A 72,089-nucleotide genomic window follows, 5' to 3' on the forward strand; every position below is an offset into this window, starting at 1 on the left:
TGCTCCTCTCACTCTAGCAGTTGAGCTGCCTCACTCTAGCCCCAACATTCCGTCCCATACACACCCATTATAAACTCTGAAACGGGTGAAAAAACATCATGAAACTTAAACTGGAACTGAAGAAAAAGTATAATAGATATTGAAAAGATAAATACAAGTTGAATAGTTGAATGTCTTGTCTTCGTTTTAAAGTTTGAATGGTGGCTCTATGTCAATGTATGTGGAAGTAGTAAGAGTTTAAAAATGAGTAAGTTGAATGAGAATTTGAAGGGTCTCCCCATTGAAATACATGGGAAATTTTTGTTGAATAAAGTTGAATAAAATTAAAAATATAAATGTTAAAAATATGAAAAATAGAAGCAGTCATGTCCAAAAGAATAGGAATCTAATGGTGTTTGAATGGTTTTTCTAAGTTGAACGGTTTTGAAGGAGTGAGATGCCAAAAAACGTACGGAATATATAATAATAACTAGAAAGTGCATTTTCTGAAGAAACTGCAGTGTGAATGCTTGAATCTGAATGTATGCACTGAAATGAATTAATTACTGAAGTTTGAGTTAAAAATATTGAATGAGATAAAAAAAAAAAAAAAACCGAATTTAACCTGAAAACAAAAGTGCTGAACTGCTAAAAGCTGAAGGTTACACAGAAGAAGAAGTTGGAAAAAAGCTGAAAATGTTTTAATTGTAAATTAGAAAACCCTAAGAAATGAGAAAAGAACATTTAGAGTCAGAAAACATCTGAATGAATATTAAAAGGTCATATTCTTTGAATCACTGAATGACTCAAATGTGATCCCTCCACTTTGATCCACACAGTTTAAAAAGTTTCAATGCCTGAGCTTTGAAAGACACGGTGTTGGAAAGAGAACAATAATGGCGACAATTTGAGGGTAAAATGATGGCTGTAACACTGTGGACACAGCAGCAGTTGAAAGAGAAGTGCTTAAGATGAATCTTGGTACAGTGGCAGGCAGAGCTCGTTAAGCAGGCAGGTGTGAGCCTGGTTGCTATAGTGACTGCACCCAATGGCTCCATACACACGTACACAGACATGCGCCTCACTTTTGCTGCTTAAAATGAACAGAAAAGTCAGGCCGAAACAAATCGCTCCCAAATGAAAAGTATAGGTCGTATTGACGAAATTCTTTCACCGTGAGCGGCAGCAATGTCTAGTCTACCTAATTCTCAGTTTTCATGCCTGTGGAGTTTATTATATGGACGTGGTGACAGTGTAAAAACACCATGCTCTTCTGATTTTCAAACCAACCTTCTGAGCCGTTTTAACATTAGAGTCTATGGAAGATTTGGAGGGAGGAGGCTGTGCATTGGTGACATTTATGAAAGAACCATAACACCTAGTACAATAGTAAACACATTGGATGAAAGAGGACAGCCATGGCTACGTTTTGAGGGTAAAATCATACCTGTAGAGCAAACGCTGCGGACACAGCAGCAGTTTTAAAAAAGATTTTAAGATTAATTTTTTTGCTCCTCTCACTCTAGCAGTTGAGCTGCCTCACTCTAGCCCCAACATTCCGTCCCATACACACCCATTATAAACTCTGAAACGGGTGAAAAAACATCATGAAACTTAAACTGGAACTGAAGAAAAAGTATAATAGATATTGAAAAGATAAATACAAGTTGAATAGTTGAATGTCTTGTCTTCGTTTTAAAGTTTGAATGGTGGCTCTATGTCAATGTATGTGGAAGTAGTAAGAGTTTAAAAATGAGTAAGTTGAATGAGGATTTGAAGGGTCTCCCCATTGAAATACATTATAAATTTTTGTTGAATAAAGTTGAATAAAATTAAAAATATAAATGTTAAAAATATGAAAAATAGAAGCAGTGTTGTCCAAAAGAATAGGAATCTAACGGTGTTTGAATGGTTTTTCTAAGTTGAACGGTTTTGAAGGAGTGAGATGCCAAAAAACGTACGGAATATATAATAATAATAACTAGAAAGTGCATTTTCTGAAGAAACTGCAGTGTGAATGCTTGAATCTGAATGTATGCACTGAAATGAATTAATTGCTGAATTTTGAGTTAAAAATATTGAATGAAATAAAAAAAAAACAAAAAAAACAACCAAATTTAACCTGAAAACAAAGGTGCTGAACTGCTAAAAGCTGAAGGTTACACAGAAGAAGAAGTTGGAAAAAAGCTGAAAATGTTTTAATTGTAAATTAGAAAACCCTAAGAAATGAGAAAAGAACATTTAGAGTCAGAAAACATCTGAATGAATATTAAAAGGTCATATTCTTTGAATCACTGAATGACTCAAATGTGATCCCTCCACTTTGATCCACACAGTTTAAAAAGTTTAAATGCCTGAGCTTTGAAAGATACGGTGTTGGAAAGAGAACAATAATGGCGACAATTTGAGGGTAAAATGATGGCTGTAACACTGTGGACAGAGCAGCAGTTGAAAGAGAAGTGCTTAAGATGAATCTTGGTACAGTGGCAGGCAGAGCTCGTTAAGCAGGCAGGTGTGAGCCTGGTTGCTATAGTGACCGCACCCAATGGCTCCATACACACGTACACAGACATGCGCCTCACTTTTGCTGCTTAAAATGAACAGAAAAGTCAGGCCCAAACAAATCGTTCCCAAATGAAAAGTAAAAGTCGTATTGACGAAATTCTTTCACCGTGAGCGACAGCAATGTCTAGTCTACCTAATTCTCAGTTTTCATGCCTGTGGAGCTTATTATATGGACGTGGTGACAGTGGAAAGACACCATGCTCTTCTGATTTTCAAACGAACCTTCTGAGCCATTTTAACATTAGAGTCTATGGAAGAGTTGGAGGGAGGAGGCTGTGCATTGGTGACATTTATGAAAGAACCATAAACACCTAGTACAATAGTAAACACATTGGATGAAAGAGGACAGCGATGGCTACGTTTTGAGGGTAAAATCATACCTGTAGAGCAAACGCTGCAGACACAGCAGCAGTTTTAAAAAAGATTTTAAGATTAATTTTTTTTGCTCCTCTCACTCTAGCAGTTGAGCTGTCTCACTCTAGCCCCAACATTCCGTCCCATACACACCCATTATAAACTCTGAAACGGGTGAAAAAACATCATGAAACTTAAACTGGAACTGAAGAAAAAGTATAATAGATATTGAAAAGATAAATACAAGTTGAATAGTTGAATGTCTTGTCTTCGTTTTAAAGTTTGAATGGTGGCTCTATGTCAATGTATGTGGAAGTAGATACAGTTTAAAGAGGAGGAATTTGAATGAGAATTTGAAGGGTCTCTCCATTGAAATACATTATAAATTTTTGTTAAATAAAGTTGAATAAAATTAAAAATATAAATGTTAAAAATGAGAAAAGTAGAAGCATTCATGTCCAAAAGAATAGGAATCTAACGGTGTTTGAATGGTTTTTCTAAGTTGAGCGGTTTTGAAGGAGTGAGATGCCAAAAAACGTACGGAATATATAATAATAATAATAATAATAATAAAGATTCGAATAACAATACTGTGAATGCTTTTCAAGCATTCACACTAATAAAGATTCGAATAACAATACTGTGAATGCTTTTCAAGCATTCACACTAATAACTAGAAAGTGCATTTTCTGAAGAAACTGCAGTGTGAATGCTTGAATCTGAATGTATGCATTGAAATGAAATAATTACTGAATTTAAGTTAAAAATTTTGAATGAGATTTAAAAAAAAAACCCGAATTTAACCTGAAAACAAAAGTGCTGAACTGCTAAAAGCTGAAGGTTACACAGAAGAAGAAGTTGGAAAAAAGCTGAAAATGTTTTAATTGCAAATTAGAAAAACCTAAGAAATGAGAAAAGAACATTTAGAGTCAGAAAACATCTGAAAGAATATTAAAAGGTCATATTCTTTGAATCACTGAATGACTAAAATGTGATCCCTCCACTTGGATCCACACAGTTTAAAAAGTTTAAATGTCTGAGCTTTGAAAGACAAGATGTTGGAAAGAGAACAACGATGGCGACGTTTTGAGGGTAAAATGATGGCTGTAACACTGTGGACACAGCAGCAGTTGAAAGAGAAGTGCTTAAGATGAATCTTGGTACAGTGGCAGGCAGAGCTCGTTAAGCAGGCAGGTGTGAGCCTGGTTGCTATAGTGACCGCACCCAATGGCTCCATACACACGTACACAGACATGCGCCTCACTTTTGCTGCTTAAAATGAACAGAAAAGTCAGGCCGAAACAAATCGTTCCCAAATGAAAAGTACATGTCGTACTGACAAAATTCTTTCACCGTGAGCGACAGCCATGTCTAGTCTACCAAATTCTCAGTTTTCATGCCTGTGGAGCTTATTATATGGACGTGGTGACAGTGGAAAGACACCATGCTCTTCTGATTTTCAAACGAACCTTCTGAGCAAGTTTAACATTAGAGTCTATGGAAGAGTTGGAGGGAGGAGGCTGTGCATTGGTGGCATTTATGAAAAAACCATAACACCTAGTACAATAGTAAACACATTGGATGAAAGAGGACAGCGATGGCTACGTTTTGAGGGTAAAATCATACCTGTAGAGCAAACGCTGCGGACACAGCAGCAGTTTTAAAAAAGATTTTAAGATTAATTTTTTTGCTCCTCTCACTCTAGCAGTTGAGCTGTCTCACTCTAGCCCCAACATTCCGTCCCATACACACCCATTATAAATTTTGAAACGGGTGAAAAAACATCATGAAACTTAAACTGGAACTGAAGAAAAAGTATAATAGATATTGAAAAGATAAATACAAGTTGAATAGTTGAATGTCTTGTCTTCGTTTTAAAGTTTGAATGGTGGCTCTATGTCAATGTATGTGGAAGTAGTAAGAGTTTAAAAATGAGTAAGTTGAATGAGAATTTGAAGGGTCTCCCCATTGAAATACATGGGAAATTTTTGTTGAATAAAGTTGAATAAAATTAAAAATATAAATGTTAAAAATGAGAAAAATAGAAGCAGTCATGTCCAAAATAATAGGAATCTAACGATGTTTGAATGGTTTTTCTAAGTTGAACGGTTTTGAAGGAGTTAGATGCCAAAAAACGTACGGAATATGGAATAATAATAAAGATTTGAAGAACAATACTGTGAATGCTTTTCAAGCATTCACACTAATAAAGATTCGAATAACAATACTGTGAATGCTTTTCAAGCATTCACACTAATAAAATAACAAATAAAAATAAAATAATAAAATAAAATAAATAAATGCATATTAAAGATAAACTAGTATCAAATCATATATTTGAAGTTGTGTCATAGGAATCAGCCCATATTTGGTTCCCAAATTCCATGTTTTCTACAGTGAGGACTGAATGGGGGCTGCTGGCTGGGCTAACCTTTCAGGTGACTATGAAGAGACGTAGTCATTACAAAGTCATTACAATCAGAATTTACTGTTAATGATGGAGACATGGTAAATGGTACATGGACTGGTTCTTATATAGCACTTTTCTACTCTGTCTGATCACTCAAAGCGCTTTATACAACTAATTCATTCACCCATTCACACAAGCACTTTTTCTAAGCTCTTAAGTGCTCTATCTAACATTCATACACATTCACACTCCGATGGACGCATCGGAGAGCAACATGGGGTTAGTATCTTGCCCAAGGATATTTGGCATGCAGCCTGGAGCAGCCTGGGGTCGAACCACCGACCTTCTGGTTAGTGGCTGACCTGCTCTGCCACCTGACAGCCACATGACACATGACATTTCTAAATATTTTTGTTTGCACTAAAGTTAGGGGTTCATCCAAACTGCAGTTCACAATTTGATGAATAACAAAAATGCAAATGTCATGATACATTGCTATGACATTATATAGTTAGGCCTAAGCCTGGATCACTGCATTTGCTACGTCGAGGTCTGGGGCAATGTCTCTGGATTGGCAGACGGGGCTGGTGGTTCCCCTGTTTAAGAAGGGAGGACCGGAGGGTGTACTCCTATAGGGAGATCAGACTCCTCAGCTTCCTGTTAGTGCAACCTTGGATTCAGGAGGGACAATTCCGTTTTAGTCCTGGTCATGGAACACTGGACCAGCTCGTCATCCACTCAAGGATATTCAAGGCTGCATGAAGTTTGCTCAACCAGCCTATATTTGTTTTCTTGACTTGGAGAAGGCATATGACCACTTCCCTCGAGGTATCCTGTTGCAGGTGCTTCACTAGAATGGGGTGTATGGACTGTCACTATGGACCATTTGATCCTTATACAATCGTAGCTTGGTTTGTATTGTCACCAGTAAGTTGGACAACCAAGTTAGTTGGTGTTAGACTCTGCCAGAGCCTACACCAGACCCCCCATTCTAATCAAGCCTACCTGAGACATGAGCGACAGACATGAATATGAAGCCAGCTTGGACGTTGCCCAGGTTGAGGAACCAGGCACCCCTGATGAGAAGTGGGCTACTGGAACAAGACATACGTTATAACTTGGCAAGAGATAAAAATAGGGTGTGATTTGAATGCTACTATGCAAGTAACCTAACCTGCTGTTCCTATGAATTTCACTCTTCTGGACAGAGATCTCGAATGTTGTTCCTGGGACATGCTGGACCCACTCGCCTAGCTTGGGAGTCACTGCCTCCCTCCACATATTCTCCAGCTCTTCTCTGAGCCCTTGGTACTTCTCCAGCTTCTTGTGTTCCTTCTTCCTGATCTTGATCTCATTCAGTATCGCTACATCGATCACTACGACCGTCTTCTTCTGTTTGTCTACCACCACTATGTCCGGTTGGTTAGCCACCATCATTTTGTCCGTCTGAATCTGGAAGTCCCACAGGGCCCGAGGGACCTCCAGGCCATATTCAGCACAGATGTTCCTGTACACTATGCCGGCCACTTGGTTATGGCGTTCCATGTATGCCTTGCCTGCTAGCATCTTGCACCCTGCTGTTATGTGCTGGATTGTCTCTGGGGCATCTTTACACAGCCTGCACCTGGGGTCTTGCCTGGTGTGATAGACCCCAGCCTCTATGGATCTTCTGCTCAGAGCTTGTTCCTGTGCTGCCATGATTAGTGCCTCTGTGCTGTCTTTCAGTCCAGCTTTGTTCAGCCACTGGTAGGATTTCTGGATATCAGCCACCTCCTCTATCTGCCGGTGTGTACATTACAAGTGACACTTGCAATATTCTTTTTTCAAGTCCTTTTTCCAAGTGCACAAAACACATGTAGACTTGTTGGTAAAACTCCCATGCACCATCAAGTATCCTATAGAAGGTAAAAGAGCTGGTCCAGTGTTCTGCAACCAGGATGGAAACCGCATTGTTCTTCCTAGGAGAGGCTGAGGAGTGATCGCCTATAGTTGGAGCACACCTTCCTCCCTTCTTAAAGATATAAACCACCTCCCCAGTCTGCCAGTACAAAGGTACTGCCCCTGATCTCCACGCAACACTGTAGAGCCTTGTCAACCAAGACAGCCCTAAAATATCCAGAACTCCACTTTCTCTACGGAAGATGTATCAATGTGATTAAAGAGGTCCTCAAAGTATTCCTTCAACTGCCCAACAATATTCTCAGTTGAAGTCAGCAGCGCTTTCCCCCTCCTGAGTCACCTTACAGTTTGACGGAAACTCTTCGAGGCAGTCCAAAAGTCTTTTTACATAGCTTCTTCAAACTTCTACCACACAAGAGCTTTTGTTTCGGCCACTGCCTGAGCCATGTTCAGCTTGGCCTCTTGGTACCTATCGGCTGCCTCCAAAATCTCACAGGTTAACCAAGCCCGATAGGACTCCTTATTCAGCCTGGTGGCAACTTGCCTGGGTCTGGGGCTTGCTGAGCCTTGGTCGCTGTGGGACATGGTAATGGAGGGAAGGGCTCCCTCTACCTGGGATGCAGATACCTATTGGTTCCAGGGCGCGTGGCTGGATGTTTTGGTGTGGTTGTTAAACCAACCCATCCACGGGTCTTAGCTCGTACCAGGGTGGCTGGCCTCTAGCGGGGTTGGCTGCCAATTGCCCCTGGGACTCCCTCCTTCTCCTGGTGGGAGGATGGAGTCTCAGATATCACAGCGATGGCCTCAGACACACACACACACACACACACACACACACACACACACACACACACACACACACACACCAAAAGAAGATTGTTGATATATGTATGTGCATCGTTTCATATTTTTGTGGCAATTTGGTGGCAACAGGAAGTTTTGGTACAGCGGGAACATACTAAAGTGTTAACAGGACCAGGTTGCGGTCTGATCTACCTCGTCTGAAGTGGGTTAGGCATAGTGAATCAAGATGTGCAGAGCAATAGTAAATAAGGGCAACCATGAAAAAGAGCACTACAGATTTGGTGTTTGCTTTAAGAGTGTTGATGGAGAAATATAGAGACGGTCAGAAGTAGCTGCACTGTGTCTTTGTACACTGAAACAAAGTATATAAGAGGCTGCCAGAAGAGGAACTGTGGTACTACATGAATAAGTTAAGTGTGGCAGAGAAGTACTGTATGTGATCTTTGTGATGTGCAGTGACAGTGAAGAGAGAAGAGCCTGATGAGGTGGAGGAATACACTGGGAAGAAGAGGAAAGGGATACAGGTGGAACAGCGACGCTTCAAGGAATAGAGACAGTCAAAGAGGATGAGTTCGAATGCCAGGGATCAACCATCCAAATGGTAAACGGACTGGTTCTTATATAGCACGTTGTTATCTGAGTACTCAAAGAGCTTTATACAACTTCCTCATTCACAACACTGCTTTCTATCTAACATTCATACAGATTCACACTCCAATGGATGCATCGCAGAGCATCTTGGAGTTAGTATCTTGCCCAAGGGTATTTGGCATCCAGGCAGGGGCAGATGGGGATCAAACCACCAACCTTTCGATTAGTAGGTGACCTGCTCTACCTCCTGAGCTACAGCCACCCCACCCAAAGTAACAGACAGCGCAGGCAAGGTGGAGTGGATGGCAATGCGTGTCAGGGGTGAGTCACGATACAAAGATATCGAGGGAGAAAGAGGGAGGCTTCCAGAATGGTACTGAGGCCTGCTAGTGATGTATGGTTTGGAGACGATGTGCTCACAAAAAGACAGGCTCAGCTGGAGGTGGCAGACATGACGTTTTCCATTGGGAGTGACCAGAATGGACAAATATAGAAATAAGTACATCAGAGCGACAGCTCAGGTGCTCAAGTAGAAACCCACTGTACAGGAACCGGTCCATTTACATTTACCAGAGGTTGAGATGGTTTGGGCACTTGCAGTGGAGTGATGTGGGAAAAAGCTAAATATCAAGCTTCCAGGCAGGAGGAAAAGAGAACAACCTCAAAGAAGAGTTATGGAGTAGTGACATGCAGAGGGTTGGTGTGACAGAGAAGGATAATTGGAGTAGGGTGATGATCCATGTCTAGTCTCAGTTCATGTTGGAAAATAATATACAAAATAGCAAGCAATTAAACATCTGATTAAATTTAGAACAGAAACACTTTAGGCATATACTGGCAGCTAATGGTAGTGCAGTTTACAGCATGATTTTACGTTTTCTGCAGTCTTTACTCACTGACACGAAGCACCTGTTGATGGTTTTTCTCCACCTTTTGTAAAACAGATTCAGATCTAGCCTTTAGTCACAACTAACTGACGAATCGCCCCAACAGCATGGCATCCCTGGCACCCGCCTACCCCAACATGGCCTAACCAAGTGGCCTGTTTTGGGTAACGCTGTTATTAGCTCGCAAATACCCAGCATTCACACAGAGGGTAATATGCAGCATAATAAAGAGGAGAGAAACTCAAGCTCTAGGGTATGTGAAACTATTGTCAAGCACAGACAATGGAAAACCAACATTGGCTGGAAGGGGAAATTTGAGTCTCCAATCGGTTCAGCTTTATATCCTGATAAGAGACGGGGCTCTGCTCACGCTTTAGCAGCCACAGAATACAGTAAACACAAACTGTGAGCCAGAGTAGGTCACTGAGAGTCTTCCCTGCCTTGGGCTTAACATGACACTTAAGTACTACTACAAGGATAGAAAGAAAAGGCAAGGCTGCACACATTACAAACTGCCTCTATTCTCTGCTCCCAGGCTGAAATGTCAGAGCCATTCTTTCAGTGTAAAGAGAAGGGGTGGGGCGAAGGTGGCCCACACAAAAGGCTGCGGATTCTATGGTGATTTGTTGCATTTTCATTATAACTACTTTGATTGTGCAGAGAGGGTAATCATGGATCTAAACAGGACCTGAAAGTAACTGTTTTCCAAGTGTGTAACTTGAAACGCGAACCCCCTCTCCTCACCCCCACACACACACACACACACACACACACGCACACACACACACACACACACACACACACACACACACACACCTGCTCCCAGACAAACGGAGCAGTGTTTCCTGCATGATAAAAAGACGGTTTCAAACATGCACTTATAGCCCTAAAGGAATCAATCTAAACAAACAAAGAAACAAGGACCACAGATGGAGTCAGAAGGACATGTTGAGCCTCCTTTGTGCTCTTCCATTAACCCGCATCAAAAACATAATCACATTAACTAATATTATAGCACTGCTTGCTAATGTGAGAGGGGAAAAAGAGTAAAAATCTTGTATGATTTTTTCTGTTTTACTGCACCTACAGAAAGAAAGTTTCTCGCTCCCGTACTGCATATAAAGTATATGATTTGATTATAATTGTTCTTTGTAATATTTAGTTCTATGGTAACCTGTGAAGCATTCACAGTGTGAGGTGGCAATAAAGGCTGAAGTAGTTCCCACATCTTCATCATCTTTAATGCAAGCTCTCCAAATTCATCCATTAGCTTTGAAAATCTCACAATACCATTGATTAACTGAAGGAGGTTGTAACCAGGTTGTCTTAACTGTATTTTCAGGCTGCAGTCCACAGTGGAAGAATCCACAGGCTCCCAGCTTAGCCCAGGACACACTCGACAGCCCGGACAACGTGACACATAAATGTGAGTGGAAGCTAACGGTTATGCTGGTTACGCTCTGGAAAAAGTAAAAGCATGTTACATGTCTATTTTTAATACTAATCACAATTATTTGCAGTATATATGTGGCATTTCTTCTCCTTAACTTTAGCAATGGTAGAAAAACCACTTCTACTGGTGTGTAACACACTGTAAATGATCACGACAAACAAATCGCACACAAAGAGAAAGAGCAACAGGAGGGGATATTTGAACTGCGACAGAGCTTGTCATGCGATTGGAACGAGTCCATTGCAGCCAGATAACAATGCCAGGTCGGGAGACGTTTTGCCTGTCAGGCCACTTCGACTGAGCAGACAAAGAGGTGAAACAAATCCTGCAGAGGCTACAAAGCTGCAATCCCTCCTAGGCCAGACAGTCTCAACCTCCTCCCTCTGCTCTCCGTTGGCAGCCGCCACTCGTTTAAATAGATGCTGTTAATTATACCTGGATTGCGAGGCGTTCAGAAGCTGTGGTTAGCAGCTATCCATCAACCCCCTACTACACCCGCCCCCTTTCATTATTCCAAGGTCTATGGTTGAGCTTCCACAGTGGCCAGTCGGCTGTGCGCTGGACAAAATAACTAAAGCGTTGCACTGAATCGCCTTTTCCTTTCATTTATTTAATTACAAGTGTGATCTACACAAGGCTATATCACTTTTATCATCTTTTGGCTGTGTTCACTATTCTTCTTTTTTGCTATATTTGTTTTTCATACTGCTTACATTATAACAAATATCTCTTAAGTGGGAGAGAGAATTTATTTATATCTAAGCAGAGTATACAGGTAAAAAAAAGTATTTTTAAGCATTTTACAAACGGCACAAAGATGGGCTCAAAATGCTGCTTTCATGCAGTTGTAGTTGGACACACAAGCTGTAAAAACATATTAATATGAGCAGCTTCTCACCTCAAATAGTGCACTCATTAAACCAAAGAGAAAAAAACAATACCCTTTCCCCCTAATATTCATTGCTGTGTTGCACTCTCGTGATTGATGCTGGGCTTTGTTTAATTAATTTCAGGCTTGATAGGATGACTGGGGCTTATGCCTCTGGCACAGGGCTAACACACCGGCCCTTTAAGCCTCAAACTCATTGCCATAATGTGCTCAAAGGAAAACCCTGCTGAGAGAAGAGAAACCAGCAGGTCTTCGATCTTATCACAGCCACAGCCACTCCTTCCTGATTTAGACCCTGGTAAGGCGACACCGGCACTGTGGAGATGAGGCCGTCCGAGCCTACAGTATGTTTTATCACTGATTAATATGCAAAGAGTCAACCGATCTGCGCATGTGTACAAACACAAATATACAGAAACATACAACTTTGTCTCGAGTCTTCCTTCATCATTTCACGTCTTTCATTATTACAGATGATTTACAACCTTACTGAAAAAATAATGCTGCAAATGATTGTTCGGTGTTTTTCGTCCCTGGTTTTATGTCACTTCACCGACAGATTCTCAGCCTGACAGTCCGTCGGGCCAAATCTTGTTTTGCATTTTTATCAAAGAGAAATTTAAATTTAAAGTCAAAGATGTTTATAGCTGACAGTTTTTATTGGAAATGTGTTAAACTGAATTTTTGTCACACATAAATCCTTGATTACTACAGTATAACCCCTCCAAAAATATAAAGATGAAAATTGGGCTTATCATCGATCAAAATTCTTCCACAGATATTTGTGGTTAAAACCAGCACACATACGGCCCAAATTCACAAATAATTTGACGTTCGAATTCCTAAATGCTTCAGTTTATTCTGAAAATAACAACATACAGAAATAACTCGTGTAATTCAACAATTTGAAGGAAATTGCAGCAAAGCTGAAAAGCCGGCTGCTTCAGGATGAGAACGTTATTTTTACATGTGGATGCTGAAACACGGCTGGAGAAATGTCAAATTTGTGCTCAACATATGGAGTTACTGTGAATTTCTATATAAATTCAGCTTTGCAAGAATCCGTGTACAGTGGATAAGCCTGCTGCGTTTCTTTTTTAACGTGTGTGTACTCGGACTGAGAATATTCCCATCATATTTGGCTTGTGCAAATACAAGACAGCCACTGTGCATCGCTTGACTTAAGCCTCACGGAACAAAATATTAATATGAAGCAGAAGCTTCTTCTTTTAAAGTGATAAAACAAGGACATTTGTGAATGGCAAAAATGGGGAGAAAATACTATAAAAATGAATTCCATTACATTTGGGAGAATTTAATTCAGGGCAAATAATTTGAGAGATGAGCTACTGCTAAAACGATGGTCTTAATGGACAGGTGTCCACTTAAAATCTCTGGCAGAGCTAAGACTAATGGATTGCTTTATATGCAGCATTCAGAGAATGGAAAAGGGATTGGGAGAGCTTAAATGCCTGAAGCACCCTGTGTGCACAGATTCCTGCATAAATACGTTGCTTTAATTTCCACGATTGAGACATTTGTCAGATACAGCCCTTTTTCGGTTCTCTATTTCAGCACGATAAAAATGAACCTGACTGCCACACAGTTCAGAAAGCTACAGAGGGCTGTAGCCGGCTGCAGGGTTCAGCAGGTCGTCTTATGCACGGCTACATTTGTGTCTGTTTATTTAATGCAATCCCACTTTTGTGTTTGTCTTCTAAAGAAATGCTGCCGTGCTGCAGGCTGCATTCATGAGCTGCAGGAGATGAATGTGGACGCTGATTTAAGTCACGGTGGTCTTTGTCACATTAAATCTGAAAAAGAAGGATGACGGCTTTTTATTATTTTCTTCCTCTTGCCTGGTTTGCTACGTGTCTGGAACATGTGCCAGTCGGGTGGATACAAAGTCACTTTTTCCTGGACTTATTTGTGCAGCATGTAAAGACAAACGGGGCGTATTTTCATAGAGGAGACACTTGATGCGCAGCCACCGACATACAAGAGCAGCCCGACTTGTCTTTCACACAGTGTGTCGCACATACAGCAAACACGTATCAGCAGCAGGTATAAAGTCCTATAATGCTAGCTTTGGTTTTATGCCCATGTATCACACAAAACTATGGTAAATTACATTAATACGGTGCTTTTCTGGTATTATTCATCACTCAAAGTCACATTCACAAAGTGCTTTACTCTTAACTTCTTTATCTATTACACAATGGTGGCAATTTGGAGTTCAGTGTCTTGCCAAAGCACACGTGAACATGCAGACTGGAGGACGCTGGAAATCGAACCAACACAGCCGCAGACATCCCACCTTCAGGATTATCACAAATCCAAGTGTTGCTGTTACACAAGCTGTGAAATTTTAGAAAATAAATTTAAAAATTAAAAAAAAAGTGGTTATCTCATGGTGTCATCTAGTGGCCGTGCTATCTTACTGCAACTGCTAAAAAACAAGGAACACTTCAAATAGTGGCAATAAAAGTGTGCTACAGTGGCATGTGCTGCCATATACCTCTGACCCACGCTGTTACTGCTGTAGGTAAGGATGCCACCGCTGTTCAGTCTGCTGTGAGGACACCACAGAAGAAGAGACGCATCGACTGAGATGTCGTTTTTCTCGTAACATAATATGAATGCGTGTGAAGCCCATGTGCTCTGAGCAGAGCTCAGTGAAGAAGACCTGAGGCATCTATCAGTAAATCAGAACTATTTCCTATTTAATTATTTCAACATGTGTTAATAATTGTATGATTATGGTGTGCAATCATTATACCATGCTCAATACACACACAACCTCCTGTGAACTACACATTAAGAGATTCATCAGTAAAGTAGGAGCCGCACACACAGACATCAATAGATGATCACTGAACACCAATAGAAATATCAGCAAAGCAGCAGGGAAGCTGTGTTTTTCCAGACTGCAAACAAGTGAATATAACTGACCCCCTGCAGTCGCTGAAGATAATGTTATTATGTGAGAATCAATACTGCAGTGTAGTGCACCCACAACAAAGATTCACATGGAGGCATCATCATAAGGAAAGCCCCTAAACAAATCTGATTAGCAAACATTTGAGAGGTCTGTTCCCAGAAGGACCTGCTGTCACGCTGACCCTGCTTAACCTCTTGATTTTCTGGGTTCAAGTCCAATTAACCTTTGGGAGGATGGAAGAGTGTCACCAGCAGTCCAGTCAGTAGATGCCCAATAGCAATCATTTCATTTTCTGGTTCATCAAACAGCTCTGGGCCCCACCTCAACAATTTCAAACAGAGCCATTTATCACTGCCGACAAGGACAACAGTTTGGTCATCCGTCAGTCCTGCACCGACTCGTCTGTTTTCTTCTTCAGAGCCAGGCTGTAAAAGGCCTGCAACACTGAGGCTGAACTGACAGTTAGAGAGAGGACGGCAGGTCAGTAGGAACTGAATACACCAAGAAAGTGTAACAGACACGGCTTTTAAAAAGTTTTTTCCTTGTGTCATAAAGCTCACAGACGTCTCATCGCAGATGCCAACAGACTTAATAAACTGATCCGTAAGGCCAGCAATGTTGTGGGGATGGAGCTGGACTCCCTCAAGGTGGTGTCGGAGAGGCGGATGCTGTCCAAGATAAAGACAATGTTGGATAACACCTCCCACCCACTCCATGACATGTTGGTCAGTCACAGGAGCTCGTTCAGTGAGAGACTGAGATTACCGAAAAGCACCACTGAACGACACAGGAAATCATTCCTGCCTGTGGCCATCTCCCTGTACAACGCATCCACTTAACACACTGTTTGCTGCTACAGCTACACATGTTTCTTTTCCAAATATTTATTTATAAGTGACTTATGTATGTATGTATGTATATATATGTATATATTGTACTATTCTTAGTTAGTGTATTGTCTGTCTTGTCTTAATGTTGGTTTAAAATGGAGCACTGTAACAAAAAATAATTTCCCCCAGGGATCAATAAAGTATTCTGATTCTGATTCTGATTCTGATCTAATACTCTCTTTGGTTACTTTGTAAGAACACTTTAAGAATTTGTAACAGAGAGACTGAAATAGCAGCAGAATTACATCCATGTGGTGAATTGACTGTATTTAATCTGCCACGGCCGTAGACACAAGGACTCACGGGCAAGTGTCCTCATGTCTAACCTTAATGCGGCAGGTGTCCCTCGGTTCGTTTGTCAAACCTGATATATTACATTAAAGTCACCGCTGAAGTAAAACTTCATAGACCAATATTTGAAAGAAACCTTTGGTTGACTGAATTGTTCCATATCTGATGGCAAACCTCATGAATAACCATCTGCTGTAGCTGCACAATAACATACTGCAGAATAAAATTGCTGTTCCTCAATTACCACAAGCATTACTATCAAGTCATCACTTGACCAGTGGATGAGTGTCCACTTACTGAGAAGGAGTGAGCTGTGCTTCTCCCTGTCAGATCACCTGCTCGCTGTGTTACACAAGCATGCATCCCTCACCAAAGGGACAGCCCTCTCAGCCTCTGTCTGCATTTACTGACGTTATATTATAAGACGTTTATTAGCTTATCAAGTCTGAAATATGAATATAAGCCTTGACTGAGAAACCGGTCCTCACCCCTAAATAACAATGATCAAAAACATGCAACCATAGTGATGCGGTGTGAAGGAGAGGTGGCTCTGTGGGAGGACAGCAGCAGATCCTTTAGTTAGTCCTTTATGTCATCAGAGTCCTGCTTTGTCTTTAGTAAAGAAGTCCAAACTATTCAAAAACAACACAAACTGTTTAGCAGGTAATAATGAAATGTGTTTGTCAAAGCCTCTCACAAGCTCATTCAGCAACACTGTAACATTTAAATGTAAGAAACACAGAAGCTGCATGTGAAACTGATGTGTGGGCTGGCTAAGCGGACAGCTATCTGCTGTGGGATCAGGTGTAACTCCCCTGATTTTACTCTTACTACCACAGTCAGCGTTGTTTGTTGTTTAGCAGATTGAGTTGAAACTGACAAGAAGCTTCTAATCTGGCTGAAGTTGGACAGCCCCCCTGTTTCTCCCTTTAGAGATGCTAATCTGTGAAGAAAAAGAAACAGCTCCACCACCAGCAGACAGTGGGGTCACAAAGTCAATACAGAGACCCGCTGAGTGTTAACAATGTGCTGCTGGGAGAGCGAGGGGAGGTCGGCAGCAGGACGAACAGCCTTTGTTGTGCCACATGGCTTCCAGGTTGAATATGGGCCATGAGGGAGCTGTTCACCCAATTGTTCTACACTGTGTGGTATGCATGCACTTACATAGCAGCTCTGTTTAAATAGCTGCACCCCCATTCCCCACTGACAGATGTATCTTTATCCAAGGATTTATGTTGCCTTTTTTCTTTCTTTGAACAGGATTAGGATTATTTAGAGGGGATTAGTGTTATTTTTATGGATAATGTCAGAGCTTGTGTCAGACTGAGGGTCATTGTCTGCTTTTCTGATGTTTGTTTGACCTGGAATGAACTGGAAATGAAATGCTCGTTGTCATGTAGTGCGTCTGTTATCAGGATGTTAACTGGTATCTAATTACACGTTTAACCTCAGATAAACCAAACACTAAGCTAACACTTCGTAAAACTATTATTTATTCCTGTGTAAATACAACAATAGACTCAGTGCTGCTGATCAATGACAGGTACACTAAACTAACAAAGCCATGCAGGACCTGACGTGTGTTTTATGTAACGTGCTAGAACATAACTTATTTAAATATTTCGGTGTCTGTGCCTGAAAGCACTGCAGCCGCACCAGGGAGCTTTTTCACAAACACGGCGCACTGAAGTCTTTGAATCAGTGTTTGATAATCACACTCAGAGTCCAAACAGCAAATGTAAAGATTTCTCTTTTGATTCACACAATGTTGGAATATACATTAAAGTATCAGCTGTCTTCTTTGAAAATATATATAATAAAGTCATGTTTTTCTCGCAGTTTTGTAAATGTTTATAAGATTTACTGGAACTATTTCTGATCTGTACTCTGTGCAGAAACACATGATTTGTGTGTTTGGGACGGCAACAATGCTAAACGTATTTAGCATTTTGTAACTGTCTAACATTAGAAGACTGTTACACCAAAATAAAACGTTGAATAAAAATGTAACCATAACCATGGAAATAGCCTTATGCACAGTAGACGACATCATTTTGAAACTATGCAGGTTTTTAAGACGCTTGTACTGAATGAGCTGGAAATAGAAACGCACTCCTGTGTTTGGGTACAACAACAGCTCTGAATCACACAACATCCTGCTGCCATCTTCACAATACAGTATGAGACATTAAAAGGTTTTAGTCGTATGCTTGTAATAAACTAAATGTGACTCACATGATCACATTCCTGCTTTATACGCGATATAACCTGATGCACCGTGTACATTTTGACTTTGTTGATCTATAATCACGGTAGTTGGGAAGTTCTTGAATCTGCATATACGAACTTTTCTCATCATCTCATTTAGTATATTACTTTTGAAAATGAATGTAGCTCTGTTTCCTCCATCCTCTGGAAAGGAGGAAAATGACTGTCCTCTATATTTACATCAGATCTGGAGGGAAAGTAAAAAGTAAAAAGTTAAATTCAATTCAATTTGATTTGTGTAGCACTAAATCACAACAATAGTTGCCTCAAAGTGCAGCTATTGTTAGTACTGTTGAGGCAACTATTGCCTGAATAGCACTGCTCTCCTCAAAATATCAGTCAGGAGTGCAGACTGTTATATATGTGAATTTTTTTAATGAGGTTTGTTTTGTATGTAAGCTAGTTTAATTATCCAGTTAGCTTACAGCAACTGCTATCAGTAATGAGTAATGTGAGTTAAGATTTGTGGAAATGTTTCCTCCCCATGCTAACTGAAGTAACAGCTAGCATCATTGTGCTGTAGTACTGGGTTGTACCCGCAGTCCTAACAGGTAAACAAGCTAATGTGAGGCGGAGGATGTGACTGCTGAAACAGGCAGAGATGTCTAGTGTCACAAAATAAGGGAAAGTCACTCTCATGTAAGGTCATATTTTGTTATGTTTGCTTTAGTAATAGATTTATTTCAGATTTACTTGCTAACAGGAGGAAGTTGATCATTGTTAGGTCCAGCATTGTAAGAAATGAAGCATAAGGAAGTAGACCTTAACACACTGATTTGGGTTCAAGTTTGATTTTAATTACTAACTTGAGGCTGTAGGGTGACAGCTCTGGCTGGCAGCTGCAGCCAGTCTGTCACTCTGTTAGGATTTGCATCAGAATAAACATGAAGCTGGCCATCAACTCATGCAGTTAACCCCAATTTTCCCCACAGCTTTCACATGGAGGATGTGGTGATAGCAGGAGCTAACCAATCTAAAAGCGGCAATCTGTGGATCATATGACTTTTCCTCCAAAAAAATGATCCCTGTGAGTACCACCTACTAATTATTAATCTCTCAGACTTGGTGAAGGCAGTCTCACAGTTTAACCAGGTTGTACTGATGAAGATAGAAGTAGTAGAGTGTGTTCTGAAGTGCACGAAGTCTCAAATCCAGACTATTGCTGCAAAACTAAGTATATAATGCTTTTGTTGCACAAAGGGATAATTATCCACATACTGCAAAAGCCAACTAAGACGTTCTCGAATAAAACTGGATATTCTTCAGTGACCAAGTCAGTAATCTCTCAGCCCAGTAAAGAATACTTTTCAGTTACTGAAGGCAAAATGAAAGACAGAGACGCACAAATGAGGAGGTATAAACAGTAACCTTGTCTCATCCAGCTGTTGTCTTTATCAGGTGCTCAGCCTGCAATTCACAGTCTGCTGATAGATTTTGTCTTTCAAGACATGAAGTTAGCGCTGTGTTATCAGCTGCCGCCCAGCCACATTCTTTGGTTATCCACTGTGTTGTAAGACAAGCCAAGGTGGGAGGTGTTTCCAGAAGGTGACTAAATGAAAATGTGATGCCAACAGACTCCATGCCGCCAACTGGCAAGTCACTAGCATCACCAAACAACTCATGAAAGCGACTCCTTTACAGACATGCAATTTATGAAACCCTACAAAGAAGGAAATGCCTCCTGCAAAACCAACACTGGTCCAACGAAAAGGTCCAGAGGCTTTCCATCGGTGTAGCAGCAGGTATGCTGACCAAGTCCTCCATTGTTGTGTTTTGTGTGTCACATACAAATGATGTCACAGAACTTTCGCCCATGTTACTATACGGCCCCAAGCACACTGAGGTGTGTTGAGTTTTGAAATATGTATTTTGAATCTTATTTGCTGATTATATTGGTTTAGGTATAAGAGAGGGCCAGCTTTGAGTTTGAGCTAAAAGTACGGACAGGAAACTGCGTGCAAACTAAGCAGAGTGTTTGATCGAAACTTAAAGTGTGGTGTGACGTCGAGAAGTACATAAATAACCTGGCTTCCTTTTTCTGCTTGAGACCTGAGCTTGTGTGTTCGTGTGTTCAGGAAAATGTAAAATTAAAGATCATTTTTTAAGTAAAAGACCACTTTGAGCCGTGTCTGTTTTGGCCGTAAAGAATACAAAAGAACTGGGATCTAATAGGTGGTACTTATTTCCTGTCCTGTCAGGTAGTGTAGCAACAGTAGCTTTATTGTCTGAAGGCCAAGAAAAATGCCCAACACTTACTTTCCCAATTGGACCATTATGGCTTTTGCTATACTGGTCCACTTTAAGGTCATAGCTTATTAGATTTTTATTAGAATTTTTTTGTTTTCAGTTATTACAATAAGAACAGACAGGACCGAGGACAGGAAAGAAAAGAAAGTAAGAAAGAAACTTAACAGAAGGAGAGAAAACTAGAGGAGCAGAGAGAAAAGACACTGAAAATCTGCTTCAAAACACAAGCAAAAGACAACAGAGTAGGGAAAGCACAGCACCACCCAACATATTCAAAAGTAACAGTAAATAATGTTAAATGTTACTGAGCAGCACACAGTACTAATAACACCTGATATGTTCAGAGGCAGCAGTCGACTAAGATAGTGTCTGTGAGTATGCCGTTATTTTTGTGCCACTGTTCTGAGCACACGTAAAAAAAGTTTGCAGGTACAAGTGTTGTATTTTGAGGAGAAATTTATTTTGAGCGCAGAAAAGCTGAATTTGAGTGAACAAAGTTCATTCCTGCGTGCAAAAACTGTATTTCCGTGTTTGTTATTATCCACACACACACCAGCAGCCCCTCTCGCTCAGTTTTTGCATTTGCGCTCGCTCGCAATGTGTCGCTCGCGCTCTCAACATTTCGCATTCAACTCTTTCTCTACACCGTTATATTTGTGCCACAAAACCAGCCAATCACAGACTTGGATGCGAAAAAATCTGATTGGCTGTTCTGGTCTCCAATCAGCTCGAAATGACGAAATGCAATATCCCAGAATGCATTTCGTCCAAAACTCAAACGAGGCAGTGGCGGAGGAACACAGAGTGGCAGAGTTTGAAATATTACTCTGTCTGCGTCACAAAATAAACTTTTAAGATATTTTCATGCGAGAATGTTTCTGTGTAAACTTCAAATACCATCACCAGGGCCGTGCAGAGAGGTTTAAAGGGGCGGGTGCTCAAAGTTAAAAAGGGGCACATTGAACCAGGCTGAATAACAACAACACACATTCATCAAGAATCTAATATGGGAAGGGCAGGGCTGTGTTGATCTGAGACTGTAGACATTAAAAAGTCCACAGGAGAGATGGTAGCTGATTAAACAAGTGTCATGAGATAATAACAAAATGCAAAGATTGGTGACAGCGCTTGGAACCATAAGGACACAAAAAACTGTGACATAAACTCGGCTCTGCCTGTGAATCACTCTTTGCTTCTCTTCTTCCTTCCTTCCCATCATTTCATATATCACTCTCCACTTGCTGTCTATCTGAGAACAAGGCACAACTTGCTATTGCAATAAACTATAATCTAATTATCCACACCTAACAACTCCAGCACTTAATCTATAATAAAATGATGACAGAAAAATGTTATAGCACTGCCTTTAGTAGCCTCACACAGCTCCTGCTGTTTCCTCCTCATGTCCTTACCAGCCATGTCTGCACAATGTTATATCATGAGTAATAATTTAAAAAAATCTATATACATAAAACACACACATGCACGCACAGTGACATTTTAGACCTTCTTCAGAATACTGTATATACTATGGGCATCCTTACATTATTATTTATTACTAGAGCTACAATAATAAAGCAATGAGGAGGGGGAAGTAATAAATATGAAATAATGTATTTATGATGATTCCATTTGTTTCACTATCCACTCTGTGCAGGGCAAAGCTTATTACATTTTTAAACTGTAGAGATACAATCTTTTGTCTTATTTAAAATATAAATCTAATATAATCTGCTTCTTAATGTATGTTCTTTAAAATACAGCGTGTGTTTTTTAATATATTATAATTATAATAATGCACAATTATGTGGACATGCATATTAGATCGTTTTTTAGTGAAATATAATCCCTCCAGAAAGGCAGGAAAAGCCCAGAAACTTACTTTAAAACTAAATATGTTCCCTAAAACGGTGACAGAGCTACAGACCCATGACAGCCTTACACAGGTAGCCAGCAGCTGTGACCAGCACTACCTGTGCAGTTAATAAAAGGACAGGTAATGTTTGTGGCGCTGTTGCACACACAGCACGCTCGTTTGTTTCAGTTCGTCAGTTGCAACAAGACAGCTTACCAACGTGTACGTAATAAGCTAATACTCCTGGGTGCTACACACTACAGTGTACGCTGTACACCTACTTACTGGTTTTGTCGCATCAGTCTGTGTCTCTGAGTTAACTTGTGTTTCTCCTACAGCTCCGGACCGCAAAAAATGCGCGTGCTCTTTGTGAGCTCGTTCCCGGCTCGTAACCAGCGCGTTCTGCCATCAAGGGCGATCATTGGTTAAATGTGATCATGTGACTGATGCAAGCCAGATCCTTTTATTTAGCAAAACTATGATTAATAGTTAAATATTATTGTTGAGGGGCACAGACAGGACTCCGCACGCACACACACATAAAAAAATAAATAAATAAATAAAAAAAATTTTAAAGTTGCCTCAACAAAAGGGCACTTTGGGCACTCATCAGGAAAGGGGCGGGTGCTCAAGCCCCTCTAGCCCCCCCCTCTGCACGTCCCTGATCATCACATATAATGGACATCACATATTTGCACAAGTGCTCTAACGTTTCCGCTGGAGAGAACTACACCCATCCCAACATTCAGTCAACTCCCAGATTATAAAAGATAAGATAATATAAGATAAGATAAGATAAGATAAGATAAGATAAGATAAGATGAGATGAGATGAGATGAGATAAGATAAGACTTTATTGATCCCACGACGGGGAAACTTTTGCGTCACCTCAGCTCAGGTACAGATATATGAAGGAAATACAAAAATACAAATAAGTACAATCAATGAAAAAAAAGTATGATACACTATATACAATGGTAGCATAGACAGTATGTGATTATGGACATGGTTGGAAATATGCAAGACATAAACTATATAACTTGACATAACTATTGTACCACTACTATTCCTATTTATAGACACACACACATGTACACACTAAATATACATATGTATACATATGCATACATATATACCTGCACATGTCCGTACACATGGAAGGTCCATTATGCATGAAGTGGTGACCGTGGATGTTCACAGTGTCCAGTGACTTATGACATCGTGATTGAGGAGTTATAGTCTAACTGCTGTTGGGATGAATGATCTGTGAAAGCGCTCCTTCCTGCAGCGAGGGTGTTTCAGTCTCTGACTAAAGGAGCTGCTCAGCCCACTCACAGACTCATGCAGTGGGTGATGTGGGTTGTTCATGATGGATGTCAGCTTTACTAACATCCTCCTCTCGCCAACCACCTCCACAGACTCCAGGGGACATCCCAGCACGGAGCCAGACCTCCGCACCAGTTTGTCAATCCTGCTCCTGTCCCTGTCCGTGCATCCACTCCCCCAGCAGGCCACTGCATAGAAAAGGGCAGATGCTACCACAGTGTCATAGAAGGTCCTTAACAGAGTCCTGCAGACTCCGAAGGACCTCAGTCTCCTCAGCAGGTGGAGTCGACTCTTGCCCTTCTTATACAGGACGTCTGTATTTGTAGTCCAGTCCAGTTTATTGTTGAGGTGAACACCCAGGTACTTATAAGAGTCCACTATCTCAATGTCTTTCCCTTGGATGTTCACTGGTGTTGTAGGGGGGACTTCCTCCTGAAGTCTATGATCATCTCCTTTGTCTTGCCGGCGTTGATTTGGAGTACGTTGGTCTCACACCAGCCAACAAAGTCACTGATGATCCCCCTGTATTCCTGATCATTCCCGTATGATACGCATCCAATGATGGCTGTATCATCTGAGAACTTCTGTAGATGGCAATCGTCCGAATTATAACAGAAGTCTGAAGTGCCCTGCAGTGCCCTGCAGACTGTTCACAAAGCTGAGGGATCTGGGACTTAACAGCCGTCTGTGTGCATGGGTGTTGGACTTCCTCACTGGCAGAACTCAGGTGGTGAGGGTGGGCAGGTGCTTCTCCAACAGCATCACCATCAACACAGGAGCACCTCAGGGATGTGTCCTCTCGCCACTGCTCTACTCCCTCTACACTTCAGACTGTGTGGCCACCCATGGCTCCAACACCATTGTGAAGTTTGCTGACGACACAGTGGTGTTGGGTGCCATCTCCAACAACGATGAGGCGGCCTACATGGATGAAGTGAAGAATCTGGCATCGTGGTGCCAGGACAACCACCTCCAGCTGAACGTCAGCAAGACCAAGGAGCTGGTGGTGGACTTCAGAAGGGGTCAGCACAGAGACTACAAGCCCATCATCATCAATGGAGCTCCAGTGGAGAGGGTGCAGTCCTTCAAGTATCTTGGTGTCCACATCTCCTCAGACCTGACATGGGCTGCCCACATTCAGGTCCAGACCAAAAAGGCTAGGCAGCGCCTGTATCACCTACGACAACTGAGGAAGTTCAGGGTCTCTCCAAAGATCCTCAGGATTTTCTATACAGGCGCTGTGGAGAGCATCCTCACACAGAACATGACATCGTGGTTTGGGAACAGCTGTGTGAAGGACCAAAAAGCTCTCCAGAGAGTGATCCGTACAGCAGAACGCTGCTGCAGGATTGCTCTCCCCCCGCTTCAGGACACCTACACCAGGAGATGCCGGACTAGAGCAGCGCAGATACTGAAGGACCCGTCCCATCCTGGCAACAAACTGTTCCAACTTCTGCAATCTGGTAGAAGGTTCCGCATCTTCTGGGCAAGGACAGAGAGACTCAAGAGGGGCTTCTATCCCCAAGCCATCCGTGCCCTAAACACACACACCCGCCCTCTCACATCATCTATAATTGACTGAGTCAGGACTCTTCCAGACACTAAACCAAGGCACAATGTACATTTCAATTCCTTTAATTTTAAATATGTTTATATTGTCTATCCTGTAAAATACTCAGATGTCTATTCATATTAATGTACAGAATTCACCTGCTTGCTGCTACTACTGCACATTCACCCAGTGTATATATATATATATAAGACACCAGGCAAGACCCCAGGTGCAGGCTGTGTAAAGATGCCCCAGAGACAATCCAGCACATAACAGCAGGGTGCAAGATGCTAGCAGGCAAGGCATACATGGAACGCCATAACCAAGTGGCCGGCATAGTGTACAGGAACATCTGTGCCGAGTATAACCTGGAAGTCCCGAGGTCAAAATGGGAGACGCCCCCAAGGGTGGTGGAGAATGACCGAGCTAAGATCCTGTGGGACTTCCAGATACAGACGGACAAAATGGTGGTGGCTAACCAACCGGACATAGTGGTGGTAGACAAACAGAAGAAGACGGCCGTAGTGATCGATGTAGCGGTTCCGAATGACAGCAATATCAGGAAGAAGGAACACGAGAAGCTGGAGAAATACCAAGGGCTCAGAGAAGAGCTCGAGAGGATGTGGAGGGTGAAGGTAACGGTGGTCCCCGTGGTAATCGGAGCACTAGGTGCGGTGACTCCCAAGCTAGGCGAGTGGCTCCAGCAGATCCCGGGAATAACATCGGAGATCTCTGTCCAGAAGAGCGCAGTCCTGGGAACAGCTAAGATACTGCAGGACCCTCAAGCTCCCAGGCCTCTGGTAGAGGACCCGAGCTTGAAGGATAAACCGCCTGCAGGGGCGTGCTGGGTGTTTTTATATATATATATATATAATGTTCTTCCTCTACACACCCCCCCCCCCCCCCCCAATTTTTGCACATGTCGAGGAGCGTGTCAGGCTACATTTCACTGTGTGTTATACTTGTATAACTATGCATGTGACAAATAAAGAACCTTGAGCCTTGAAGTGTAAAGGCTGAACAGGAAAGGTGAGAGAACCGTGCCCTGTGGTGCCCCCGTGCTGCAGATTACCACCTCGGACACACAGTCATGGAGCCTCACATACTGTGGTCTGTTGGTAAGGTAGTCCATGCAGGCAGCTGTTTGCCTACTCCGGCTCCCTCCAGCTTCCCTCTCAGTAGTGCAGGTTGGATGGTGTTGAAAGCACTGGAGAAGTCAAAAAACATGATCCTCACAGTGCTCCCCGCCTGCTCTAAGTGAGAGAGGGATACCAGGGGTACCAGGTAGATGACAGCGTCATCCACCCGAATTCCAGAACGGTAGGCGAACTGCAGGGGGTCCAACACTGAGCCCACCAGTGGCTGAAGGTAGTGCAGGATGAGCCTTTCCATGGTCTTCATCAGATGAGAAGTCAAGGCAACAGGCCTGAAGTGGTTGGGCTCCCTGGGGTGTGCAATTTGTGGCACCAGAACCGCACAGGAAGTCTTCCACAGTTCAGGAACCCTCTCCAGGCTCAGGCTCAAGGTTGAAGATGTACAGGGCCACCTGACAGAGCTGGTCTGCACAGTCCCTGAGCAGTCTGGAGCAGATTCCATCCGGACCTGCTGCCTTCCTTGCCTTCGTCCTCTTGAGCTGATTTCTCACCTGATCAGCTGTGAAGTAGATGTGAGGCTGGGCTGGAGTGGGGGGTGGGGCTCGCTTTGTTGTGGATAGATGTGTGGATAGGGGTGAAGCAGGGTTGTGGTGAGAGGAGAGCTCAGGTGACAATGGCATTTCACCCGGGGGGCAGAAACTGGAGGGGAGTTGATGGAACCTGGGGGGTGGGAGAGGTGATCAGTGGGCCATTGTCAAATCTGTTAAAAAACAGATTCAAGTCGTTAGCCCACCCCCGGCCAGCAGACACTGTGGCTCCTCCATTGTCCTGGAAGTGTCCAGAGATTTGTTTCATGTTTCTCCAGACGTCTCTGACGTTTTTCTGTTGGAGTTGGTTTTCCATCTTCCTACTGAAGCGCTCCTTGCCTTCTCGGATCTTGTATTTAAGATCCTTTTGGACTTTCTTCAGTTCCTCCTTGTTTCCCGACCAGAAAGCACTCTTCTTCTTGTTCAGCAGGGCCTTCAGTTCTGGGGTGACCCACGGTTTATTGTTTGAGAAACACTGTATCTTCTTGGTAGGCACAGTGTTCTCAACACAGAAATGAATGTAGTCCGCGATGCAGTGGGTGAGGTCGATGTCCTCACCGTGAGGCTTGCAGAGTTCCTGCCAGTCTGTGCATTCAAAACAGTCTCTTAAGGCCTCAGTGCATTCCTCAGACCACACCTTTATTACCTTCTTCTTACACTCCTCTTCACCATAGGAGTGTAAGTGGGGTGGAGAAGGACCAGGTTGTGGTCTGAATTGCCAAGCAGGGGGAGGGGTGATGCACTGTAAGCCTGCTTTGTGTTGGCAAACAATAGATCCAGGGTTTTGCTTTTTCTGTCCCTTGTATGGCAGTCAACGTACTGGGAGAAGTTTGGGAGAGTGACAGATAGTGAGGCATGATTGAAGTCCCGAGAAATAATAATGAGGGACTGCGGATGTGCCATCTGTAGCTGAGACAGTGGAGTGAATGTACTCACAGGCTGCTGTAGCGTCGGCCGAGGGTGGGATGTAAACAGTCAGCACAATAACGTGTGAAAATTCCCTGGCCAGGTGGTATGGCCGGACGCTAACTGCCAACAGTTCAATGTCTTTGGTACAGCTCTGTTCCTTCACAGTGATGTGCCCCGGGTTACACCATCTCTCACTGACAGACATTGCTAGTCCCCCACCTCTCCTCTTACCACTCTCCATTGCATCCTCAAACACAATAATAACATGGACTGAACCATCACTCACAACCACTAGCACTTTATATAGCCTCTGTAGAAACTATCTACACCCTCACTTATCTTAACTGCACTACTGTATAGCTCTGTGTAAATAATCATTCTGTACATTCGATAATCTTTAATCCTACAACTGTTTACAACTTGCATAGTTCCCATTTCTGTATAGCTGTATATCCCAGATTCTGTAAAGTTATTTATTTCATATTCTGTATAGTTTTTCATATTTATATCCTGTTCATAGCCTGTACATAGCTTGTACTCACTACAGCCTGTACATACTTATAGTTATAGAATATTCACAACATACTTCATACCGTGTACATTATAACATACCATAATAGACCCATTTCTGTAATATACTCACATATCTATATTATTGCTAATATATATTGTAATATATCTATATCACTAAAGCACTTCTGGATGGATGCAAACTGCATTTCGTTGCCCTGTACCTGTGCATGTGCAATGACAATAAAGTTGAATTCTATTCTATTCTATCCCTGTCCGCTCTAACCAGTTGAAAGCCATCCAGAGTTATGACAGAGTCCAGTGTGTGGTCCGTGAGCCATGTCTCAGTGAACAGGAGGAGGCTGCTCTGCTTGTACTCCCACTGCAGTCTGGTTAGCGCAATTAGCTCTTCCATCTTGTTGGGTAAAGATCTTACATTACCCATGAGAATGGATGGAATGCTTGGTTTGTACCATCTCCTTCTTTCCTGGTATTTCACTCCAGCCCTGCATCCCCTCCTCCGACATCGTAATTCCTTCGGAATCTTGGGTCGCTCCTCCGGGAGTACTTTCCTGTTGCCCAGTGCTAGTAGCTGCTCCCTACCGTAAACAATGGCTTGGCTTACAGATTCTCCAGAAGTGGTGGTAAAAAGTCCCAAAAAGAGTAGAAGACATGTTACTACTCTCACGAAAATTTGTGGGTCCATGTCCCGTTGCACGACAAATAAAACACGACCAAGAGTGTCGGGTAAAAAAAACTTAAAGCACAAGAAAAAACAGAAAGGAAAGGAAAAAGCTGGGAGCTGAGGAAACACGCTGCCTACTGTGGCGCCATCTTGGAAAGAAAAAGAAGAAAAAAGGAAAAAAAACACAACAGGGGAGTGGAAGAGGCCCGGTGAAGAGGCCTGCCGTTCCAACGATCTACCAAAGGCCCCGGTGCAAGGGCCGGGCCCCCATGCATGCACCCATTCAAAACCCTGGCAACACACCTGGTGACCCAGGCCCTCAGGCCCAGCCACAACTCCAGCCTGGAGGCGGAGCACCTCCAGAACCCCAAGTCCACAATCCCACCCTGGACCCACCCAGGAGTAACGCAGCTACCAAGCCGGTAGCTTCCAAGCAGAAGCGGCGTCCGCATCATTGCTGCACAAGAACACGGCCGGAAGCTGGGACTTCTGCAGAGCACCCAGCAGTGGTAAGTAAAAAAGACTATTTTGCTCATACTCTTTCCGAGCTTGGAGATAAAGAGACTCCTTTGTCGGAGACTTTGTTAGCTGTTCACAGGCACGTTTTCCAGAGTGTTTGGACTCCAAGTCTGTCTTTTCTAGGCTGTTATTTCCAGCTCTATGGACTTTAAAGACTGTTTTCATCCTGCTCCTTCTGAGCCTGGAATTATAATGACAGAGACAGTTAATTCCTGCTCATTAGATTTACAGACTGTTTCAGCTGAGCTGGCTACAACTAAGGCTGTGTGTGAGTCTGATACACGATGCACCTCTGGACCCCTGGAGGTTTTTAAACCGGTGCAGCCCATTCAGCCATTTCAGCCATCTGTCTCTGATGAGAGCTCAGGCGAGCCGACCCAGTCTTCTTCAGTCAGCTGAGAGCTCTGATGTGCTCATTCAGCCAGATATGGACTACTTATTGCTCTCTCTGCCTGACAAGTGCCCTGAGCAGACTGAATACTGGTAGCTGCGGTCTGAGTGCCCAGCTTAGCTCCAGCCAACTCCACCCCAGCTAGAGGTTTCTGCAGGTAGCGGTCCCCTATGTCTGCAATGTTGCCATCCGGTAGCGCGATCCCCTCAGTTCTGACTTCTTTCCGTCACTTTGTTACCATCCAAATACACTTTTCCGGTCTGAACGACATTCCGATGTCATTGCTGTATATCCTGGTGGTGTGGATCCGTGAATCGATGTCTCGTTCATGCCTGGAACTGGAGGTGGCTGAAAATTGCTCCATTCTGTAGTCAGTATCCGTAGCCAGTCTTGTCACTGAGGGGGTTCAGGCCTATGCAGAACAGCAGTGGGGACAGAGCATCTCCTTGGTAGATCCCTCACTTGATGGTGACTTGTGCTATTGGCTTGAAGTTGGCCTCTAGTGTAGTTTGTGACATACCAATTGAGTTCCTGATGAAGGAACTTAGGGTCCTGTTGATTTGTACACTTTTAGGCATTCCAAGATCCAGGTGTGTGGCATCGAGTCATAGGCCTTCTTGTAGTCAATCCAGGCAGTGCACAAGTTGGTCAGTCTGGTCTTACCTGCTTTGTCTAGGAGGAGCTGGTGTTTTGCTCCTCTGGTATTCTTGCTACTTCCGTTCTGTCCCCCCACTCATGTATAGACCAATGTCCCTGTTCATCTTAGCCTCTATTATTCCTGATAGGAGCTTGCATATGGTACTGAGGCAGGTTATTGGCAGGTAGCTGGATGGGAGCGGTCCCTTCTTGTCATCCTTGGGGTTCAGGACTGTCCCGCCTTCAGTTAGCAATTCCGAGTGTCAGATCAGGGGGAACCAGGACATCAAGTCAGTAGGGAGATATCATCGCGCCTACACAAGATTAGGTACTAAAGCCCCAAGTACGACTGAAGGTGTGAGAGTGTGAGAGCACTTGACCTGACCTACGGGATCATGGTGAAGCCAGAAACCTAAACCCTCCATGGCCGATTATCAAGACTATATGAAGTACCATCTGAAGGTCTACTAGAAGATGTGAATGCAGCATTACAGACAATCCCTACTGTGACCATCACTGAGACTAATCAGCTGATTTGCACCATGGCAGTGATCACAGAGATGGATGGCTATAAGATGAAGAGCCACAAGGAGAAGTACCCTGCATGGAGAAGGAGATTAAAGGCCACAATCAAGGTAGCACGGAGGGAAGTTAGGCAACATCTGAAGCTGCAGAAAGGTGTGATGTATCATTCACACAGAGAAACTTAGGGTTCAGTATCTTGCTCAAGGATGCTTTGACATGAAGATTAGAGGACCCCAGGCTCTCCAGCCACAGCAGACATAAATATAAATGAAATCAAAACAGTCACATGCCATTTCAGCCCTGATGTTGCACAAAGAAACTGTAAAGACAGTTTCTTTGTATTTTAAAAAGTACCAATGTAGTTGAACTTTTAAACTTTATGGCTACTTGTTCAATCACATTGATCGCACATCCCAACATTGCCTTGAGGCATCTGTTGTCACTGAATTAAATTAAATTAAACATCTGTTACTTTTATCCAGCAATGACACAGACACAGTTGGAAACAAATGAAATTCTGTAAATATGCTTTATAAAATCATGTAATTTCTTCTTTTAAAGTACCAGTCTGGAACACTTGTTTTCTTTGGTGGCACTTGTTGTGACAAATTCATTTTAATACTACACAACACAGGAAATCAGGCAATAATTGGTTTCTACCATCATTCTGTGAGCAGCTGTTCTCTAATTCTATGATAACTATGATGTTTAAAAATGAACAATTCTTTGTATATGCTTTTGTACTGTTTTCGTTAACTACTCGTGTCAGGTTCGACCCAGCATTTTGAGTTCTTATGTTTTGGTTTATTTTTGAATGATTGTTTTGTTTCTCTGATGCTATGATGATTATTATTATTAGAGTCCATGTTTCTGTTTATCCGTGTTTAAGGATTTGTTGTTTCATGTATTGTTTGAGTTGCATGTGTTATATTCTGTCTGCCTCTCTGTCTGCGTTTAGTGGTTTCTGGTTTCCTGTTTTATTGTGAAGGTCTGTGTCTCATGTGAGTGTGTTCAGTTCTGCTGCTCCCCTGTCTCGTCAGTCCAATTTCTCCCAGCTGTGTCTCCCTCCTGTTGCCCATTCCCTGATTACCACCCTGTGTATATTAGCCCTGTGTTTTCCTGTGCTCGGTGTCGCGTCGTACCATCAGATTATGCCTGCGTGTTTCTGTTGTCAGTGTTCACTTCATGTTTTGTCTTCATGCCAGCAATAAAGCTGAGGTTTTGAGTTGTATTCAGTGTCCGAGTCTCGCACTTGGTTCCTCCTCTCCATCCGCCTCCACACAGAGCCCTGTGTTTTGTTTAATCCAAATATTCAAGTGTAAAAAATCTAATATTGCATTTCCTGAAAGGTGAATTATGATTATGCAGTTATGTGCTTTTAATGTAAAGTTGCAACAAATTTGCAAATAGTGCAACAAGCACAGAGTTGATAATTGTGTAAATACTGAACTATTGCAACATGTGGCAAGCTGCAAACAGACTGAATGTGTCATCCTGTGTGAACCTGTAACGAGGGTGAGCCGCGCCTGATAGCGAGCAGGACAGATCTGCATCTTATCAAAGAAACTGATCTCTTCTTTGTTTTAGGGTGCATATCTCATTCTCTCTCTCTGCAGAAACACTGTTCATGTCACTGTGACTCTGCCAAAGGCAGAAATGCAGCTCTGTCCATTTTTATACTAATATCCCCTCGAAGTGTGTTTACTCTCAAACTCAAGGTCAAAGGAATCAATTCATCAAAGGGAAATCGCTCAGGTGTGTGTGTGTGTGTGTGTGTGTGTGTGTGTGTGTGTGTGTGTGTGCGTGTGTGCAGGTGTATGGAGCAGTTAGCAATATTGTAAGTAGCCAGCAGTGACTTATTTAAGTTCAAAGACTTTATTGATTGGCGAGGTGGTCTTAATCAAAATGCACTACATGTGATTAAACACGATGTCATATGTCTTCAGTCTTTTCAGTGTTTAGCACCTTCTAGCTTGTTTCTGTTTTACCACGTAAATAATATTTGGATGATAATATTAGGAAGCATTGCAGAGTTTGACACAGATCAAGTAACAGAAATTGTTGGATATAAGATGAAACAACTTTGGTTCAGCCCCTTTTTAGACGGGAAAGAATGAATGAATCAGTATTACATGGCATCATAACATAAAAAAATACACTGACACACATTCCTGTTAAAAAGTCATGAACTAAAAATGAGTGAAAATGCAGCCAAAACTCTAAAAGATCTTCAGACAGCCTGGAGAACGATTGCCCAGGAACACTTTGAAATGGCAGTGATTCAGTGCTGTCAATTCAATGGAAACAGCTATGATGCAATGCCACACGACGTGGTTCACAGTCTCCCTAGCTCTCCTTCCCTTTGTTCTGCCGGTGAATCCAATCTCATCTCAATCAGCACGAGTGCTGGTGTTTCCTTCTCTCCGCTGCACTCTGCACACAGATGTTAAGCAAGAAGGCCATGCATGCATTCAAGTGTTACTGATCTGTTTCTCCTTTTCATCCAGTTATGGAGGTTGATTGAGGAAAGGGTTATCAGATGATTCAAGAGCAGATAAAGTGGTCCCGAGGTGTGGGCCACAGCATAAGGGGATCTGATTAAAAAGCCAACAGGTGAAACACCGGGAGGGTATTTCCACAACACCTGCATCAGGTCTGCTTTGAAAGGTGAGTACTGATCTCTGAAGACCGGGAACAAAATGCCAAAGCTGCAGATGTGGATGTGTGACAATGTTCTCCTGCCAGATAGTCATCGTAGACTTTCAACATTTGCAAAGACACACTGATGATTTGCACCGATAGAAAGATTGAGCAGACTGAGATAAACATTGTTGTGCATGAAATGCACTGTCAGATCATTATTTTCATGAGGGTAGCGCGCTATCATGACTGTTTATATTAACAGTTATACTGTAAGAATTCAAGGTGTCTCAACCTTTTCAGGCCCATCAGTTGATCCGATGGTCCCAACAATGAGAGCCACGGGCCTCGGGACCCCCATTGTTGGGACATGTGGTGGGTGAAGTCCTTCTGCTGTGCATAGCCGATGTTCTTCGAGTCTAAAACGCCTCTCAACAAGAAATAGTCAATATAGGTTTCATATAATGAAGCGAGTGCTGCTGTGCATTAATACTCTCCCCACCACTTAAAAATGTGCCATCAGTTTTTTCGTGTTACACATTAGTATTAAAAAAATGTTTATATGTATGCCCACCTCTCTCACTGTGGGAACAATGTGGAAACTGTATGTTAATATTTGCATGACATGTTTCTAACTTCACAAAAGAAATACTAACTCTGAATTATAGCTGATGGAGCTGCTACAGGCCTCCAGAACTTCCTAAATCAGCTTCCTCAGCTGCATGTTAGCTGTTTTATACTGGACAATGGCACTCTCTGTAACTTTGCTTTTGTATCATTACCCAGGGAAATTACTTTGATAAAGCAGAGGCTTCCAAATAACTGGAAAGCAAACTTGAGAATTGGCGGGACTGTGCGTGAGTCTATGACTAAAGGTTGCATGTCTCAAAGAGAGAAATGATATAATGATATTTTCTGTAACAACCGTTTATCACCAGCCTGTCATAACCTGCTTTAATCAGTCCAAACACAGATATTCATAACAGTGTTGCACTGCTGTGTATGTAAGGGCCAAGAGAAAGACGCTGAGCTTCGATGTGGGAAAATAAACAGTCTTACAAAAGAGCAAACAAGAGAAGGCTGATATTTTTGATGATATTAGACGTCAGAGGTGATAAAAACATTGCAGTGAACAAGCATAATCTTTTATGCTTCTGAAGTGAGTGTTTGTCGTGTTGATAGGTGTGTAAATGTTATCATTCTGATACACTCGATGTGTGGCTTTGAAAACATTGTAATTTCCATCATCTAAAGAAATCCTGCTGATAACGATTTCAGTTGTTTCTGGTCATTGTTATTCAGGTTATTGCAAAACTATCTAGCGCGATGCTTAGACTGCGAGGCGTTCCTCTCGCTGCTTTGATTGGGTCTTACGTGCAATAGCGCGTTCAGCTGAGATACGTGATCTGCAAGTATTTTCCTCCAAACTGTTGCAAGGTCAGCCATAGGATGACAAAGAGCTGGGATCTAATGAGGGTAATACAAAGAGAGAAGATGCACCACAAAATAAGGCAAAGTGCATTTGAGAAATGGTGCAGAGCATTTCAGAACACTTAGCCACGATATATGAACTACTCAGGGTCTACCACCTAAACAACTTATTACAGGATTTGGTTGCATCGTCTGCTCTATTACTGGATTGCTGTTCCAGTGCAAGAATCCACTTTATAGCTCACATCCAAAAGTGATATTTATCTAACAAAGGAAAAGGTGGACAGTAAAACAGATTACATAGTTTCATTATTGATTCGCCACAATATTCTTAAGTTACTTTTAGAGGTCCTGAGCAGTATCCGCAAGGCTAAATGATCACACAATGTCATTATACTCTGATTTCACCAGCCTTTTTAGGCCATCTGCTCGACTACAAGAAGAAAAATGTTTTTTCCTGCAAGAAAATGCAAAAAATAAGAAAATGACTTCAAAGACAAGAAGAGCTACGCTCATCTTCCCAGTCTGCACCCAGTTTAGGGCTCAAGTAGGGAAGGATGTTATCAAAGTTTTCATTTTGTCTATTGATCTGTGCAACTGTTTTATTATTAGTATCAAACAGGCAAGCTGTTGTAACTGGGAGAGCTCAGATATGCTTTACACAATTTTAAATAAAGCAATATGCATCGACACAGCCCATAGTTCACCTCTCCATGAAGCTTCATTTCATTTAGTTTGACAGCATTTACATAACTTTGTTGACAAACAAACAGAAAAAAATATACACCTCAACACACATTTCAGGGGCGTCCCAGATACTTCGGTTTGTGGACCTAATTTGGGAGGTCCAAAGGTTTTAGAAATAATGACAACATAATCGTGATCCTGGTCACCTCCAGTGGATTTGAAACCAAACAAGACTGAAGTGCAGACTTTCAGCTTTATTTCAAGACCTTAAACAAAAGTATTACATTAAGGGATTACAGCCATTTTTAAACATTTTCTCCTCTGCAGTGATCTAGAACCCAAAGATGTCGACTTATTTCCACTCTTGAAACTCTTTACTGCAGCGGTCTTCAGCTGCTTCCTGTTTGGTAAAAACGCTCTGCTGCGGTGAAATCAGGTGACAGATTTGGTCATCCCATTTGTCTGACTTTAAAAACTATTGGATTTATTTAACCGGTATCTAAGTCTCATTTCTTTATATTTGCTTTGAAGAAGCCACACTTTCTTTATTTTGTTACAGTCTTGAGCAGTAGATATCCATGCTCAGTTTCAGTCCAGTCCATGTACTTAATCATTAGGTTTCTTGTTGTTTGTGTTGTTTGTTGTTGGTTCAAGGGATGAACCAGAGTTGTATTTATGCACAACAGTCAGCTTAGCAAAGAACCAATTTCAAATTGTATCTTTAGGCGCTTTATTAAAGGCAGAAACACAGGACGTTCTTTGCATTTCTTTAGTTGAATTTGTGAGAAATACCAAAGATAACACATTTATGAAAGACAAGGTTATTTCTAAACAGTGATTACCTGAACTATATGTTGGCATGGTGTGTCATTAAACATCAGATGAAACTAAACAAATGGAGGACAAAGAAGACGAACTAAAAGAAGTTTGAAAGTTCAGGCTGTGTCAGAGGGGGTCAAAACAGATGTTGACTTTTAAGCTCGTCAGAATTTTACAAGTTTTTTGTTTTTTTTACATTGCATCTCTATTTATATTTCCACATATAAATAAATAAATCACTCAATCTACCTTTCCCATTTTCCAATCACAAAGAGAAATAAGTGGTAGCCAGGATTGTGTGCACACTTGTGTTCATCCTTTCTCAATAGTTTTTTTCCATAACTAGTTTTAGATGTTTTCTGGAAAAGTCTGATTTGATCTTCTTGTTGTTTTAGAGTGGGACCTGTCGACTTAAATCCTCTGTGTTGGTTTGTCCGTCAAAGACTGGTTTAATTCACTTCACTTCAATTCAGTTTTACTTATATAGCGCCAAATTACAACAGTCGCCTCAAGGTGCTTTACATTGTAAGGTAGACCCTACAATAACACATACAGAGAAAAACTCAACAATCATATGACCCCCTATGAGCAAGCACTTTGGCGACAGTGGGAAGGAAAAACTCCCTTTTAACAGGAAGAAACCTCCAGCAGAACCAGGCTCAGGGAGGGGCGGGGCCATCTGCTGTTATGGTGACAGAAGAGGGGCCTGAAAACTGAAGGCTCTGCCTCCCATTCTACTTTTAAATACTCTAGGAACAACAAGTAGGCCTGCAGTGTGAGAGCGAAGTGCTCTAACGGGGTGATATGGTACTACAAAGAACTGGAGCTTCTCGGTTGGCTCTTGACGAAGGCGGTCGCACTTTCTCCCTTCCCTTATCTTTCCTGCTTGGCTTTCTCATGTCTCTGTCTAGTCTTGTCTGCTTCTCTCCCTCTAAGAGTCTCACAGTCTGTTCTCTAAAACCTAAAGGACGAATTATGGATTTGATCAACTGGTCCCTGAATGCAATTGACACCCATGACAAGACATTGAAGACATCTTTTCAGAACCATGATAACGGGGTTCTTGCTGATCGGCGTTGGCTTGGCCCTGGCTTATGGAAGAATAAAGAAAGTGGAAACAACTGTTCAAATCCCCACAAGGCTGCCCGCTGTGTTGATTGGAACGATGGAGCGAGCCGTGGCTTCTCAGAATGAGCTCATCACTCATCAGACGCAGCACGGAGGACATCTTGGAGAAGCTTGCGGCCACTGTGAGTGCTGAGACTCTGACAATCTGACAACATCTTGGAGAGGCTCACGGCTGTCGTGAACACTCGTGCTCTATGAGCAAACTGGATAACATCTCGGTATGGATGATAACATCGTGGAGAGGCACACGGCTCTCCAACGGGAATGGTGAGGAACCAGTGATGGACATTAGATCGACTGTAAAATTGACATGCAGTGGTTCGCACTAAAGAAAGAACACCACCATTATTTCATGCAGCTACCATATCAGCGCAGCTGCGGTCTCAAGGCTGGAGCTGAACATAACAAACTGTGTTTAGACTCTTCGTTCCAAACGCCCTGGTACGCTTATCTCCAAGGCCGAGTCGGACGGCGGGTCTGGGCCCAGCGCTGGATGAATAGCTGCAGGGCTGGGTGTCTGGATCGGCTTACTTCTCACCCCTCACTCACCCCTTACTCACCCCTGTTGCTTGTCACGTGCTTCATGATGTTGTGATGTGGACACTTTTTTGTTTTCTGTTCTCATGCTGTCCTCCCATAGGAGCCCAGCATGAGTAGAGGTCTCCCCCCCCGTCTTGCCCATTGTATTGTACATTTCAGTGTTTTTTCCAAAATACCACCGGTCTCTGACCTGTCTCCCCATCTCATGTCTGTGTTGTGTATGATTATTTAAGACCTTGTATGTGAGGAGCAGGATTTTGAATTCTGGATTTAACAGGAAGCCAAAACAGGAGAAATATGCTCTCTCTTTCTAGTCCCTGTCAGGACTCTTGCTGCAGCATTTTGGATCAGCTGAAGGCTTTTCAGGGAGTTTTTAGGACTTCCTGATAATAATGAATTACAGTCGTCCAGCCTGGAAGTAATAAATGCATGAACTAGTTTTTCAGCGTCACTCTGAGACAGGATATTTCTAACTTTAGAGATGTTGCACAAATCGCACACACACACACACACACACACACACACACAGGAGCAGCTCAGCTAGTGACTGGAAGGTTGGTGGTTTGATCCCTGACTGTTCCTCGTGCCATCCTCGGGCAAGATACTGAACCCAGAGTTCACTGGAGTATAAACGGTAAATGGGCTGGTTCTTATACTCAGAGCACTTTACACAACTGGCTTCATTCACCCATTCACAACCAAGAGCATCAAATTTATCAACTGGGTCAGTTAGAGGTAAATCAATCAAATAAGTTTACAATATCCACTTAATGTTGGGCTTACTGTAGCTGCGATGGTGGTTCATGTTCGTACCACAGTCCAGGTAAAAAATACATGTGGACAAAGGCTTCAGCCTTGACATCCTGTGCACATTTGTCGTGCATGCAGGCCCAGTTTGTGATAGGTGCCTTGTATTGTCTGAGCCGTTTGCTCTCAAGTTTGTGAAGATAAAGCTTTTCCTGCTTTAATGGTTGCTGCTGGGTTTTGTGAAAAGCCAGCGCCTCCTGAGGAACGACTCAGAGAATAATGTCATATACCCAAATACCATTTGCTTTTTGAGTGGTCGAACAACATGTGTGTTACACACTCTTATTCAGTGTTTCAGTACCAGTGTGCTGGATTCATGCATGTTCTCATTTTACTTATACAGTATTACCTTAGTATAGACTTGCAACTATAGCTAGCACGTGACTCTTCTGTGTGTGCAATGAAAATGTGCAGAACTTGCTGCGATATTTGTCATAAAGCTTGCATGTGAACACATAGTGTGTCACATTACCTTATAGTGCATTTTATGAGAGTGTATAATATCTTTCAGTGAAACATCTAGTTCTTATGCCCAGATTTCAACAATAGTATCCATATTTCAATGGCCTTGTTGCAGCGAATGTCTCTCTTTCTACTTAATCCGGTGCAGGTACTGCCACTGAAATAGCTACTCTAGCTACCAGCATCAAAATATCCACACCCCGAGGCACAATGATCAGAACACAGCTTGAATACTTAAGTGTGGAGGGGAGTGTGCGAGGGGCGAGGTGCACTTCAGTATCCATTCAAGCCCATCTCTGACATATTCCATGGCCTTGAAGTCTCTGGAGAGCATGGCGGTGCTGTCTGGGCTTTGTTTACGGATCACAGCTTGTTTACTATGAACCCCGGTGCCAACGCTGAAGAGATGTGGGCCCAAGATGTTTTATCTCTTGTCAGGGCTTGCTTCAATTAAATTAATGGAATCCATTCAGCTCTCCTCTTTTCCTTTCCCTTTTAGGCCTCAACCAGAGATGAGAATACATTAAAAAGATCTTAGAGCCCTAAGATGGTACATCACAGTATTAGCCTGAGTCAGTCATTTTCCCCAATAGATTTTGTTCTTTTCTTTACCCACTTCTAAACAAGGCAGGCTCCCAGGCATATCCCATCTGTCATTTATTCTTTGGTAAACATTATAAATTCTGTACTAGTTTTTCATAAGAGATTATTATTTGAAGATCACGCCCAGAATGTTTTCATAACCTAGTAGCCCAAACATTTGCACTCAGACTAGCCTTTAACTTTTTACTGTAATAGCCACTTACTCAGTGACTCATTGATAAGGCCATTGGTTACATCCCAGGCTCAATAAATCATTTTGCAGATTATTTATAAAAAATAAAGAAATTCCAGCACTGTCAAAACTCTCTGAGACCTTTGCAACCAGGGAAATTCCTACTTCGACTGGAGTCTTTGTTTCACGTGTTTGTCAATGAATACTTTGTTTGCTACCTGTGCAAACAGGTATCTGCAAATAATCTTATCTAAGCACAGGCTACCATGGATACATTTGCTGGAATGTTATCTTTAAACAACCACAAAAGTGAGATTAAAGCTGTTCGTGTTGGTTTACAGCAATCACGTTAAATGTCTGCTCCTGGTTTAATGATTCAAATTATAACAACTGATGGAAACAATAATGCTGATGGTTTCCCACCCACGTAAGACCGATGGACAACAAACATATAGACCAAGAACTAGTTAAAGTGTTGGTGATACCACTGTTCAATGGTTTGTTTCCTACCTTCCTGTCAGAGAGGGGATTCTTGACCATAACTGACAGTTTGATGATGCGTTCAGATGAAACTGAAGCTGTAGGGATCTTTTCTCTGTTTAGACAGAAGAGGTGTTTCTTTCAGGCATTTTTGTTCTAATTATACTGTTGTGAACATTTACCATGATAACTCGGTGTGTAGAGGATTTTCTCTGAGCACTTGACTGAATAGATTTGTGATACGTGATGTGTTGTTGTTCATCTCCGGCTGTATAAATAATGTCATTATCACACTTTATCTACAGTACTCTGGACCTGATGGATGTCAACAAATTCCCTCTGTTGAAACTCTTTACTGCAGCTGTCAGAAATGTTCGTGACTGGCTGTATTATAGGACCAGACTAAAGAAACACAGGTCTTTATATTCTCCTGCACAATCTAAACGAATTTTAGGAACGAGGACAGGAAAGCAGGTTTTATCACAGTCCTTATCATATGCAGTGGTAATCGTAGCTGTGGTCCACCTCTGAAATGACGTGAAAATTACCTATCAGCTGGCAAGGGGAAATTACTGGTGAAGAAAGCTCTTGTATTCCTCCATCCTCCCCCATGTTGATATTACACCCTTCACCCTTCACCCCCACCCCCCAAAACCACCACTCACACACACACACACACAAAGCAAGCAGTGGCACACATGGAAATTAGAGATTATTATGATAGAGGGAAAGTAAGGCTGGATTGGGAGGTGATTTTCTGCTGAAACATGACAGAATAAATACTTTGATAGTTATGACTGAGCCCAGTATCGGCACAAACAACTGACACAGGATATACTTGGGTATAAGTGTGCGAGACAAGCACTCCCTTGGCAATCATTATCAGAGTCATCTCTGATTTAACAACACCAATTTGTCATGCAGTCATGGCAGAGGGATTAATAAAAAGTATCAAACATCAAACATACCAATCTCTGGACGTCAGTGTGTGACAGCTATGCTCAGAGCCTGCTGGTGACTTTGTGTAGCCATGCATCACTGATGATTAAACTACATACTGCACTTCATTAAAAGTGCTTGCTGCATGACAATCATGCTGGACAACACCGGTTTATTTAGCTGTTTAGTCCTGTCTGTGCAGGTGCTGAGGCTTCTTTCTACTACTGAGTATAGTTTGATTTGCCCTACACAATCTATCGCCATCGCTCAACATCTGTTACTGCTGCAACATTGGAGCAACACTTGGAATAAAACATAGAGCGACAGTAATAAAAATAACAACAATGATAGTGCCCAAAGCCAAGAGATGTTTGAAGCTATAAAACATATTGAACATTTGGTGGCTTGATCCATGACTGCACTGAGTAATTTTATATTTGCCAATATGTGCCAAGTTTTAAACTTTCTATGCTGTCCTCGCCCTGAGTCTCTTGGTTTCACCAGCTACACAGCGAGATAACGATGTTCCAATAACCAGACTTATTTTCCTTTTTGCGCTGATTTATTGAAGAATGGCCTCTGACCATTGCCTTCTCTTTGACCATCGTAAAACTGAAAGTACAAAATACTGTATTAGCTAACTAACATTGTAAACTAGCTTGTTACCCTCTTACTGCACACTAACAAGATAAAACTTTCAAATGTACAAATTATCGTACCATTTTTACACAAAACAAAAGATAATAGTTATTTTATCGACACTCATACTTACAGACATATCTTGTCCAAGGCAACAACATTTTAAGGTCCGTATCAGCTTAGAACGATAACATTACGGTATCACTTTCCGCCATCTTTTATTTCTTCTTCACGTTCTCATTTTTTCCTTTCCCAAAGTAACCGAACCCAAAGCAGCCACTAGAGGGAGCTCTAGGGCAGTTTACAACTATAATATCCGATTTAAGTTATAAAAGGCAGAACACTTTCTATGAAAGAAAGGGTTTGACATAAATATATATGTACTGTTCACAACATGAGCGAGAATCATAGCAACAATATCAAATCTCATTTTCTGTGTAGGATCACGTTTTCACCTCATCCTATTTCACCTACATTTCCCTTTCAAAATAAAAGTAACATACTCTACAAAACTTACAAAAACATATAAGATGTTCAAGCATACTGCAGTCTTTTACATAATACCACAACATTACACTTTCTCCTATATATCTGATAAGGCTTATCCTTTTAGTTTGTTATGAAATCTAATGCTTTTATTTTGAAAGGGCAATTCGTGCAGGAAACAGCACAGTTAAAAAGCAAACACATAAATTAAATAAATTAAATTAGATATTTTCAGCCTTACTAGCACACAGCTGGTTATGGTTTTCTTTATTTTGTCGACAGTACTGATGTTTTTGTTTCTCATAGATTTCATTTATTTTTAAGTGAGATCATGTGAGCTGCTAGCACATCCGTCTAGCCTAATATATGGCCAACATACATGTAGGTGAATAGTATCAAACTGTGAAATGAATGAGTCACAGGATGTAAATATGGTAACACTGTTCTGACAGCCACTGTGGACATAATCTCTGTCATTTCCCCAGACCATGCTGACTTTAGCCTCTGTTTCAGTGTCTCTCAAAACACTGTTTCCCTCCACCAGCTCCACCAGCCACGGTTCATGTTCCTGCCCCATGTGACAGACCATAGTTCATGTCCATGTCACTCTGAGCCTCTGCTTGAACCTGCTCCTGGGTCCACTGTAGGACTGGGCGATATGACCCAAAATTTATATCTCGATATTCTTTAGCTGGATGGCGATATACGATATATATCTCGATATTTTTAAAGCCATAAAGTAAGAACAAAAAAAGAGTTCTTAGTCACACTGTGTCCCAGATGTCACACAGGCACTTTTGTTAACATACAGCGTAGATGCACATGAAGAAATTACTCAGAATTATCAGCATTTATTAAATAATCATGCTCCATAAATAAAATAAAACAATGTTGTTTTTGTGCATAACAAAAAGCTCAGAGCTGTGCAGTCAAAATGTAAACTAACAGACCCTGAGCATAATAACAAAGATTTCAGAGCTGCTCTGTTCCCAACGTGACTGACAGGCTGGAGTTTGAAGTCCTCTTTGTAACCGTGTCTCTTACAGGAGCCATTTATGGTCCTTATACACACAGTACGGAAATATTACGTTGAAGCACAGTACGTATCACTCCGCGAGTCTCCTGCCTACGGTAGCTGTAATGCTCCGACAACCCATCAAGCGGTGCGGCTTCGTAGCTTAGCAAAGTCGTACCAAAACATTGTTTGAAAGGTTTCTGAGCGCCGTGTACCACAGAAAATCGGTTTGCGGTCAGTAAGCACAACCAGAATTCATACATAAGGCGCGCTGGTGATTTTTGAGAAAATGAAAGGATTTTAGGCGTCAACGCGTTAGCCCGGTTAGCTCGTTAACGCGTTGACGCCGTCCAGCCCCACGCACGGGGCGATCCACAGTAACTCGTTAACAGAGATTTGCCCCGTTAATGCAGTTATGGCGTTAACGTCATGCTGACAGCATGCCTTCTCCAAATGTTGTTGTTTACCGAGCAGCTCCTCTTTGGTAGCTGCCGTGTCCGTCCTGTCGTTGCCTGCAGGTGAAGCGATGGGGGAGGCGGAGTTGTGTTCAGTGAAGGAGAGGCGAGGCCGAGTAGAGACAAAAGTGGACGAAAGAGAGGCAAACTTGCGGCTCCACAAGTGTGATTATAACGTAACATAGACTATATCGATATAAACGATATTGTCGCATCTCATATCTCGTATAAAAATATATTGATATATTTAAAAACTCGATATATCGCCCAGTCCTAGTCCACTCCTTGTTTCTGGCTGCCGAGCCGTGACACCAGGTAAACATGAGTATGGGTGAGTTGGCGAGTAGATGAACTGAAAAATGACAGGAACACAAAGACACCACAAGGCGAGTAAAACAAGTACTGTGATCCACTGTAGGACCAGACGTCCGAGCACTAAAGCAGGTTGGTAGACGATCTGGCGAACACCAGCTGTGTGTGCTGGTCTGAAGTACAGCCGGCTGGAGTCACCACCAGGTGTGGATAATAGGAGCACCAGTGAAAACTGTCTCAGCCTAGCTCTTCTGGGATCCAGGTGCTGTTGACATTCCTGAGTAGGGATGGGTATCGTTTAGGTTTTATCCGATACTTATTACATATTACATTACAACCGGTACTTTGGAAACGGTGCCGGTGCTTAAACGGTGCTTGAACCGGTGCTTAAAGAATGGAGAACACAAAATTGGTCCAAAAACCTCTCATGTTCAGCTGTTTCCCTCTTTTTCTTTGGTCATTTTAGCCTTTTTGGCCAGGGTGAAGGGAGTATCTGCCATCAAACAAGAAGACAGCCGCATGTAGCTATGATGATGTTTGCTAGTTCACCTTACATGCATTAATGTAATAACGCGGTTAGCCTATTCAACGTAAATGACACACGAACAACATTAAGCTACTCACGCAGAGAAGAACGGCTGCTGCTGCATCATCATCCTCATCATTTCTGCTACACTGGCAGGGCTAGGGGCCAGGACTGTACTCTTCGTGTTTTTGGGGGATGTTGCTAACTCCGGGTCGATAACAGGCACCACACCCGCAGTAGATGTGCTCGGTGTGAGGTCTCGCAGCAATCTTTTGCTGTGAAGTACAGCCAGACTTTTGACCGCTTCGCCTTGGGCATTTTTAATCTGTAGCTCTGCTCTAAAAGATTGTACGTACTTGGGCCCGCCTACTATCCTTGGAAACGTAAAATGATTGGCTAGAATCTGAAGTGTATGACATCTCGGGATAAAAAAGCACCGAAATAAAGCACCAAAATGTGCGCTGCTTTTCAGTCTGATTACTACCGTTTATGTCAGAACCGGTGCCATCATGGCATCGGATACCGGTACCCATCCCTATTCCTGAGCCTGGAGCAAATTTTCCTGTGATAATCGAACCAGTGTGTAGCTTTGCTCTCAGGTCCAGATTATATTGAATTTCATTTTTCCCTGTGCTCGGACCTTCCTCCCAGTTTTCTTCAATAAGCTCCGACACTCTTTTTCATATCACACAGCTGTGTGTCTTCATCAGCAGTTCTTCAACAGTTGGCTCAAGGACCTTTATAATGGGAGGAAGGCAGGACAAAGACGTGCTGTGGAAGAGAGCCAGAGATTGATAATGACTCAGTGCAGAGAGGTCTATTAGCACATTGTGAGTGAAGAAGAAACACCCAGTGCATCATGGGAATCCCCCAGCAGCCTACACCTGTTTTAGCACAACTAAGGGAGGATTCAGGGTCACCTGGTTCAGCCCTAACTATCCGGTTGTTCAGTCTGACGTTACTAGCCGTGTCTGGGCCTAAACTCCGCTGCAGGTCCATATATCAAACGATCACTATGGCATTACTGAGAGTTGAAAAACTGTCTAAAGTCTTTCATCTTTAATAAAATGATCAGCGTTCTGCTCTACCAGGTGTAACAATTGAGTTTAACATCCAGGCATCCATGAAAACGGAATTTATGACATTTAACGGAGTTAGAAGTTAGCAGGAAGTTAGCTCGCTAGCTTCTATCTAAATACAATATAGCATGTCCTGACTGCGGGGTTTTGGAAACAAATTAAAACGTACAGCTCTGTTATCACTTCCAGCATAAATGAAGACTGAAAACTAAACAGCAGTGATGTTTGTAGGGTTACTGAAGTTTGGCTAGCTGGTATATAATGATGTGCTACGTGACCGCTAGCGACACAGCTATGTTAGCATAATATAAACAAGCTAACTTTTTTTTCCACTCGATAAAAGTTAACGTGAGTGTTCTCGGTGGTCAGGAACAAATGTAATCGCATGGCAGGATGCTGTAAAAGGACCAAACTTCAGCCAGGAGAACAACTGAGATAATCCATCCACAATACGAGGTTAGTCATTCATATACTGCTGCATGGGCTGGGCTGTAGTTACATCCTAAGGTTTTAAAAACTGAGCTTAAATAAATGATTAGCGGTAATAAAAGCCGAGGGAGGTAAACAGTGATCATTGACTGTTTTAGGAGCTTTTTGAGATTAAATAGAAGAAAATACATAACATTAAACATGTTAACAACACAAAAGCCATATTAAACGCAGACTACTTTAGACCCGGAAGTAGGATTCGTCACGTCATCACTGAACAACCGGATATGCTTTAGCAAAAAGGAAAGCCCACCCTGTACGTGAGGGGGAGGGTTTTAAATTCTGGATTCAGCAGGGAGCCAATGAGAACTGATACTGTGAAAAGTCTGCAGCCCCTGTCTTTAGACAGTGTTAAGTTATTTATTGTGCTACTGATAAACATTTCCCTCCATGCAGGCTGTTTCCCAGCTGCCTTCAAACATGCTGTGGTGCAGCCACTTGTCAAGAATAAACTTTTCGGCCCTCCTTTCCTGTCAAACCTCAGACCTATGTATGTCCAAGCTGCCTTTTTTTCCCAAGGTTCTTGATAAATTGTTTTTATCCAGCTGCAAACTTTTTTAGATGGCAGCTGTATTTATGAAAAGTCTGGCTTCAAAAAGTGTCACAACAATGAAACTGCTCTTTTGGTGTTTCTTAATGATCTTATTATTACTGTGGATCCAGGAACTCCTGCTTTTCTGCTGCTTTTAGATCTAAGTGCCACGTTTCACACTGTAGATCATAGTATTGTGTTATCAGGGAATATTAGATTGTATTATATTATAAGGGAATGCTCTGCAGTGGTTAAGGTTTTAGCTGATGAATGGGAGCTTCTCAGTCCAAATATATACTTATTTCTCAGCTACAGCACGAGGAACTCCACAAGTGGGGTCTGATTTTGGAAATAAATATCTCTGTTCACTGATGACATTCAAATCTATCTGTGCATTCATTAAAAAAGTGTTATTGGACAGACAGATGATATAAAGGCCTGGATGATCTCCTCCACCTCAACAGTAATAAATGATGTCCAATGGAGACATCAGGTGGAGTTTGCAGCAAGAAGGTGCAAACTCCACCTTCTTGATGTGACTCGACAGTGCTTGTGTTGTGGCAGGGATTTGTCCACCAGGGGGCAACAGTTGTTGGAGCGTTTTCAGTGTGTGTGGTGCATGCCCCGGTTCTCGGAATAAAAGAAGTAACTGAGTTAGACGTGGTCTCCGTGGTTCCTTAGTCATAGGATATCACACTAAGGTTGTCCTTATAATGAGAACCAGGGAGAACGGATGGATGGAGAAACTAAAAGTGTCAGAAACTATGGGAGAGTTTAACCACTCAGAGTGGTCACTACAGTGGACAGCTGTTCAAAGGCTGCTTCCTTGTATTTGTGTCAGTGTTGATGGTATACTTGCACATAAAGCACTACATTGAGTGGACATGTAACAAACTCTTTGAAAAGTACATGTTTAAAAAAAATGAAGTTCAAAAATCTATTTTCATGCCTACAGATGAATAAAACTCCTGATTGAGTTTGTCATAATTCATGCATTGAAGTCCGTTTTCATGGAGCGAACTCTTATAGTCAGTGTGGCTGTTTTTAACGTCGCTCTTAATGATCTGCTCACATGTTGGTGATCACTTGTGTGTCTGGACTATTGTATTTCTTACTTGTTGTATTTGGTGCAACGTTTGCTGGACATTAGATTTAAATCTCAAAGAGACTTTTCACCTGGATGAATAAACGACAATGAATGAAAAACCAAATGTAATAAACAAGTGTTATTGATAAAAACTGGCTCACGTGCTGTTAAATAAAAGCACTACTTTGCATGAGAAGCAAGACATGAATGAGAAAGGAACAAGGCCATAGGAGCCTAAGAAAAGCTAAACCTGGACAAAGAGCTAAAATTACTAATTGGTTTACTGATCAGTTGTACTTTGTTCGATTGATTTGCAATTAATTCTGGTTTGCGGTGCAAAAAGACAGAGGCTGGCGCCAACCTTGGAGGCTGTGGATATCTTATACTCACTTAGAGGGTGAAGGGAGGAGAATATCAATACAATGTTGTGAGTCTGGCCCAGTGCTCACACTGATACTGTCTTCTTCATTTGTTGAAGCTATGAGGAAGAGTGTATGGAGCAATACATTTTCTGTCAATTTAAAATGGAAGTGATGGATGATTTATCCTTTTAAGTGCAGGTGGGTGGTATGTAATGCTGATCTGCCGGTGCCATTAGTGTGACCTTATGCTTTAGGATACGTAATGTGGAATTAATGTTTCATACTCCACGGGGATGAGTTACACAGAGTCATGGAGTAAATATAGCTCCTTTTATAAGAAAACCATATCACTGTAAAAGAAAATATGGAGGCAGCCAATAAACTCTCACCAGTGTGCATGTTTGCCTTCCAGTGCAACTAAGGATGTTTGTTCATGGCCACATAAACACTGTTTGTCAAACGTGATTTTGAATGTGTGACCCTGTGAGTCCCTTGAGTTGCTTGGACAGAGAACTTCAACAAAGGAGGACCTCTAGAAGCTGGTTTTGGTGAAGGTGACAGAGCTGGAACATTATTAACGGTGTTTTGGTGAAGTTTGGACATTGAATTGAGAAACAGAACCGTGAGCAGCAAATGAACTAAACACCCAGACGTTACAGCCAGCTCAGAAACAGGAAGCCGTCTTTAGATTGGCAGGTTCAGAAACGAATGACAAACGTTGATCACGAGCTCAGAAACACAAAATTCCCTTTGATCATGATCGGGCTCAGGAAACAAACACATCACTGGCTCAACAAAGCAAAACATTCCCATATTATCAGATGGCTTGGAAACAACTTGGTCTTCACGTTAACTGGCTTCCAAACAGAGGACATGGACTTATCTGTGCGTGAGAATCCAGGTGACAGGTCGTCGTAACACAAAGGCAGAGCAGCAGGTTCAAGCTGAGGCACAGACCAACAACAGGAAGAACCTTGCTTCTGCTGGGAAGAGCCGAGGACGCCGTGGTAGCTGATGCAGAGGGAGAGGATGGTGCAGCTGCTGCAGGCTGATGAAGAGTGGACTGACCACAGTGATGGGGAGGGACCTGTCCACTGCTGCACCGCTCTCTCAGCTCCACGCCTGTATTTTCTCCCTTAGTTCAACTAAGAACACAAGTCTTGGACAACTGGAAAAGCTGAGAACTCTCCCTTATTATTTCTTCTATGGCATTCAGCACAACTGCCAGAGTCTTTAAATCTGGCAACTTGAAGATGTGGTTGATGATCTTATGCATACTCTCCAATTGCTCACTTCTAGCAAAGCTGAGTCCACTGGGTCCATTGTGGTTCATTCTTCTGTGCAGGCTTTGTGTCAGGTCCAAACATAGGACTCAGAAACTAAAAGGGTAAACTAAAAAGCAGCTTCGCTGTACAAAATAATCTAGGTAAACAAAACAAGGACATCAAATTTGCAATTAATCAAAGAGGGAAAAGTGCAAGGGAGAACATGACAAAGGACAAATATACACAAACACACAGAATAACGAGGGAACGAGCAAGAGGTGAAATAAAATCCATTCATAGGTCCATAATCTTTGGAGGGCCTATCAGAGCACAGCAGCACTGGCCTGCTCAAGAGATGAACAGCTGAAGCTAATCAGAGATGATAAAGGAAGTCGAACTGAATGCAAACCACAAGAGACGAGCGGTGGGCTGGACTAAGAGACATGTCCTTACCAAAGACAGAAGATAAGGCTGGGACAGGCTGGACACAGAAGGGAATAAACATGAAGGAACCAAGGAAGGAGGCAAAGATACCACGTCAGTTTATGACCCCCACCCCCCCTTACAGACATATTGTCCTCCCTTTGTTGAGTTCTCATTTCTTTAAGGATAGTTTCAGGTTAGGATATCTACAGCAGTTTAGGAGCACGCATCAGACAGCCGCTAGAGTCTCAAACATCAGTGCAACATAAAACCTTTTGTAAAACCATAACTCCTCTTGAAAGCACTCAACAGCACGAAAATGTCCGACTGTTTCAACAATTTAATTATTTATGTGGACAAGTTTGGTTCTATAATACTGAGAAATCATCTTATCTGTAAATCCAGTCAAATAATAAATGAATAACTTGATGAAAACCTTTTGATTTCAGTGCCTGCTGCTGTGTTTTTGATGCGTGGTGAGGCACAGCAGCCCTAATGCCCTCTTAGGGGAGGAAACAGAGAGATAAGGAAGTGAGAGAAAGTCTTGACCACAGATGTTCTCTGAGTCCAGACTGTTAGCTTTTTAGCTCTGCGAATGTAGTGATCTGGTTACCCAACATGCCACTGCCAAATTCAGAGACACACTAGAAGCTTCCCTTGAGACGCAGAAGTGCTGCTCCACTGTCTCCAGCATGGCTGAGAAAAAATCCGTCTTTGACGTCACTGTGTCTGACCACCTGCCAATCCTCCCCCGTTACACACTTTCAAATACACATTCAATTCAATTTAATTCAGTTCAGTTTTATTTATACGGCACCAAATCACAACAACAGTCGCCTCAAGGTGCTTTATATGTAAGGGAGACCCTATAGCAGAAAATCACAGAAACCAAATGACCCACTATGAGCAGCACTTTGGCGACAGTGGGAAGGAAAAACTCCCTTAAACAGGAAGAAACCTCCAGCAGAACCAGGCTCAGGGAGGGGTGGGGCTATCTGCTGTGATTGGTTGGAGTGAGGGGAGAGTTTTTGACATTAAATGGTTTAACCTGATATCTGAAAGGATACGAGACGTAACTAGGAAAGAAAAAACTTAACTTGTGACTAAATTTCCTAGTTTTAGACTAGTTGGTTAGTCTAAGGGTAACAACAGGCCGGTAACACTGTGGAAGCAAACTGCGCCTGCAAGGATAAACAATTATAATAACATATTTGTAACAACATCATAACCTGCTGCCATGAACATGATTAAATCAAATTTGTATATACTGACTTCTGGTATTAACATCATAATAATAATAAGGTAAAATGAGTTGATGCTTATTATAATAATCCTTCCTCGTGTCCTCAGCATTCTTCTTTGTTTGAAGCTAACAGTGTAAATATTGTGTTAATATTTCATTGTGGCTCATTAACTTGTGCATTTTGCAGCTCTGACTCTACCGCACGTTTCCAGGTCATCATCACACTTCATAAAGTTTGCTGTGTTAGTTTATTAACATGGAATTAGAAAGAAATGTGCAGTTTCACATTTTGCAGCCCTGATTCCTGGTTACACAAAAACTACAACACGTGCAAAAAGCCACAACTTTAAACACAATCTTTACATTATTACCTTAAAAAGAAACAAGCATGCCAGGACATAAACACAGATAAAGTTCCAGTGTAGCAATACAAGCAGCTCCTGTAGGTGTGATGTAGGCCAGTGCTGCTGTGCGCTAATAGGCCCTCCAAAGATTATGGACCTGTGAATGGATTTTATTTCTACTGTTGTAGAAATGTTTTAATTTGGGATTCATGATTACTTGGAAAAGAGTTCCTGATGCTCAAAGATATCATCTTAACAAATCAGTATTTTGAATGTATAAGAATCAATATTGGTTTTACTGTCTCGAATATATAATCATGATAACTGGGCACAACAGAGCATACAGCATATCATACAATTACTGAGAAGATATGGAAATTAGAATTGCTTTAAAAATACCCAAATAAAAGACATCAAACATAAAAATCTGTGTATTTTGCTATTATTTTACTCTACAGAAGGCCAAAAAGCCCCGCTATTAATTCTGGGTCTGTGTCTGAAAAGTGCACCTTTGCAGGGATGGCATTTTGTGTCACTCCACCTCATCCTATGGCATCTTGTATTCCTTTGAAGGAAGGAGCTTCAGTTACAGGAAAATGAAAAAATTGCAATACTTTTCTGTCATTTTGTCTGCCTATTTTGAGTCAAATTAGATCAAGGGGTGTTGCATCTGTCTTGTGTAGCACAATGGGAAGCATTGGTTTGTTGGAAATGGTGGATGCACCTCTCCAGAAGATCAAAAAGGCTTCCAGTCACACTGTGTTTCATGTCATTTCTCAAGATATAACAATATTTCTAATGAAATCAGGCTCAGGCAAAGCATGAACCCAGATAAAACACGGCAGGCGCAGTTCATTTAATTTAGTCACAAGTCTTTTCTTTCCTAGTTACGTCTCGCATCCTTTCAGAAATGTATACTAACTACCTACAGATAGAGAGTACATTATGAGTGACAGTGCAAAACTATTGGTGAGGCATGATGAGCAATGTCAACTAAAATATGTCAGATGAATGTTTCCTGTATTATTAGCAATAATTCAGTAATAATAACCTTAAAAACAAGCAGACATGCTGTAGGAAATTTCAATAAGGAGAGATCACTCTGAAGAGTTGAACATGATTTACTGAGAGAGACAAATTGATGTGTTTCATGACTCCAATAACAGCAGATGGGAATCATGGATTTAGGACAGGACCCCCGGAGTCTAGACACTGGTGGTGAAGACTGAGGCTTAACTAGAGCCTGAGGTGTCTCAGGTGGAGGTGGGGAGGAGGTGGGTTGACTTAAAGAAGGTGGGCGAGAAGATGATTGGCCTATTGTAATGATGTCAGTAGTGAGATAGACACCGTTGGAAAGCAGTGGACACTCAGGACAGGAGGCCGACCGCGGGGCCAGCGGGTGTGACGGAGCAGACCAGTAGGCCAACCATGTAGAAGGCGGTGACAGCTGAGTAGGAGTGGGCGCCGACTCTCGGGCAGCATGGCGAGCGGTCGACGGTGGCGTGGACATGGACAAGGACCCTCGGGTTGGCGGGTTTCTGTGGACGGGCTGTGTTGGCAGGCAGCGAACAGACGTGACGAACCGCTCCCACTCAGAGATAGGTACGACGCATTACCTCACCTGTTCACCACCGACACTGATAATTCTCAGGATACTTGGGTACATTGCTTGGGAGGTGGAGGACGCCATTCGCCGAGCCCTGGAGACTGATCCGGAAACTGGCCCTGCGTATTGGTGCTATGCTGCAGCTGCTCACTCCATGGTTCTGGACTGGGTCACACAGCCACATTCTCGTGCCATCCTGGGAGAAGTAGGACCACTGCGTTACTCAAAAGATATTTCTGTTGAAAGACTCTGGATAAAGATGTCAGGGAGAATGTGGCCGCCTGCAGTCTGTCCCACACCCAACGCCCGCAGCTGCGTTTCAGCCATTAGTTACAGCAGACCGACCGTGATCGCACACTGCTTTGGATTTTGTGACGGTGCTACCTGTCTCTGCATAGAAGCGAACCATACTCACCATCATAGATACATTTTCGAAACCCTCACATTTCATAGCATTGCACAAGCTACCCACAGCTACAGAGACAGCCAAGATTCTAGCAGACGAAGTATTCAGACTTCACGGGAGTCCACTTGAAATAATGTCTGATAGAGGTCCTCAATTCACGTCTCAAGTATGCTTTCTGCACTGCTCTAAGGGCTAAACCCTGCCTTAGTTCAGCTTATCATCAAACCAATGGACAAACATAACAGTTAAATCATGAGCTAGAGGCCACCCTCCATTGTGTTGTATCCTGGTCCACATATCTCTGGTTGGGCAGAATATGCTCCTCCTCCTCCTCTGCCAGAGGCGTGTCACCTTTTGAATCTTCTTTAGGATATCAACCCCCACTGCGGTACCCTCCGTCCAGCCCCACCTGCAACGCTGCCGCCAAGCCTGGACACAGACGCTGGAGGCGCTACTCCGGTCCGTCAATCTGCAACGCCACTGCACCAGTCAGTGACCCTAAATCCTCTTCCACAGCATGATGTCTTTGTCTTGTCTTCCTGCCTCACGCTGTTGTGAGGGGGGGGGTTTCACATGATTGCTGGGGGTTTCTGTTTTCTTTGTATTACTGTAGGGTCTCTACCTCACAACATACAGCGCCTTGAGGTGACTGTTGTTGTGATCTGATGCTATATAAATAGAACTGAATTGAACTACACTGAGGAACCATGTATGGTAAAATCTTTTCCTTTGCCAGAACAGACAAGTGGGCACAGGCCTTCTTTTATTAAAAACAGTGTCATGATCAAGGCCATTTGCTTTCAGTCATCTTTATACTATCGTCAGTGCTAAAATGTGTTTTTCAGAGCTATGGCAGCAATGATAGCTGTTATCATAGATCTTTTACATCACGGTGCATCTACCAGGGCTGATAGACCTGAGAAGCTGCACATTCAGTGTAATGATGCATTTAACAAAGGGATCTAAAACAATGGAGATCACATGTAAAGGCAGAAATGAAGGAAAACGCTGCTATGAACATGCCAAAGCAGCAGGTGGCGCTAGATTCCTAACCGTGCAGAAATGTTGGCCAATCAGAAGTCTAGAAGCCTCGGTGGGAAAAAGTAAACAAAGCTGGGGCATAGAAGCAGAACCGAGTCGTATGTGTGGAGGGACAGTAACTGTGTGTATATGTAAGCATTTAAACACTGCAGAGAGTAGAATTAACAGTATTGTAGAAATTCATTTCACCGAAACAATAACGTGGCGCAGTGTGACGTCAAAAAAGGCGCACACCTTTGACGCTGCGTTTTCTCCGTTTTTCTCGTCCACACGTAAATGCAAAAACTGAGTTTTCAAAAATATCCACCCTGGCCGGAGTTTTTAAAAATCTCCGTTTTCAGTGACCAAAAACGCCGTTTACGTGTGGACGAAAGGTGCAAACGCATAGAAAAATCTGCGCTTTCAAAAATACCCGGGTACGTGTGGACGTAGCCTGAGATCGGGCATGAGGTTGAGAGATACGGACTGTCAGGCTTATTGCAACACACAGCTCAGGTTCTGGAGGCAGTCTCCTAGAGAGGGCCTGGGTTCTACCCTAGTATTGGCCTTAGTGAACAATGGCAGACGGGGGTGAGTATGTTTGTACTGACTCAGGCTGGGCCCTTGCTGGGGAACTTCAACAGTATGCTACAGGAGGCTGAGGATCAGTGGATCAGAGTGTGCCATGTTCTCCATCTCCATTGCTGAAGCAGCTGGATGAAGCACCAGCTGTAAGGTGCTTAGTGCTAGTCATGGCTGAAACCCTTAAATCAGATAATCGACAAGTGAAGGGAGCCATCAACCTGAGGCCAAGAGTAACGTGGTTATAATGGCAAACCGTCATGCAACTAAGCAGGGGAAAGCGGTGCTCTACTTACAGTGTCTGTCTTGATTGACATGTCTCTGAACATTGTGTAGAAATCTGGACTGGAAGAATGGGGTGGTGGTGCTTCAGGAGCATGGGATGTCTGGCCTGTTGCTATGAGCCATTTGTTTGCAGTGCAACCATTGCAAGAGTTTAGTCCACATTGCTGACCATAAGTCGGACTCGTTCCAGGTGGGTCTGGGACTCAGGATTTCATCTTTGCTGTTGGAGACAGTATGGTTCTGTTCACACTTGGGTGGTTCACAGTAGAGTGTGAAGCGGTGGTAATGAGAATTAGCACCTTTAATTCTCAGCCCATGGTCCTCAAGCATAAAAGGGTGGAGTGCCCACTCCTGGTCAGAGACAAGTTGCTGTCCCAAGCTGAACACAGCTGAGGGGAGCAGGCGATTGGGAGACCTGTGATGTGGATGCTGCTCAAGTTTTTCCTTCCTACTGTCACCAAGTACTTGCTTGTCTGATTGACAGGCGACTGTTGTTGTGATTTGGTGCGATATAAATGAAACTGAAGTGAATTTGTGAAAAGAGAGCTGAGCATAAAAGATGTCAGTTGACCGGTGGATCTACATCCCTAACCTCACCAATGATCACAAGCTTTGTGTAGTGTAGGTCAGGGACTTCATCTGCTCTGCACTACCCGATCCACTGATGATGCCATAGCCCTGACACTACACACTGCCCTGTCACACCTGGAGAAGAGAGACACGTATGTGAGGATGCTGTTTGTAGATTACAGCTCAGCATTCAATACCATCGTTCCCTCGAAGCTGGACAGGAAACTGCAGGATCTAGGACCGAGCAGCTCCCTCTGCAGCTGGATCCTTAGCTTCCTGTCTGACAGACGCCAGGTGGTCAGACTGGGCAGCATCACCTCATCCCCCATCACACTGAACACTGGTGCTCCACAGGGGTGTGTACTGAGCCCTCTCCTGTACTCACTCTACACCTACGACTGCACAGCCACTAACAACTCCAACATCATTGTGAAGTTTGCGGACGACACTACAGTGGTGGGTCTTATCACCAACGGTGATGAGACGGCTTACAGGGAGGAGGTCAGCGCCCTGACCCACTGGTGTCAAGACAACCATCTCACCCTCAACGTCGCAAAGACAAAGGAGTTGATAGTGGACTTCCGGAGGTGCAGAGAAGTACACACCCCCATCACCATCAGCGGCGCTGCTGTGGAGAGAGTGAGCAGCTTCCGGTTCCTTGGGGTACATCTGGCTGAGGATCTTACGTGGTCAGTACACACAAACAAAACAGTGAAGAAGGCGCAGCAGCGCCTCTTCTTTCTCAGGAGACTGAAAAGATTCGGCATGAGCCCCCGCATCCTCAGGACCTTCTATCACTGTGCCATTGAGAGCATCCTCACTGGATGCATCACCACCTGGTATGGCAACAGCACCGTCTACAACTGCAAAGCTCTCCAGCGAGTAGTGCGGTGCTCTGAACGGATAATTGGAGGTGACGGATACAAGGCACAACCCCGCCCCCCATTTGGCAAATCTGATCACGCCGCCATCTTCCTCATGCCAAAATACAAACAAAGGCTGAAACAGGAAGTTCTGGTTCAGAGGAAGGTCGCGCGCTGGACTGATCAATCGGTGGCCGCGTTACAGGACGCACTCGATGACGCAGACTGGGGCATGTTCAGAAACAGCTCCGACGATGACGTCAACGTGTTTACGGAAGCGGTTGTGGGATTCATCGGGAAACTAGCGGATGATACCGTGGAGACAAAGACTATCACAACGTTTCCCAACCAGAAGCCGTGGGTGGATAAAACCATCCGCGACGCTCTGAGATCCTGCACCGCTGCCTACAACACGGGACTCACGACGGGGGACCCGTACCAAGCCGCGTCATATAACGTGCGGACGGCGGTGAAAGAGGCGAAGCAGCGCTACGGGAGGAAACTAGAGTCACAACTCCAACAGAGTGACTCTAGGAGCCTGTGGCGGGGACTAAGGACAATAACGGACTATAAAGCACCAACAACCGGTATGACGAACGCGGCCGTGACTCTGGCAGACGAGCTGAACACTTTCTATGCTCGCTTCGAGGCTGCAGCTAAGGACTCCAACAATGCTAGTGTTAGCGGCGCTAACGGCTGCAGACAGAAAGATACTGCCAGCACCGGAAACGTGCTCGTCATCTCCGAGCATGAAGTAAGGAGAGCCTTCAAGAGAGTGAACACCAGGAAAGCAGCAGGACCAGACGGCATCCCAGGTCGTATCCTCAGAGACTGCGCATACCAGCTAGCTCCTGTGTTCACTGAGATATTCAACATCTCTTTATCTCAGTCAGTGATCCCCACATGCTTCAAAGAGTCCATCATTGTTCCTGTCCCGAAGAAACCCCACCCTGCTTCTCTCAATGACTATCGCCCTGTAGCCCTCACCTCAGTAGTGATGAAGTGCTTTGAACGCCTGGTCAGAGACTTCATCATTTCTTCACTACCAGACACACTGGACCCACTACAGTTCGCTTACCGTCCAAATCGTTCCACAGACGATGCCATCTCTCATCTCCTCCACACATCACTCACTCACTTGGACACTAGAAGGGGGAATTATGTTAAAATGCTCTTCATAGACTACAGCTCTGCATTTAACACCATAATTCCCTCCACACTCACCACCAAGCTGGAGCATCTGGGACTCAGCTCATCTATGTGTCAGTGGATCTCCAACTTCCTAACTGGCAGACCACAGGCAGTAAGGATGGGCGGACATGTCTCAGCCTCCACCACTCTCAGCACTGGAGCCCCCCAGGGGTGTGTTCTGAGCCCCCTGCTGTACTCTTTGTACACATATGACTGTGTGGCCACTACCAGCTCCACCACCATCATCAAGTTTGCTGACGACACCGTCGTGGTGGGCCTGATCTCTGATAACAACGAGACGGCCTACCTGAAGGAGATTAGGAATCTGGAGAACTGGTGCCAGAGGAACAACCTCCTTCTAAACGTCAGTAAGACAAAGGAGCTGATAGTGGACTTCAGCACTAAGCAGGAGAGGAACTACCAGACCCCGTCATCAACGAGTGCCCAGTGGAGAGAGTGGACAGCTTCAAATACCTCGGAGTTCACATCACGCAGGACCTGTCATGGTCCTGTCACATCAACACCGTGGTGAAAAAGGCCCGACAGCGTCTCTACCACCTCAGACGCTTGAGAGACTTCCAACTGCCCTCCAAGGTGCTCAGGAACTTTTACTCGTGCACCATAGAGAGCATCCTGGCGGGAAACATCTTAACCTGGTTCGGGAACAGCACCATGCAGGACAGACGAGCTCTACAGAGGGTTGTGCGGTCAGCTGAGCGCACCATCCGCTCCGAGCTCCCTGACCTGCACTCAATCTACAGCAGGCGGTGCTGGACCAAGGCCAGGAAGATGGTGAAGGACCTCAGCCATCCCAACAACAGACTGTTCTCTCTGCTGAGGTCAGGAAAGCGATTCCGCTCCCTGAAGACCAACACAGAGAGACTGAGGAGGAGCTTCTTCCCGCAGGCGATGCGGTCTCTCAATCACACCACCACACAGTACTGACCCACACATATGGTTCTTACACACACACTGGACTTTCTGGACTTTGGTTTTGCACAACACTGGTCACTATATTCTTCATTTCCAGTTAATACTTGTACAGCTGCTGTTATTGTGTATATATTTATTTATATTTATATTTCTTCATACATTCTTATATAGTTCTATATTGTGTATTTTGTTGTAGTTATTTTATTTTCAACTTTAATTTATATATTTTATCTTATTCTTCCCAGTTAAATTTACCCTTCATTCTAATTTGTGTTGTACAGTTATTTCATTTTTAACCTTAATTTATATTTTATTCCTTCCTAGTAAAATTTACCCTTTTTAATTTTTCATATTTATTTCCTATCTTATTCATAGCCTTTTCCTTTTTTTCTTTAGGTCACGAGCAGTTGTCCAAGCATTTCACTGCATATCGTACTGTGTATGACTGTGTATGACTGTGTACGTGACAAATAAAATTTGAATTTGAATTTGAATTTGAGCTTCCCTCCCTCCAAGACATCTACAGGAAGCGGTGCCTGAGGAAAGCGGGGAGGATCATCAAGGACTCCAGTCACCCCAGCCATAAACTGTTCAGACTGCTTCCATCAGGAAGGAGGTTCTGCAGCATCCGGTCCCGTACCAGCAGACTGAGAGACAGCTTCTTCCATCAGGCCATCAGACTGCTGAACACGTCATAGACACCTCAGCTTCACTACTGGAACTTCAACATTATGCACTCCATACTGTACAGTAATGCCACTGTTTTGCACATGTCTCACTCTGTATATTTTTATATATTTTATTTATTGTTGACTCTATTTAATTTGTAAAATATGTGTACACACACACACACACACACACACACACACACACACACACACACACACACACACATGTAGAAAAACATTTAGTATACACATCCAGAAATGCATATACTATTATATATTGTACATATATTTATTAGTTTCAGATGTAGCCATTCTTGTATTTTGCTTGTTTACATTATTGTATTTTGCACAACTCTGTTGCTTGTGAAGCTCGCACACAAGAATTTCACTCACATGTACTGTACCAATGTACCTGCACATGTGATGTGACAATAAAAGTGATTTGATTTGACCAAAAGAAAATTAGATCATGGACACAAGCAGCAGAGCTTTCTCCAAAGCATAGCTGGCCTCTCCCTTAGAGATAGGGTGAGGAGTTCAGTCATCCTAGAGGGGCTCCGAATAAAGCTGCTTCTACATTTTCAAAGGAACCATTTGAGGTTATTTGGGCATCTAACAAGGATGGTTCCTGGGCGCCTCCTGGGTGATATATTCTTTGCATGTCCTACTGGGAGAGACCCTGGGGTAGACCTAGGATACACTGGAGGGATCACGTCTCCCTGCTGGCCTGGGAATGCCTTGGTATTCCCCTGGATAAGTTGGAGGAGGTGCCTGGGAAGAAGTAAGTCTGAGAATCTCTGCTTTGGCGAATGCCCCTCCAACCTGACCCCTTATAAGCAGAAGAATATGGATCAATGGATGGATGGACATTTAGTTTTGTGTCTTTTTAATATTTTTAATAGAAAACATACAACCTTTAGTATAGTGTAAACACAGGAAAGTACATGTGATGCGTGTAATAGTTCCAGGTTTATTCAGCACTGAAATATAAACCGATACATTCTCTATATTTTTTTAAATGTTCTTCATGTGTTACAGTTTGCATTTTGTGCAAATATATGATGATGCATGTGTTCACTTTAAAAGGTTGGTTAAAGTCCTTTGATATTCAGCAGTGACACAGTACAGGCAGCCTTACTGTAACTGTCTGCAGGCAGAACCAGGACAGGCTGAATACACTTTTGTATCAGAGATGTTGTGGAAAGATAAAACGTCTTTTTTTCTGCTGCTATCAAAGCTAAAAATATTATATATGTAAATGTGATTGCTGACATTCTTATTTCATTTTTTTAAAACATTTTGTAGTCAGCGCCATGTTCAGACTGTTTAGGCCTTTCTGACTTGAGCAAGCCTGCTTTTATTTTTAAAATACCTTCTTTCAAAGCACGTTTTCTCCTCAAGATGTTTTTTAATGTATAAAAGATAGAAGCAGGATGTTCTACAAAAGAAAATCCAAGAGAGCACCTGCATTTGATTTTTCAGCCTGCCATTTTCCTCATTAGCCGTATATTCAATTAGGCTACACATCCCCTGCATTGTACGGCTGAGGAGTGGGTCAAACACTCAAGACACTTGAAGAGCTTCAATGCGTATGCCTGGCTTCATGTTAGATACCAGAAAACTGACTGAAGATTATCATCAAACACTTGTGACTAATCTTGGACTAAATCAGTGACAATGACTTTCTGATTAAATATTCCTCATCCTATATTCTGCTGAGCTCAACAACTTCTCCATTTTATATAAGCTATATCTGCCAAACCAAGAACTCGAGGGTCTGCATGTGCACTTGATCATTGTCCTCAAGATATTAAAAATTGAAGTGGCAAAAGAAGAAACACTGAGATGAGAAGATCCTGCCAGGGATTAAAATGAATCTTCATTAGCAGCTAAAAGCTGAAAATCAGCAACTAAATCAAAAGAATGCACTCTGATGAAAGCTGGAAAATTACTGTGGATCAAAACAAATGGAGTCGCATTGACAGACAATAACCTTAATCCGTCCCTGCACAAGAGAAACAGACTATCGTTACAGCAACAAATCAAAGCTGGAGCTGGAGATGCAACTCCCTCAAAATGCTACCGTATCAATGACATACAGTCATGTGGAAAAGAAAATACAGTCTTTAGTTCTACGGTTTATAGAGCTCATCAAATCAACTGTGTTTTTATTTCACAACATCTAAGCCAAAATAGACATGCATTACACCAACTATTTCCATACAAATTAAGAAGACAAATAGCTGCCAGGTGTGTCTAATCAAATGTACCTAACTGATCATCACCGACTGTGACCAACTCTGTAAAAGCAAACATTGTTGGTCTGGAGCATTACATGTGTGTGTCAGACACATTTCCAAGGAAGAAACACACGTGAGAACCAAAGGTTTCCAGTCATCAAGGTCAGAACATTTCCAAACATCTTGTACCTCATCATTCTAGAGAAAAATAGATTATTAACAAGAAGAAAACATTCAAGATTGCTGTAAATCCTCCCAGTACTGCAAGTCCCAGCAAATCCACCTAAGGCCTGATTGTCCAACGATCAAGAAACTGCAGAAAATTCTAGAACTACATTTAAGAGTCTGCAGGCCTCAGTTAGCATGCTAGATGTTAAAGTTTGCAACTTGTCTGTACAGAAGGGCTGAAATGAGAAAGGCTTCATTGTAAGAACGGAACGAATGGGTCTCATTGGCGAACTGCACACACACAAACCTGTCTGTGAATTCTGAATGACTTCTGTCATTGCTGTCATCACTTACAGTATTATTTCTTGGCTCCATCCCACTGATGCTGGAAAATCTGGATGTTTTCATTGTAGTGAGTCTCTCACATGGGGCTGACAGATTAGGCTACATGAGCCCGAGTCCCAGTCATATATAATAGGGCATGTGCTTTCTCCTCTTCCCTTTTCCTTGCTGATAATTATGTCGTCAGCAAAGTGGACGATGGAGGTGTTGCTGTGGGAGGAGACAGAAGAGTAGGTGAAGAGTCTGTACAGGAGTGGACTGAACATGTAGTCTTGTGCCTTGACTGCCTGAGGTCTATCTGTCAGGAAGTTCAGGACCGGCAGAGCGAGGGTGCTAGTCCAAGAGCTTTTTTCCAATTCTATTCAATTCAGCTTTATTTATACAGCACCAAATCACAACAACAGTCGCCTCAAGGTGCTTTATATTGTACAGTAGATCGTACAATAATAGATACAGAGAAAAACCCAACAATCATATGACCCCCTATGAGCAAGCACTTTGGTGACAGTGGGAAGGAAAAACTCCCTTTTAACAGGAAGAAACCTCCAGCAGAACCAGGCTCAGGGAGGGGCGGGGCCATCTGCTGCGACTGGTTGGGGTGAGAGAAGGAAGACAGTCAGTTGTCATCCCAATGTGCCTGGGTTGACGGTGTTTTACTGTGCCACTGAAGCCCTTGTATTTATAGTCACAGTTGGTTTGTTTTCTCTTTATGACTTTCAGATTTTGAAGGCCTGCAGTGAAAAAGCAACTGGGAGTCTGGTGGCAGGGTCCCCTCTGGTAAACGACTGGTTCTTATATAGTGCTTTTCTACTCATCTTATACAAAATGCCTCACTCAGGTTTTCATACCAGTTCATACAAGCACTTTTTTCTACTAAGGTGCTTTCTATCAAACATCCACACACAAGCAGACCCTGATCGGAGCCCAAGTAATCTCTGGCTTGAAGAATGAAGCAGCAAGGGATTGAACCACCAACCTCCTCAGCTACAGCCTACACGACAGAAAAACACGACAGACCCACTGTGATCATCTTTATTTGGTACGGTTGCTGGACACACAGAGCTGCAGCTCTCCCGCTGCCAGCTCAACCTAACACACAACAACATTCGCCAAAAACTCTAAACTTTTAAGCCGGCGAGGCGTGATTGCAGGTGTCGCTCAGGTGGGTCAATCGCACCTGCATCATCACCGCAAACCACGCCCCGCCACAACCGCCCATCACCGGACTGTGGCCGGGGAACCACCCGGCCGAACCTACTCCCCCTCCCCCAGGAGCGGGAACCGACCCCAGCCCCTGGGCCAGCAGCAGGGAGGTACTATCTGTTCTGGTGGCCGCCCACGCATCTAGCGGTGCCGGTGATGAGGTGGGTCCGGGAGTCGCCCGCGTATCCAGTGGCAGCCCCACCCATGTGGCAAGCAGCGGCGCAGCCGGTGTGGCATCCAGCATGCCGGACGCCGGCCTCTGGTGGAGGTGAGGCCGCTCTGCTCAGCACATCGACCTCGGGCTTTGGTGGCGTGGACTCCCCTAGCACGGCTGGAGCGGCTCCCTGAAAGTCCATGTTAATGAGCAACGCAGAACCTGAAATATCTCTGCTTACATTTACATGTCAGAAGCTCCTGAATCTTTGAATGTTTCAGTCTCTAAATTTCCAAAATCACGGTCACTTGATGGGATCTCAGACTTGAATCACACTGTAAATTCTGTTTGTGGTTTGGCCTCAGTGACGAGCAGATGCAAATAAAAGAAACGCTGTGAGACTGAATATTGCATTGTTTCAAAAAAAGACAACATGTCTGCGACAGACACTCAAGCAAAGCAGGGCTAATTTGTGCAACCTTCATGTGTTCACTTGACAGAATAAAGCCAAGCTCATGTGGAGATGCACTTATTTGCAACATTATATTGGTGAAATGAACCTTTATTAAAGAGCAATATTCTCCATATACCACCTGCTAGTCTCATAATGAGAGAGGATTTAAATGAGGGAGAGGCGCGCCTTTCTTCAGCGGCTGCCTGTTTCTTTTCATCACTGAGTGCTTTATAAAATACAAAGAAGAAGCAGGGAGAGCGAGAAAAAAGACAATAACATAGCGCACAAAGAAACCATTTTTCATTGCCAAGTTTAACAAGGTTTTTAGAAGTAATAACTACATTAAGAAAAAGAGTTGTCCTCTTTTATTCTGAGAAGAAAAAAATAAAGACACAACCAGCCAAAGAATATTTGACAGTGAGATCATCACATACACCACACACCTGCCTCACTGCAGCTTAAACTTCTTGAATTTCTGATTAAGTTATGAGTGACATTAGTTTGCAAACCTCTGCACTGGATGAAACATAATAACTGCACAAACACGAGTGACTGATTAATGTCCCTGACATGTTAATGACTTAAACTCCTTCATTTGCTCACTTTAGGAGCTGCCAGAGCGGAGCGTCTGCCATCTTCAGCATTAGCCCTGTGCATGTCTGTGGACATGCCTCCCCTTTGCTCCTCTTTAGTAGAAGAGTTTCTGTGCTGGTGCTCATTGTTACCTCAGGCCACAATCTGGGACGTCAGTCTCAAATTCAAATTCAAATTCAAATTCAAATTGTATTTGTCACGTACACAGTCATACACAGTACGATATGTAGTGAAATGTTTGGACAACTGCTCGTGACCTAAAGAAAACAAAAAAGGAAAAGGCTATGAATAAGATAGGAAATAAATATGAAAAATTAAAAAGGGTAAATTTAACTAGGAAGGAATAAAATATAAATTAAGGTTAAAAATGAAATAACTGTACAACACAAATTAGAATGAAGGGTAAATTTAACTGGGAAAGAATAAGATAAAATATATAAATTAAAGTTGAAAATAAAATAACTGTACAACAAAATACACAATATAGAACTATATAAGAATGTATGAAGAAATATAAATATAAATAAATATATACACAATAACAGCAGCTGTACAAGTATTAACCGGAAATGAAGAATATAGTGACCAGTGTTGTGCAAAACCAAAGTCCAGAAAGTCCAGTGTGTGTGTAAGAACCATATGTGTGGGTCAGTACTGTGTGGTGGTGTGATTGAGAGACCGTATCGCCTGCGGGAAGAAGCTCCTCCTCAGTCTCTCTGTGTTGGTCTTCAGGGAGCGGAATCGCTTTCCTGACCTCAGCAGAGAGAACAGTCTGTTGTTGGGATGGCTGAGGTCCTTCACCATCTTCCTGGCCTTGGTCCAGCACCGCCTGCTGTAGATTGAGTGCAGGTCAGGGAGCTCGGAGCGGATGGTGCGCTCAGCTGACCGCACAACCCTCTGTAGAGCTCGTCTGTCCTGCATGGTGCTGTTCCCGAACCAGGTTAAGATGTTTCCCGTCAGGATGCTCTCTATGGTGCAGGAGTAAAAGTTCCTGAGCACCTTGGAGGGCAGTTGGAAGTCTCTCAAGCGTCTGAGGTGGTAGAGACGCTGTCGGGCCTTTTTCACCACGGTGTTGATGTGACAGGACCATGACAGGTCCTGCGTGATGTGAACTCCGAGGTATTTGAAGCTGTCCACTCTCTCCACTGGGCACTCGTTGATGACGGGGGTCTGGTAGTTCCTCTCCTGCTTAGTGCTGAAGTCCACTATCAGCTCCTTTGTCTTACTGACGTTTAGAAGGAGGTTGTTCCTCTGGCACCAGTTCTCCAGATTCCTAATCTCCTTCAGGTAGGCCGTCTCGTTGTTATCAGAGATCAGGCCCACCACGACGGTGTCGTCAGCAAACTTGATGATGGTGGTGGAGCTGGTAGTGGCCACGCAGTCATATGTGTACAAAGAGTACAGCAGGGGGCTCAGAACACACCCCTGGGGGGCTCCAGTGCTGAGAGTGGTGGAGGCTGAGACATGTCCGCCCATCCTTACTGCCTGTGGTCTGCCAGTTAGGAAGTTGGAGATCCACTGACACATAGATGAGCTGAGTCCCAGATGCTCCAGCTTGGTGGTGAGTGTGGAGGGAATTATGGTGTTAAATGCAGAGCTGTAGTCTATGAAGAGCATTTTAACATAATTCCCCCTTCTAGTGTCCAAGTGAGTGAGTGATGTGTGGAGGAGATGAGAGATGGCATCGTCTGTGGAACGATTTGGACGGTAAGCGAACTGTAGTGGGTCCAGTGTGTCTGGTAGTGAAGAAATGATGAAGTCTCTGACCAGGCGTTCAAAGCACTTCATCACTACTGAGGTGAGGGCTACAGGGCGATAGTCATTGAGAGAAGCAGGGTGGGGTTTCTTCGGGACAATGATGGACTCTTTGAAGCATGTGGGGATCACCGACTGAGATAAAGAGATGTTGAATATCTCAGTGAACACAGGAACTAGCTCACTCCTGAGCTGCATGTTTGCTTTGGTACAGAGGAGCTAAATTTGTCTCTAAATGGCATGGTAGTTAAAACACACACACATTACATAAAAGTTATGAATTGAATATGTGTCAGAATTCTGGCTCCCATGTGGGACGCATACTTCTGATGTATCAGCCACACCATCAGTTTCTTCTACTTTAACATCTCCACCATCATGGGCAGGACCAGAAAGCTGCCAAAGGATGTCAGGGACGGGACTCTCGATCTGCACAAGGCTGGAATCGACTACAAGACCATCAACTGCCTTCAGTCTGGAGCTCCATCCCTCGCTGGGATGATCATGAGAAAGGTGCTGGATCAGCCCCAAACTACTGTGGAGGAACTTACACCCTAATGGAGTGATTTCATGCATCGTGGAGCTCAACAACAGGCCCATCTTCAGTTTGCCAGTGAACATCTAAAGGATGCGGAGAAGGCTCAGGAGAAAGTGCTGATGAAACCAAAGCAGAATCAACATGTGCATGACCCAAACAACCCTCAGTCAGCTTTTATCTAACGTGTTATAACATGTGTAATTGTTTTTGGCTGATAGTCTCGTTCCAATAACATGAAACTACAGTAAAAACTGTTGTATTTTTTCTAAGTGAGCAAACGTAGACATTCAGCAGGAGACCCAATGATTATTCCCCGACTGTAGCTTCTGATTAGAAAACTTCCACCATGACTCCCAGTAGCCTGAACGTGCCTCTGCTGTGCACATGCTTGCTGTTATTCTTCCAAAGAAAACATTCTGTGTACATTGTTGGTTGTTTTTAAAATCCACAGTTTGCTCCGAGCAGTTCCCACTCATTGAACACTTTCCCCACTGCCTGTCATCTAGAACACAGAGCATGGCAGAAGTCCATGCTGACAGTTCCATCTTGCTTGCCATGATGCTTCCTGCATCCTATGTAATCATAATTCCCTTTTACACAACCTAACCTAACCCCCATCCACCTATTTTCTCTTACATCTCTCTGTCTCTCTAATCCTTCCATCGCTGTCATCTCAGATCTTGGTGGACACCACGGGTCAGTGCTTCACTTTCTGAGGAGACTCCACCATCCACTGGGAGCAGAGCAGGAATTTACATCTCATGGCAGAGTTTTCCCCTCCATTTGTTATAATGTCAGGTCACTGCACTGCTCTGCTCGCAGAGAGGGAAAGATAATGGCTTCAGCACACACCCTCCCAATTTATTACACACTCACTGGCTCTGACCTTGTCTGCAGTTTGGGATGTGTTCAGATTTTTATGTCAGCCTGCACTACTTTAACTTCCCAGTTAGCTCGTCGGGTAACTGTGGTGCGGCTTTCTGTTATCATCGTTTGACTCAAAGTGATTTTAATTCACATGTACATGTTTTTAGAGGAGAATTAAACAGTCGTCAGCTATTTCGCTCCGACCAAACCAGTGAGTTTGGTTTTAACATAGTCAGGACAGGATACTTCTACCTGGTTCTTCAGGGTGGTGGATCAATGCATCCAACCACTGTAGGCATGTTGCTTCATTTCCTGGCTCCCTGAGTGTCAGTGTGACGATGTCCTTGGGTGGTGCACATATAAACAAGCTCAATTCAAATGGATTCAACTCACACAGGACGCCAACTGCAAATGAAGTTCTTAATCATTTCACATTTATGCCATGAGATCATCTAAATGCTGCTGTTGTTGATGCTGAATAGTGAGACACAAAGGAGATGTTTTTAGCATTTTCTGAGATGAGTTCAGCTGTGGCTCAGGAGGGGTCATCTACGAATACAGTGTGCTTTGTTCCTGATACCGAAGCCCAACTTGATCCCAGCGTCTTCATCAGAGTGTGAATGTTAGAGAGGAAACACTTAAAGTGCTCTGAGTAAAGTACAAAAGCTCTACGTAAAGAACCAGTTACTGCTCAGCTGTTACAAATATTACAGGATTCGTTGTCCATCATTAGTAGTTTTACTCATTTATATGGGAATGATTGCTCTAATTTGGGTGTTTCTGTATTTATCCTTAAACAGTGCCAAATCAGATTGGTTATGGATTTGACAGCCTCCAAACTCCAGAGCAGCAGAGCGTCAGGAATAATCATCCTGTCTCAAAGGTTAACAGAAAAGACTTTTGTAACAAAAAGTTAGTTTTGTTTGATTAATATCAGTGGCAGCTGCAGCTGCTGTGCAAACAGTTCAGTCCCTGTGATGAATGCAGTCCATCCTTATCCCAGCATTTCTCTCCTAAATGATGCTGAGAGTGCTGTGTGGAGACAGACAGACCCCCCCCCTGAGAGGCTCTATGTGATTAATGACCTGGAAATGCCTTATCTTTTCATGTGATTAAATAAAATTGAATGGATTTTTACATTTTATAATAAAGTGACTCCACAGGGCTGAGATGACATTGTGACATGCTTGAGAAACTCTGTGTGTGTGTGTGTGTGTGTGTGTGTGTGTGTGTGTGTGTGTGTGTGTGTGTGTGTGTGTGTGTGTGTGTGTGTGTGTGTGTGTGTGTGTGTGTGATGGAAGTTTCAAAGTGCTCCAGGCTGCAGGTGTTGTGAAGCAGAAAACAACAGTTTGTCACCATCCACTGACACTACCTGCCAGAACCATGTGGATGCCAAACAAGACCTGCTGGCAGCACCAAGTTTACTTTCAATTTTCTAATTGGTCACTGGAGCGTTGGTGTGCAATCCCATCTTCAGTCTGTGTGCTCACAAAAGCCCCGTTTCATTTATTATATAGAGCCATGGTAAAGAGAAAGTACAGCCTCCTTCAAGTTTTTCTATAAAATACTTTGTCCTTGGTAAGTCTTACAATTACATAAATGTAACCAAACATGACACATTGTCACTGTCATTGTTTATTATTCAAAATACAAAACTCAAATGCACCGTCTCACAATTTCATTTTTCCTATCAAAATCTGAGAACACCTCTCACCTGATGCCCGACAATCAGCTTTCCTTTACTAACTACATTAGTACTACACTATATTAGTACAGTATATGAAATAGTATTCTGTACTGTACTATTTTACAGCTCACAGCCTGTCGTAGTAGTTTCCTTGCATTATTCCAACATGGATTACATTCAGTGAAAACGATTCCTTGGAATTCTTGCAGATTTATTCAAAATAAAAAACAAAACTGTTTTTACGGCCTTTGCTCGAAATTTTGTTGAAACACGTTTGGCAGCAATTAGAGCTGAAAGTCTCAGCACGCCTTTTCTGGGGAGGTTTCTCCCACTTTGGCTGCCCATGATGCTACTGTGCAGACTGGGAGTGGTGGGAGAAATCTGTTGGGTTGCATCTGTGCATCCATGCAATCCTCTCTCAGCGGTCTGCAGACTGTTCCTTGGACTTCATGGCTCGGTTTGTTCTGCGTATACACGGCCTGTCCGAGTCGTGCACATGCAACCCATGCATGAGTACAAATGGAGCGCAGGAGGCAGATTTGTCCTCTGTCAGTGTGGAAGAGGAGAAATGCACATTTCCATCTTACCGTGATGGAATAACGACTAACCTTCCTCCAGCATTGATCAAACACTGCGCATCACTGGTCTATGTTCATCAACATCAAACCCATTTGAGCAGAAAAACTGCAGTGTCTAAATGATGTTTACACTTCTGCTCTGATGTCCCTACTTACTGATATAGCTGCTCTGCCCACCATATTTCCCCAGCCAGCCTGCACAGGAAAGATTAATGATCCTGTGCTGCCAGAGCCCAGTAACATTATGTGACATTTACAGAAGGCACAGAAGGATGAAAAGCAAAGGCTTAAACACGGCAATTTTCAAAGGTCAGCCATTTGTAAATTTAGAGGGAATACATTTTGGTGAGTGATTGAAGAAAGGGAATTTTCAGAAGCTCGCCATTGTCTGTGTTTGTGTCGTAGTGGGATATCGATGAAGAAACAACATCTGCATACTGTGATAAGCATTTCATTTACTGAAGATGATTCATTTACTGAGCCCACGAGGTGATGATGAAGGTGGAGGGTTGGTGAGGACGGGGGGAGATGGAGGTGGGTGACCTCTGAAGGGAGCAGGTGAAGACAGTGTTCATAAAGAACAGTCTCTGAGAGAGGATCGTCCTTATAATAACCGCTGTGTTAGTGTTTTCCTCAGCAGCACATCTGTGAGACGCAGCTGTTAATGAAGTGTGTCATGGCTCAAACGCCTCCAAACGATTCAGTACAGTGGGACTGGTGTACATGTAGTTTGAAGAGGATCAACGTCACAGTTCCCATCTGCAGTGATTCCCTCAGAGTGTGTTCTCCTGTTGTGTTGCAGAGTCGAGGGAAAGTTCCAACATTAGCTGTTGCAGCAGTAAAATGTGATGCATTGCGAGCACGCAAAGGGCTAAATGAACACGGAATAACACGAATCTTAGCTCCAGGATCTCTGTGGAGCTGTTAGCCTAGCTCCGGGAGCAACAGCCTGCTTTCATGTTACTGAAGGACGGCGTCAGGAATTCTTAAACATTAAGAGGTTCTGATTCTGTATCGATATCACTTATCATTAGATTCCTTACTGATTGTCGTTGGCTCTACTTTCCCCAGCATCCACATCCTGTTATTTGTATGCAGTGGGACAGATGTTGGTGCATGTTGGAGGCGTTGGGAACACTTTTCTTCTTAATGCAGTGTGTTGCTGTATCATACTGTCATGTTTCTTTCACTTTTCTCCATAAGACGACCTGAGACGACTGCCTCATAATAACTGTTTACCAACATGAGCCTGACCTACAGTCTTCATGAGGACACACACAATCCTTCTCTTATATTTAGGTATGAACACAAAGCTGACAATACAGAGCAAAGATAAACAAACAATCGCCACAATGACTGTGAC

Source organism: Copadichromis virginalis, linkage group LG12, assembly GCF_057382275.1.
Source record: "Copadichromis virginalis isolate Kocher_CV1m ecotype Utaka linkage group LG12, C_Virginalis_male_GT1.1, whole genome shotgun sequence".
NCBI lineage: Eukaryota > Metazoa > Chordata > Actinopteri > Cichliformes > Cichlidae > Copadichromis > Copadichromis virginalis.